The sequence below is a fragment of the Mandrillus leucophaeus genome, unplaced genomic scaffold (assembly GCF_000951045.1).
Source record: "Mandrillus leucophaeus isolate KB7577 unplaced genomic scaffold, Mleu.le_1.0 Scaffold249, whole genome shotgun sequence".
Taxonomy (NCBI): Eukaryota; Metazoa; Chordata; class Mammalia; order Primates; family Cercopithecidae; genus Mandrillus; species Mandrillus leucophaeus.
Genome location: NW_012102576.1, coordinates 2037880 through 2100645, shown reverse-complemented (window position 1 = coordinate 2100645; position 62766 = coordinate 2037880). Strand labels below are relative to the sequence as shown.

At 39.1% G+C, this 62766-nt stretch overlaps 2 protein-coding genes across 2 annotated transcripts in view; both read left to right on the top strand.

The window, feature by feature from the left end:
- Nucleotides 1-2778: 2778 nt before the first annotated feature.
- On the top strand, nt 2779-23586 carry YBX3 (Y box binding protein 3). Its single transcript, XM_011983403.1, has 10 exons — nt 2779-2884; nt 3422-3521; nt 4486-4519; nt 6982-7071; nt 9385-9507; nt 12563-12769; nt 18492-18589; nt 20555-20729; nt 21319-21419; nt 23022-23586. The coding sequence occupies exons 1-9, from the start codon at nt 2779-2781 to the stop codon at nt 21382-21384; spliced, it is 999 nt and encodes a 332-aa protein (XP_011838793.1). The 3' UTR covers nt 21385-21419; nt 23022-23586.
- Nucleotides 23587-47596: 24010 nt separating this feature from the next.
- The window catches only part of STYK1 (serine/threonine/tyrosine kinase 1), a 54036-nt gene continuing 38866 nt past the window's right edge, over nt 47597-62766 (top strand). Inside the window, exons 1-2 of the mRNA XM_011983372.1 lie at nt 47597-47681; nt 54171-54337. The gene's annotated coding sequence lies outside the window, so the exon portion shown is untranslated. The remainder of the gene's footprint in view (nt 47682-54170; nt 54338-62766) is intronic.

Below are 62766 nucleotides of genomic sequence, written 5' to 3'. Positions count from 1 at the left end.
TGTCTACCAGACGGGCACTGTCGCGGATTGCCGTGGTGGAAAATGCCTGCGTTTGGAGAGGAAAAGAGAGGCGGTCTGGGAGAGGGGACCTTGGGTAGAGATGGATGTGGACGTAGGGGAAGGACGGACACGTGGGCCTGGCACTTTGGGGTCCTTGCTTGGGATCTGGGAAAGGAGAGCATTTCCTTTGGGGAAGAGGAAGGCGCTAGAAGGAAACGGGGAGGGAAAGATAGAAAAGCTTCTTGCCAGAAAGGGTCGGGTGTCTGTCCCTGACGCCCTTCCCACATGGGCATGGGAAAGACGCCATGCTCCTGTCGGCCCCATGCCAGCAAAGAGGTGTTGCAATCGTCTCCGGGAAACTTGGATCCTAGTCCCACGTCCTCCTCCCCCTCTCTGTGCCCACTGCTGCAAACAGCCATTCAGTGGCCACCAATGGCTACACGCTTCCCTCTTCCCGGACTGTGGGAACGCACGTGGTGTAGCAGCTGAAAAAACTTCGTCGGAAGTAGGAGTATGACGTTAGTTCAAAACATTGTTACCTTGGCACTTGTAACCTAGGAAGGGAAACAGGAAGATGAAATGTTCAGATTTGGAGGGGAGCAGTGGATGGAAAGGGTTTCTGTGATGGTTGTTGGTTTAGTCACGTAACTTAAGCGTTCTGTTCTTAAGTAACGCCCTGTGTGAGTTCTTAAACGCTTGCAAAGCAGGTGGGTGGTGAATAACCTCCCTAAAGGGTGTGTGTCCATATCGTTCACTCTTTTAAACAGGAACACAGGAATGTTAACAGATGGTGTAGGATGCTTCGGAGACATTTTCACTATTTGGGGTGCGGCATGTTTGTCTGATCTCTCTGAGCCCTACTTCCCCTTTGGGAAGAAAGTTGAGGGAACAATGTGAGAAAAGTGTAACACCTTTCAATATTCCCCACCTTGAGAAGACTATTTTCCTCTTTTTTTTCCAGGGCTTTTACTAAGTCCCTACCAAACAACATGGTAATTGTAACCTGTGTAGGTTAAGAAACAAAATAGGCCTCATTTTGCTGGACTAAAAGTTGCTTAAATCTAGTCAGTAGTACATTGTGATGTTGTTTCTAGCAAATATTTATTGGAACACTTTCTGCCAGATGTCTGAGAGAGACAACCTTGTGTTCTCCAAAGCACTGTTAAGATAACATTCTTAATGATACCTTATTTTTGTAGAAAGCTTTTGCGGTTTTTCACTTAATCCTGTACTCTTCTGAGATTGGGAAAGCGGATACTACTATCTTTAAAGATGAAGGAAACAGATAAATGAAGGTTGATTTCCTCAACCAACTGTCTCTGCAGATCCCTGGTGATGAGTCTGATGACTTTTATCTTTCCATTTTTACTGCATCTCTCTAAAAATGAAGGACAGCCCTTTCTACATGACGCCTCAACACTGTTTGTCTCTGTCTAGTGTGTCCTGCCATCCCCTTTTCTTTGCCAAGCAAACACATAGATGCCTAAGATGTGCTAGGCACAGTGCTGACTAAAATGGATATGTTCTAGTATTTGCAAATGGGCCTTAACTTGAGTTTATAGGCACATAGACCAGGAAAAATTGTTTTCACAAGTGCAAAAAAATTTTCCTTCTGATAAATATTATGGAAATCTATGATGTTCCTCCCCAAACCTTCCCCTTAGTGTATATGTAGTGGGTTTATGGTTTAAAGCAAGAAGTGGGAATGAATTTGATCATATGAAGTCCTCGGAGAAGTATTTGTGGAATTACAAAACTTTTTTTTAAACTACATTGGAGAGTAAAAATAACCTACAGCCTGGATTGAGGCTAGCCCTGAGAACTATTTATCATCTTTTCCCTGTATTATTAGTTTTGCCTTTTTAATCAAGATTATTCCATCAACAATGCTAGATATTAAAAAACAGTTCCCGTCTTTATATTTTCCCAGGTAATTAATTTTTGGGGCAAATAAAAAGAGGCACTAAAAGCATATTATTTGGAATATTGCCTGACTTAAATGCATATGCATGTATCAAAAAACGGGCCTCTTCTGTGTACATTTGCATCTAAAACATCAACTGGTTTTTTTTGTCCTTTGCCTTGCTGCTCCAATTAGAGTGGCCTCAAGCGTAAGATTGCCTGGGTTTGATCTCCCCTTTGGAGAGGTGAGAGATCTTTGGAATTGAAGCTGGAGAATGCCTAATCAATGTAGACTGCATAACTTTGGAGATATAAAGACATGTTTTTTGTTTTTGTTTTTCTTTCCCCCCACAAAGAGAGCTAAAGTATTTTCCCAAGTATATCAGTCTAGCAAAATTCAGAACTAACCCTGCCTACAACAGAGCGAGTCCTAATTACTATTTTAGTTTTGAATTTAAAAGTGAAGCCTTATTGTTTATCCTTGGAAATTATAAACTTTGTATTTTATGAAGAGACAGCATGGATTGATGTTAATAATTACTTTCATTCTCTACTGAGCCTTTTTTCTTTATTTTGTCTTTAAGGTAATCTATTATCAGGTTTCCTGTTTCATTAAGTCTTGATAATTGCTTTTTGCACTTCCTGAATTTAGACAGGGACATTTCCTAGAAGTACTAAATTTGTCATTCACGATTGATTCCAAATCATATATGAAATAGTTGAGATAAATATAAACCTACAAAATACAAGTTACATGAAGTTTTATTTTGTTTAGATTCCTTCTCTTAATTCTGCTAAAACCAGGCATTGTAGAGAAGTGGTCCTGTTCATGAGGTAGAGACAGCGATCACAGTAAAGAGGGGGATTTTACGGAAAATGCTTAAGTTTGATTCGCACAACTGTAGAGAGCAAGGTAAACAGAGAAACAAACCCAAATTCATCATGTGGTTTGAAAAGACCTGTTGTATCATGTCTCAGGGTGGTAAGTACCGAACTGGATTGAGACAGAAGCAGTTCTATTATTATTCTTGATTCCTCTGATGGGCTCCCATTTGGCAACTGGACAAGTTGCTTTACGTCTTTCTAGAGTGCCTGTTAACAAGGAGCCACCATGTTTCTCATTCAAGTTTGCCTAATATTTCGAAGTATGAAAGTGATGTATTAAGGTCTTTCACTGTTTTGTGAAAGTAGCCCCTCTTTTGAACTTACAACATTTGTCTAGCTTAAAACTTGTAACATTCTTCTTGAACATTTTTTTTTTCCTTCAGTGTTTCTCAATTTTAATGATTACAGAATTGTATAGACATAATCACTGCTTATCTTGTGACTTTCCTGAAAAGTTGAATAAGGAAGAAAGGTTTAGTCTTCTGAAAAGTGTTTCCTTAGACTATCTTGGCTTGCTCCATTTTCTTTTTCTAATGTATTTTGGAATTAAGCTTTTAATGGGTTTCTTTAGGTATGTTTAGGCTTTGTCTAATGTTATCAAGATCTTAGTGATATGAGCTTTATCTCTTTGTAGGTCAGATACTAATTTATCTGCTTAATCCTATTTTAGCCACCAAAGTCCTTGGCACTGTCAAATGGTTCAACGTCAGAAATGGATATGGATTTATAAATCGGTATGTGTGTGTGTATATTTGCATGTTTTAAATTATACTTATATTGTGGCACTAACAGTTATAAATCCCTTATCATACTTCATTAATGGCTTATATAAATTTTTTAGGTTTCTAAGCACTGTAAATATTCTTATTTCTAAGCTACTGGTTGTTAAATATTACTTAAAATACATTTCCAGGACACTAATAAATAACTTATTTCGTAAAGTCTAGTCATTAAGGAAAAAAAGGAGGAGGGGATAAAATCAGAAATGGGAAGGGCCTTAGGATAAATGAGACAATATCCATAATTTCACAGATGGAGAAATGGAGTCTTAGACTGGTTAAGCTGCTTTCCTAAGGTCACCCAACTAGTCAGTACTTGAGCTGGATCTTTAACCCACTTCTGGTCCAGTCCTATGTAGAAACTGTAAACTGTGGCCGCTTTTAACCATACAGGAATGAGAACACAACTACAAGATGTTGGGAGTATTCTGAGGTTTTTACATGATATCGACATTTTCTTGCTTTCCCACCCTTTCTTAAAGTTCCTCCAATTTCTTGTCTCCTTTGGTGGGGTGGGGGTGGGGGACTGTTTTAAGTTTCAGTGTAAGGAGAGCCTAGTTCACAGCTGTGCCCTGTCCTTTTAACTGTCTTGCTTTGCTTTTGCTGGGAGGAAAATCTAAGGCTCTGATTACACACCATGTGATTCAGAAAGAGACAGAGGAAGGGGATGTGTCTGTATGTTGAGTCTATGAGCTTGGATCTAAGCACTGTGGCAATGTGGAGGAAGAAGGTGGGTGGCTTGTGGAGTTAGAAATGTTTAACAAGGATTGATTTTAGGTGTCTGAATTGAGTGTAGAAAATAAGTGAAAATATATGTTGTGTTTTGAGGACTTGGGATTTAAATTCATAACACATAGGTTCTTTTAAGTTTTTCCACATACCTACTACCTTTAATTGTGAGCTTCTTGTCTTTCAACAGAAATGACACCAAAGAAGATGTATTTGTACATCAGGTAAGAGGGATTATAAATACTACATTTGCTATGTGAGGAGGGGTATGTAATCTTCTGTCATCCCTTTCCCAAAAGTAAGTCCTGTGGATTATTATTTTAATCTAAACTCTTTCTGTGAATTATTTTGCAACAAGAGCTCAGTTCCACATTTTAAGATTGGCAAATAATTTCTTCTGTCCTGTCATATTAACTGTTTTCAAATAGTTTTATTTTTGCAGTTTTATAAAGCAATATTTGGTTAGACCACTTTCTAATTTTTAAAGACTTTGAGTCCTTAGGCAAAAAAAAAAGTCTGTTTCCATATTAGCATCCTGTTCTCCTGATGTGGTTCCTCCTTAGTGTTTGCCTGGAGCCAATCTGGCTTCTGCCTGGGTAAGTGTTGGTTAAAGCTCTTCTGTCAAAGCAGCTCTCAATTGAAGTAAATAGCACAGAGAAGCAGATAGTAAGATGAGAAAACTTCCAGTTTCCAGGGTAGCCCTCACTCTTGTTAAATGAGGCATGTTAGGACATATCCAGGTCAAAAGATGCAAATTCCCTTAGATTTGCAGGAAACAGAGGCAATGGGTAAGATATGGAGCTTCTCTGCTATTGGTGCCTCAGTTTTTCTTTGCTTTGATAGCCTAGGATGTTATTTATTTTGTTATTAATATATCCTAAACTTCCTTTATAAAATAGGCTAAGAGAAGGAATACTATCCTTGGTGTTCTTTTTATTTAGTTTTCAGTGAATTGTCTGAAATATGTGTTCTCAGAGGATAACAGTAAGGAAGATATAGCAGCAGGTACTAATGCCAGCCCATTCTCTTGCAATGCAGAAGTCCAGAATACATCTGATTTTCTGTGTTTTTGTTTCCTTCTGTTTAGGTTTGTGTGTGTATTGGAGTGGCAGTAGGAGTTGGAGATAGTGGTATCTAGCTATGGTTTCTATTGTTTATATTTCTACTTGACTGGATATATCTCAGTTGTACCTAGATAATTTGAGTAGATTTATTTTGTTGAGATACAGTGACTTTTAGGGTCATAATAGAGTTGTTTATAATACTTGGAGGTTTGAGGTTAATAGACCTTTTGGGGTAAGAATGCTGAAGACTGCTAGAGGTAAAGATCCTCAGAAGTTGCTGTATTGGTGGCTGGCTTTATTAGCCTGTGAGTATATGACCCGGTTCCAGCCCCCGTGAGGTTGTGTGGTGAGTCACCTCAGTGTGTTGAGGCCTGCCCAGTTTAACAGGAAAAAGGGAGAGAGCCGGCAGGGAGGGGCTGTTTTTGGAATGGCTGAATGTTCATGCTGCGTGCGCATATATCCTGTCCTGAACTGCCTTTTTTCCTCTATGGGTGAGGTCTCTGCTCTATTGGCTCACTATTTCTTTTCCCTCCTACTCAGAGTTAGGGGATGGGCTGGATTACACATGCTTAATCGCTTTGTAAAATAAGGTTGACCTAGTTCCATAGAAACTCAAGCCCCTTTAACTGTTTAGAGATACCAGCCAAAGAAATGGAAATGCATTGCAGGAATTATTTTCTGCCTTCATTGATTGAAAAAGAGAGAACAGTACCTATTCATAAGGAGATATTTAGATGTAGATGTTTAATGAAGAATAGCATCTTCACTAACCTTTTAATGTATTATAGGAAACATAGGATTTGTTGACATATGAATTGTGTGATGGGGGAAATGTTGAATAAATATCATATAGGTAGACTACAGGGATATGAATTCCCTCTCCTCCACTTCCCCCATCATCCCTGGGGCTGTTACTTTTGTGACTTCAGATAAATCACTTTAACTGTTAGCTTCTTGTTAACTCATCTGCAAAATGGGAGGGAGGAGGGGGGAGGCCAGATTATTGCTAATACATTCTGATTCTTGAGACAATTTTGTTTACTCTGTCAGAAATAGTTATCCCCTTGGCATTTTAATTTTTTTTCTTTATCACTGCCTCCTTTCCCCCTCAAGCCTAGCTCACATTTTAAAAACCCCTATTGAAGTGAGTAGTTTCTGTTGTCTACAGGAACCTCTATCCCTAAAATATGTGTTTGTGTGTGTATGTAAGATCTCACAAAAGCATTTTTTTGCCCTTGCTGATGGAGCTACAGCTTCATCTTTGGTTTGAGGTAATTAATACAGCTAATATGATCAGGTGATGAGCCTGGGACAGTAGTGTGTAGTCACTGCACATACTGCAATTATAGGAAAAACATGTTCTGTTTAATCTACCTGTCAAGATGAATAGCACAAATCAAGAAAGTAATGTGGAATATAGTTTTATAGTGGTTTTTTTGTTGTTGTTTTAGAGCTCCAAGTTAGTGGGAGAATGATGGAAAAAAAATAATTGATCAACAGTTTCTTCAGGTTCCCTCTAGTGTACTTGAAAGCAGTGACATCTCTGGCCAATATTGAAATATACTTTGAATAAAATTTTCTGTTCTCTTTACTTCAAATAAAATTTTCTGTTCTCTTTCCAGACTGCCATCAAGAAGAATAACCCACGGAAATATCTGCGCAGTGTAGGAGATGGAGAAACTGTAGAGTTTGATGTGGTTGAAGGAGAGAAGGTGAGAGGAAATCGTGGTTGGGTATCAAAGTGCTGGCACATAGTTTTGTTGCACAGTAAATTGTCTGTCAGCCCCTTATTAATTGACATGACTTTGGAATTTTTGTACAATAGCAGGAAGTGACTTTTATACAGAATCTTTTTTTTTTAGATGGAGTCTCCCTCTGTTGCCCAGGCTGGAGTGCATTGGCGCGATCTTGGTTCACTGCAGCTTCTGCCATCCAGGTTCAAGTAGCTGGGATTACAGGCACCCACCGCCACGCCCGGCTAATTTTTGTATTTTTAGTAGAGACGGGGTTTCGCCATGTTGGCCAGGCTGGTCTTGAAACTCCTGACTTTAGGTGATCCACCTGTGTCGGCCTCCCAAAGTATTGGGATTACAGGTGTGAGCCACTGCCCCCAGCCAGCAGAAATATTTAAACATTCTGCAATAAAGATACTTTAATTCTTATTTAATAAATGATCGACTCTGATTATGGAAAGAAAAGCTCATTTCTCAATTTAAAAATAACTTTTATTTTTGTACCAAAGGTATGTATTTTGAAATGCAGATTAAAATTTAACTATCTTATTATTACAACTGCTTTGCAGCTGGGCGCGGTGGCCCACACCTGTAATTCCAGCACTTTGGGATGCCGAGGCGGGCGGGTCTCCTGGGATCAGGAGTTCGAGACCAGCCTGGCCAACATGGTGAAACCCGTCTCTACTAAAATTACAAAAATATCTGATTCGTGGTCGCACGCCTGTAATTCTGGTTACTTAGGAGGCTGAGGCAGGAGAATTGCTTGAACCAAGGAGGTGGAGTCTGTACCTCTGAGACATTGCACTCCAGCCTGGGTGACAGAGCAAGATTCTGTTTCAAAAACTAAAAGAAAAGAAAAGAAAAAAACTGCTTTGGGGCAGAAGATTTCTTTTATCAAAGTAAAGTTTTCAGGCTGACTTGTAAGCACTTCTACCTACAAATAGTACATGGTAAAGTATATTTTAATCTCAATAAAAGGAAATTGAAATTGAATATTAATCATTTTGTTTTCTGTTTGGTTTGGATTTTGGGAAGCTGAAGGTTTCCTGATAGACCCTAAAATAGCTTTGTTCAGGTGAATTGAATCCAAGAAGTTGAGGGATTATCCTGAAGAGTAGCTACAGAAGTTTTTAATACTGTTATATATTTAATTCCATGTCAGTAGTATCCTTTATGCTTTGTGTTTAGTCTGTTATAGATATTAGTAAAACAATGTTGAGTTAGATTAAAAATACACTAAAACTACATGTAGCACAACTGCCATGGCAGGTAGTCGTGGCAGCTGAATTAGAAATTAACTGAATGAATGACAGGTTAACTCCCTGTATGTGTTCCTCCCACGTACACATATACCATTCCATAGTTCATGTTCCTAATGGCTCTCAAACCATTGTGTTTTAAAAAGAAAACACTTCATTTCATTTGATGCAGAAATTTAAGTGATTATCTTTACCAGTGTGATCTCCGGGGTATCTTGTAAGTCTTTCAGATTTCCAGGTCACTCACCGGCACATGCCGGTCTGTGAGGATCTCTGATATCCCGTCCGATTTTTAAAAAATTGTTCTGGGTTGATTTTTCTTCTGTATGTTTTCAGAACTCGGGGTTTTACAAATGGATGTAGGGTGTGAAATACATTCTCTGAAATCTTCTTGGTCTACATTTTTTTACACATTTTTGAAACATTATCCATTTGTCCATAAGAGAATAAGAATTCTAAATCTGTTTCAAGGATAGTCTAAAGAAGGAAAGTGTAAAGAAGGACTACATGTGTGGCGAATGTTATTCATCAAAGACCCTTTCTTGTTGCTGCCAAAATGGGAGAAGTTTCACTCAGTACCTTTGTGCTGGACAGAGAATCACGTGAGCCCATGAATTAGGGATTCTCTTGGTACCTCCTAGACTAACATAGGTTTCAGCACATTCTAGGAAAGTAACAGTATCTCAGATATTTCCCATTGAGGAATAGTCTTCCTGGTCTAGCATTACTTCTACTTTGACAGTTGTATATTTGCTAGTTTATGTTCTTTAAAGAGGTTACACGTTGCTTTTGCGATTGGCATAACTAGACAAGAAAGCAAAGCTCAGGTTGTGGGAGCACACAAGCCATGCATGTTTAAATCAGGTTGTGAAGTGCCTTGCTCACTTTGTTTAAAACCTAGATCTGTTTTTAAACTCACAGTGTGAATTCTTAGTATGTTCTGCCAGTCATACACTCTTGCAGTCCAAGGCTGTTTTGTGAGTTAGCTTATGTTCTTTTTAATTTTGAGGCCATCTTTTTCTTTTCTTCTCAGGGTGCAGAAGCTGCCAATGTGACTGGCCCGGATGGAGTTCCTGTGGAAGGGAGTCGTTACGCTGCTGATCGGCGCCGTTACAGACGTGGCTACTATGGAAGGCGCCGTGGCCCTCCCCGGAATGTACGTTGCTTCTGTTACTTACCAGTGATTGAGAAATTCTTCATGCATGGAATTAAGTGTATGTACTTGGAGCAGATAAACGCCTTGTCTTCTCCTGGAGACAAATGATTTAAGTGATTTTTATTTTTTCTTTAGAGGAAATTTTTATCTTATTTTTAAAAATGTTTATTATTTATTTCCATAGGTTTTTGGGAAACCGGTGGTGATTAGTTACATGAATAAGTTCTTTAGTGGTGATTTCTGAGATTTTGGTGCACCCATCACTGGAGCAGTATACACGGTACTCTAAAGGGGAAATTTTAGTGCTCAAAATTTTTAAAGAGCTACTGGTCTCATTAGAAACTTGCCATTCAGAAGTTGTATCAGTCAGGATATATTTGGCTACAAGTAATAGACATTTAATTATCTTGGAACAGGAAGACTTAAGGGAGACAGTGCTGAGGTTTTAACAAGGTTTCTCTTCATTTGGCTCTTTTTTCTGGCCAGAACTTAGTCACACATTCACTGGCAAAGAGGAATGCAATTTCCATCATTGACTTAACCTTGTTGTTCATTCCTTGGTGCCGACACTGTTGACCTCTAAGAAAATAAAAATTTCGTTGGTGAAAGAATGGGAAATAACTTGTGAATAGGCAATAAAAGTGCAGGCCAGGGAACTATTAACTAATTTGCCTTGGTTAAGAGGCTGTTTTATTTAGCATAGCATTTTTCCATTATTTCAAAGGAAAGAAGCAATAAGTGATTCTGTGGATTTTTAGTTCTTTAGATTGGTTTCAATGCAGGGGAAAGAGTGTGTAAGCAAATCTGGCTGGAGCTTTCTTGGGAGGCTCAGTTTATAGGAGTATTCTCAAGGCACCCAAAATGGACCCGGTATATTTGTGGTCATGAGGAACTTACTAGATTTGAATCAGTTCTTGGTGTTTCTAGAATTAGAACCAGGTACTGGCACATGGAAGAAAACTCCGAATGTTTGTCAGCACAGGATTGTGACTACCTATCTCATCCAAAGAAAAACGCAACAGAATTAAATATCTGCAGATTGAGAATGACCTATCTTTATGTTTTGATAGATTTACATCTTTCTGTTTACCTAACTGCTTTTCCTCTTTTCTCTACCATCATCACACCCTGCCCAAATTAATTCTGTCAGATTCCTTAGGACTTCTCACTTGTTTCTTTGTTTTTGCTTATCTTATTTGATTTTTAATAAGCTATGAGGGGGTAGCTAGGAAAGAGCTGCTATAGCGTTTCCTACATGTTCTCTTTCAAGTTCATCAGAGTCACAGAGCTCTAACTGTGATTATTTTGACTCCTAAGTTAATTCAAAAGTAAAAGTGGTAGAAAAACATTCAGTGAAAAATTTTTCTTAAAGACTTCCCCTCCAAAACCTGAAAATTCTAAAGTTATGCATATAAAAGATATTTAGAAACAAAATTGTTAAAACGCTTAAGAAACAAAATTATTAAAACTCATAAGTGTAGACATAAATGAGTTTTTTTGTCGTAATGTCTTAAGTCCCAACAACTTGTTCAGTATCTCTCAAAAGAGCATGTTCAGCAGTGCTGGTGCCATTATTATGCTTTGTAAAACTCTTAAAGATTTGATTGTGTGAAATGCAAAAGAGAAAGATAAGCCTAAGAAGAAAAACAGTTTATGTTGTCTCACACTTAGTATTTTGGTAAGCATTTTCTGTGCAAATAAACATTTACATAATTGTGAATCTCATCTTTGGTAGAGGTTTTATGAAGAGTAGAAAGGCTTGTTTTTTTTGAAGTTACACTAGTTGAGGGTTTTTTGGAGGGGGAGTTTGGTTGCACATGTGGACTTGTTCTGGAAGGGTCCAAAGCTTAAATACACTCCTGTAAAAAAAGTAATGGGTCATTATTTTGCTTTTTTTATTTATTCATTTTAAAATCTAGTTACTTCCCATTAAAGACAATTGCACATCCCCTTTAAAGTCAGACATGAAATCACATAGTCTTTGTAGGATGTTTGGTTTTTTAAAATGTAAAATGGTAATATGTGATATAATTCAGAGGAAAAATATAAAATGAATCAGTAATTTCCTTTGTTAATAAGTTCTGTATTTAGAAACCTCCAGTATTAGGGCTTATTACCATCAGAGTATGGTTAAAGCTTTACTCTTAAACATATAAAGGGAGTCATGCCATAGTGGTTCTCACACTTCTTGGATTTGGGATCTGTTTATATGCTCACATGTTATTGAGGATCCTAGAGCTTTTGTCAATGTGTATTTATATTAATATTATATTAGAAAGTAAAATTTAAAGTATTTAAAGTAACTATATGTTCATGAAAATAACAGTATTTATGGAAAAAAACTATTTAAATTGAAAAGAGTGGTATTGCTTTATACTTTTGCAGATCTCTGATGTATGGTTTAATAGAAGATAGCTGGATTCTCACATCTGTTTCTGCATTCAGTCTGCTGAGAGACCACATGTCATTATAGCCCTTGGGAGACCATATACTTCTGAGAGAATGCCTGGGAAAGGCAAATAGCATCTTAGTAATATTGTGGCAATAGTTTGACCTCGCTGACCCCCTGGAAGTTTTCAGAGATCCCATCCACACTTTACAGACTGTTGTAGGAAGAATACCACTTGGGTCAAATATGTTGGTAACATCATAAAATGTATTCTTTTTTGGCTTTTCCCTGACATTGCCTCAGTGGATGGTAAATCCTGGGAGACACGCATTTGATGGAGCTAAACATTATAAGCTTTGCAGATACTCTTCGGGTGGTTGGTTAGCTGATACCAGTTCTAATTAGATTAATATTAAATTGATTGTAGATTGATTGCTCTTGCTTTTCTGCTTCTTGGTATTTTATCTGCACAGATCTACTCTAATCTTAATGTAGTTTATCCCAGGAAATCACATGATAATCTGGGTTAAATGCATTTTGTCTGTATAATGGAAAGGATTATTGCTTTGGGGAGATTTTCTTTTGGTGATACTCATCCTAAATGGTGTTCTTTGGTTCTTTCCTTGCTAAAACTTCTTCTGAATCTCTGTTTCTTTGCTTCGCTAGTACGCTGGGGAGGAGGAGGAGGAAGGGAGCGGCAGCAGTGAAGGATTTGACCCCCCTGCCACTGATAGGCAGTTCTCTGGGGCCCGGAATCAGCTGCGCCGCCCCCAATATCGCCCTCAGTACCGGCAGCGGCGGTTCCCGCCTTACCACGTGGGACAGACCTTTGACCGTCGCTCACGGGTCTTACCCCATCCCAACAGAATACAGGTAAAATTGCAACTGAGACTTCTCTTCAGCAATCCTCACCCTTCCGTCCTTCTCTGCCTCCTCTTCCTCCTCCTCCTCCAACACCAGCTGCAGAAACCTTGCTTATGGCTTCCTGATGCTACAAAAGCTTGAGGCAAGGCCTTCAGTCTGCTTTTTCAAAGCAGTCATTCCGGTAACATTTCTAAAAGCAAAACCACGTGTTCCATGCCTATAATAGGGAACCCTCGTGGCTAAAGTTTCTAGTTGATAGAAGAATGAAAAAATAATTAAGGTAACAAGACAGGTGGAGTGTGTAAGAGCTTGGACTCTGAAGTCAGGCTTAAGTTGAATCCTGTTTCTGCTACTTACTTGTGAGCTTTTGAGTAAACCAAGTTTTAGATTAAGTTCATCCATTAAATGGGGGCATTAAATGCCTGCACCATAGGGTTGTGATGGTTAAATATAAAGGATTTAGCAAAAGATGCCTGCAGCATAAATAACGTTTTTAAAGTATTAGATTTAAATGAGATAGTGCTGATTTTTAAAGGCAACCTATCACAACGGAGGTTGTTGATTATTGATTCTGCTTTTTTACTGCAAAATATTAGTACAGCTGCTGTGAATTTGTTTTGTGCTTAATAAACTTTACATCAACTTTGCAGTTCCTAGGGAACTTGGAAAACTAGGGATAGGTCATCTTTTTTGTTATCACTAGCCACAACTTTTTTCTCCTTAGTGTCCTTGGGGTTTCTTTTTTTCCCCCCCACTAGATGTTTTGACTGAACATTATGTTCAGTCTGTTCTTTGCTACCCTTCTCCTGTCCCATCATGCATGACTGTGTTCTTTCTTGTTTTTTTCCTTCTACTCTTCAACAGCTGCCCCTGACAAATGTGCTAAAAATAACAAGTAGACTTACATATATGGAGAGATTGGGTACATGAGACATAGAAGCTTTAGGGCAGCACTCGGGGCTTCTAGGAAACAAGGACAGGAAAAGTCAGTGAGATTGTAATATGCACTTATTTTTAGTGTCTTAATAGTGCTTTCCTGAAATACTTTTCCTTAGTGTTTGGCATATACAACATATGTCATGTTTGCTGAAAGCGTGGTGGTTCTTTTTCTTGAAATAAAATGTATTTCACCTTAGGAATTGAAGTTTCAGAGCAAAGTCATTCCTTAGTGCCACGTAAAACATGATGTGCAGAAGCTAATCGAAAGCTCCTTTTGAACATGTACACTTATTCCCGTAACCTAACTACATTTAGTTGTGGACTGAATGACTGACTTTCCTACCTATTCCATGTCAGAAGTAAAAGTTGTCTTGATCCTTTAAACAGTATTTTTTAATAATCTGTATAATATCTACTAGTTCCCTAAGTAGTCTGATTGAGCCAGTCAAGATCATCAAAAGAAAATTCCTAAAGCTCTCATCCATATAACTAAGCTACCTCAAAGTTGTCAGTGTGATGTCTTAAAAATATATAGATGGATCTCTAGGATGGTAAAATTACTGAGATCAAATAGAAAAGTCTTTGCCAACATTTTCTATTAAACAGTGCTATGAAATGTATTGGGCATAATAGAAAAAAATAGAAATATATAGAATAGGCCTGTGGTATTTGCCTTATGCAAGGACATAATATAGCATGATTTATTAGTGACTGAATGACTTCCATTTTTAAAGAAAATAGTTCTGTAGATTTGAAAATTAAGTAGAATCGTTCACTGAGCTACTAGGTACTTGTTGTCTTTGAGAAAATAATTATATGATGGAGGGAAGGGAGCAACATTGTGGCATCTACCAAGTGACAGATATTTGGAATCGGTTCTTTAGTTCTCTCTATAGCCTGAGGGAAACAGTGGTTTCCATATTTTTTGTTGTCACAAATGAAGGAATTTGATTATTTTTAAAAATCAACAACTTTTATTTTACATGGACAAGAAGTGGTAGAACTTAATTTTAATTCATTTTGTTCCTGTCACCCAGTCTTTCTGCCAGACTCTCATCCTTTATACACCTTAATTGCTGTTTCTGTCAGTCCTTTTTTGTGACTCACAGTTTCTGATGAAGAAATGGCCGAGCTTACTTAGGAAACTAAAGAGAGGCTCATGTGATGGGGATGATGTGAGTGAAGCCGGGGAGGGTATGAGGTGAGATCTCAGGGGAGGTCAGTCATGCTGGTAGACCACTGTAAAGACTTGACCTACTGTAAATGTGATGAGAAGCCAGTAAAGGGATCTCAATAGTAAAGAAACATTTAAGAGATTATTGGACTGTTTTGTTGGGACTAGACCACAGAAGGCAAGAGTTAAAAGGAGGGAGAACAGCTGCTGTGATCTTCTCAGTAGAGAGATGAACATGGGCTGTTTCAGAGAAGCTGTCAGTGCAAGGTCTCATTAAATGGTTAGATTTGGAAGATATTTTAAGCATATAGAGGTGTCGTCATTTCATGATGGATTGAATGAGGAGTGTGAGGAATGGCAATGTATTGTATGAGGAGTAAATAATACCTCTGTAGTTTTGATTTAAACAAATATGGGATATTGAAGAAGATTGGGTTTGGAGGGAAAATTCTTTGGAGGTCTTTTTCTCCTATTAAATTCACCTACAAGTGGAGGTGTTAAGTAGGCAGAAAAAATAAAGTAGAGGGAAGAGGTAGGAAGTGGCTGGAGGATGGAAGGTGTAGCCTTAGACACAGTGGTTGACAGCGTTTTGGGGAGTTCGTTAAGTTGTAGTTGAGAAGAGACCTGAATGGAGCAAGGGATCAAGTCCATCAGGTCCCAGGAAAAGCGTGAATGGGAGTCTGAAAGGGAGAAATGGGATTGTAAATAATGATTTGGAGTTATTTTTTTATTTCTTTTTATTTATTTATGTATTTTTTTGAGATGGAGTCTTGCTCTGTCACCCAGGCTGGAGTGCAGTGGCGCGATCTCACCTCACTGCAAGCTCCGCCTCCCAGGTTCACGCCATTCTCCTGCCTCAGCCTCCCGAGTAGCTGGGACTAGAGGCGCCGCCATCACACCCGGCTAATCTTTTGTATTTTTAGTAGAGATGGGGTTTCACTGTGTTAGCCTGGATGGTTTCAATCTCCTGACTTTGTGATCCGCCCGCCTCAGCCTCCCAAAATGCTGGGATTACAGGCGTAAGCCACCACGCCTGGCCGATTTGGAGTTATAAAACAGGATATTTAAAGCCATAGGGGCAGGATGAGATTAACTATAAGGTGAGTGTAGGTGGAAATAGGATTCCAGCATCAAGTTCTGGGACACACCAACAATTAAAGATTAGGAAGATGAGGATTGTCTAGCAAAGGACAATGAGAAGGAGCAGCCAAGGAGAACGTATTTCAAGAATGAAATGTGTTAAATGCTTGTTGATAAGTAGAGGAGATTAAGCTGAGAATTGATTATTAGATTTGGTAACTTGGAGGTTAGTGGTTTGGTGAAGACAAAAGTTTAAATAGAATAAACTGAAGAAACAGCAAAGGGTGGGAAGAGGAGACATATCCCCCATTGAGGTTTCTGTAGTGGTGGTCATGGTGTTTGGTTTTTCTTTAGTATGTATGTCTATAAAGAAATGGGGTAGTAGCTAGAAGAAGATACGAGAGCAGAGCAAGATGTTTGCGTGATTGGATTTGCTTTTTACAATGCAGAGTTGCCCCAGTCTCTCCTTTACCCCTTATCTCACCAACAACTTATAAAGCCATTAGATGGGCAGATTAAGGTAGGCATGTGTGTTTGCCATACATGCACATACATACACATACATAGACACACATATATATGTAACATTGTGTGTATATGTGTTCCATAGTTCTGTCTATTAAGTTCCTGAAAGCAGTGATACCTTAGTAACAGCATTGAGCATACCTGTCCCCCAATTTTTTGTTTTTAAATAACATTCTCAAACAAAAAGAATTCCCTTTGGAGAAATGGCTGATTTCAGAGCTGGGACAGAGAAAGTACAATATGAGCCTGGAACATCATGTTGTGCCAGAAAGGGAAGAAGTACTCAAAGAATGTTGGAAACATGTCAAAAGGATATGAGCCAGCTTGAAGGGGTTCCCGTTGGCCAGTAATGATAGTAACAGATTACAACTCATTGAATAAAATAGAAAACCATGAGTCCATAAAAATATAAATAAATAAACCAATATATTGAAAAATATGATAAGGAATAGTATATTTACACACTTTGTAAGTACTTCCTCACAAAGGACTCATTAATTACAAAGAAGGAAAGAGTCAACTTACAGAGGAGGACCCTGGTGGCAGGTAACCACCTTAACCACTTATCAAAGTGAACGTTGTCAGTAATGGCACAAATTGGAACTATATGCCACCTCACAGGATGCAGTGAGGAGAATGCAGTGTCACTTTTGCTGGGGATGCAAAAACAAAATCTAATCATTAGTGAACACCAAATAACCTAAGTTGAGGGATATTTTACAAAATAACTGGTCTGTCATCTTTAAAAAAGCATCAAGGTCATGAAAACCAACGTGGTGGCTCATGCCTCTAATCCCAGCACTTTGAAAGGCCGAGCCGGGTGGATCACGAGGTCAAGAGATTGAGGTCATCCTGGCGGACATGGTGAAACCCCATCTGTATTAAAAATACAAAACATTAGCTGGGCATGGTGACACACACCTGTAGTCCCAGCTACTTGGGAGGCTGAGGCAGAAGAATCACTTGAACCAGGGAGGCGGAGGTTGCAGTGAGCTAAGATCACGCCACTGCACTCCAGCCTGGTGACAGAGCGAGACTCCATCTCAAATAAATAAATAAATAATTGCTCCAAACAAAAAGATATAACTTACTTCAGTGCATAATTCTAAATGGTGTTTTTGCTATAAAGGGCATCATTGGGACAAATGGTGAAACTCGAATGGAATCTGAGAATTACATGTAACTTTTCTGTAACTTTGTGCTTATTTCAAACTTTTAAGAAACTGAAAAGTATGGGTGCTATTTCACTGGGTATATATGTTTGGATGAAAATGATAGAAAAGGCAAAAATATATAGTGAAGAATAGAGTTAACATGCTGTATCTACTTGATGAGAATAGAGAGGCTGTTGGTTTCAAATATGAGCTTGGATCACTTATCCAGGGTAATGGGAGACAAGAACATTCTAATGTAAATACAGGGAGCTTGGTAGATTTGCTAGTGAGAATGTGGAAACTGTCTTCTGACTGTGTCTCTTTTCTTGACGAAATATGAAGGACAGTATTTGGCTCCTAGGAGGCGGAAGGGATGTTTTGAGATAAGAAAATAAAGTTAAGCTATGGCTTGTATGGTAAAGAATTGCAGGCATTGTTGGTGGGTTTTTGTTTGTTTGTTTTTTAAGTTGTTCTTTCTTCCCCCTGGAAGTAGTACAATAAGTTAATTTTATTCCACTGGCTTAAAGTAACTTTGTTGTAAAGAAAAATAAAAGAGTATTTTATTTAAAGAGATGAATGAGATGTATCCAATATCAAAATGTTAAATTGATGCACGAAAATAAAGTGAGGTGCTCTGGGATTAAGCAAATGACTGTTCTAGTCAGACTAGGTTTGTCTTCCTTTTCAGTCGTTCACAAAGATTTACTCATAAGTAGTTTGTGTTACCGCTGAGAGTGCCTAGCTTTGTAATGAAGCATTTTATTTTTTACTTCTCAAAAGTGTTCTGAACATAGCTATATGCACTGTATCTTATCCCCTGTGCTGTGACACTCACTGTCAGCTCTCATTGCCTCTCCAGGCTGGTGAGATTGGAGAGATGAAGGATGGAGTCCCAGAGGGAACACAACTTCAGGGACCGGTTCATCGAAATCCAACTTACCGCCCAAGGTACCGTAGGTATGTGGCATTTTCCACTAATGGCCCATTAAAGGACTTGTGTGCACAGTGGTAGAATGAGGACCGTGTGGTTCTGTTTTAATGGATTCATTGTATATCTAGAAGATGTGAATGCTTTGATTGCATGCCAGAGTTTTCAGGTGGTGGTGTGACATTTCCCCCCTACTTAATACTAGATTTTTTAGTTATCTCTGCGCCAAAGCATCATTTTGTATTCTGGAACTATAATATGATGTAAATTAATACTTAATTTTTATCAAAATAAATCAGATAAATTATTGGTGGGCAATTCTGTGGTAATGCTGCAAATGGAGGAAGAATTGAGTGTCAGAGGGTGTTTGGGATACTGAATATTGCTCCTTGAGGCAGTCCAGTAGAGGGTTTAAATCAGGGTATAATCAGATCACCTGAATTTATCTTCCTACTCTACAATTCATTAGATGTATGTTCTTGGACTGCATTGCAGCCTGCACAACAGAGTGAGACCCTGTCTGAAAACAGAGGTATTCTGTAGTTGGGGATTAAAGGTACTAATGCAGCTAAGATAATTAGTGTGGTACCTGATAAAGACTTCAATATGTATTAGATATTATTACCACCATTGAGGTTAATATTAGTGAATGCTGGGTTATTGTATTTGTGCTTTATTCCTTTTGAAGACTGAGTTAGGCTAGACTCCCTCCCTAAGATCCCTTTGAAGCCTGCCCATTCTTTTATCTTACCCTTTGTGGTAAGTGGGAAAACTACAACTTCCTTCCTGAATGGTGTTTATGCTACCTTGAAATGTGTCAATATGGGTTTATTAAAGGGAGAAAAAGTATATTATACTGGGAAATGATTCTACCAATGTAATTGTAAAAGGATTGTATCCTTTTTCTTCACAAGGTTCCCTCCAGTTTTAGGCATAATCACGAATGATTAAGTACTAAGGACTTTCAAATAAAAGAGATGGCATAGAAATGTCTTATTGGAACAAAAAGGATGCAGTAGCATGTGTGAGGTTCAGCTTCGTCAGTCCCTGGCTATGTGATCTTGGAAAGTCATAGTTGACCTTTTTTAACCTATAAAAGCAGCACTTTTATACAGCTCAACCGTACACTTTATCGTCTAAACCTCTTGGTTTTCTCGTTATAAATCTCATCCACAGAATTACCATTCAAATTAAATATTTAATTTGAAAACCGACTAGCACAGACTCTGACACATAATATTGTTTCTTTTCATGTTTAATTCCCTTAGTCTCTACTAAATTCTGTTCATGGAAGGCAGATGCCAGACTACTCTTCTTCTCTTTTTTAATTTTCCTATTCTTAGTGCTTATCAAAGGGTCTGATAGGAACAGAGTATGTGTTCAGTATGTGTATGTGCACTGCAAATAGGTATTCAAATGAAAGGGGAAAATGATGGAAAATTAAGTGTTTTTTTGTTTGTTTGTTTTTTTTTATTTCATGAAACCTCGATTCCTTTTGCTGCACTGGCCTGTGAATAATTCTAGCAATAAGTACTGATCACTTGACTTTTTTTGTTTGTTTGTTTTGTTTATTTTGTTTTTTTGAGATGGAGTCTCCGTCTGTCGCCGAGGCTCCAGTGCAGTGCCACAGTCTCTGGTTGCTGCATCCTCTGCTTCATGGATTCAAGCAATTCTCTTGCCTCAGCCTCCCAAGTAGCTGGGATTATAGGCACGTGCCACCACACCTGGCTAATTTTTATATTTTTAGCAGAGATGGGGTTTCACCATGTTGGCCAGGCTGGTCTCAAACTCCTGACCTCAAGTGATCCGCCTGCCTGAACCTCCCAAAGTACTGGGATTACAGGGGTGAGCCACCACGCCTGGTCCTGATCACTTGACTTCTTAATTTTTAAAAATAAATAAAACCTTATTTTCTGGAGAAGCCCTGTCCCACTGGCACTTGTTCTGTTTTGTTCTGTTGGCACTTGTTCTCTTTTGTTCTGTGTTCCCTCCAGCAGAGGACCTCCTCGCCCACGACCTGCCCCAGCAGTTGGAGAGGCTGAAGATAAAGAAAATCAGCAAGCCTCCAGTGGTCCAAACCAGCCGTCAGTTCGCCGTGGATACCGGCGTCCCTACAATTACCGGCGTCGCCCGCGTCTTCCTAACGCACCTTCTCAAGATGGCAAAGAGGTCAATCCAACCAGTCAGGGTGGATTGTCTTTAATCATGTCAAACTAGCATTCTAAGAGTGGTTTTATCACATGATAATTTGGCACTTAACAAATACAAAAACATTTTGCTCAAGATCTGTATATACAGGGTGTGCCTTGCACATAACACAGACCAAATATTTGAATCCAGTGAACATTCTCTGAAAGAATGACCCATACTAATGGGGATTCAGAGCTCATACATTTAGGGCTCTTCAAATAAGAGAGGCATTAATCGAGAGGAAGCTGCCTCTAAGCACGAGTTGAAAGCAGTTGTATGTCACAGACTTCATGGAGAGTAGCGGTATTTAGTTTGCCGTTTGTAAGCTGTTCTTCTATGGTACTAATTTTGTTTTGTTTTTTGTTTTTGTGGGGTTTTGGTTTTGTTTTGTTTTGGTAGAAATGCCAGAGACTGAATATGGTACTAATTTGTGACTCATACATAAGAGTAATTTTTTTGCATGCTAATTTTCCTTTACAGGAAAATTCAAACTTTGAAGAACTTTCAGTCTTGAACTTTCCACTGTCATGTGACTTTATCTGATTTATGGCTTTGTTTTGCATTTTAGGCCAAGGCAGGTGAAGCACCAACTGAGAACCCCGCTCCACCCACCCAGCAGAGCAGTGCTGAGTAACACCAGGCTCCCCAGGCACCTTCACCATCGGCAGGGTAAGCACTGGGGCAGCCCAGTCTTGAGTTGGTATTTTCTGTTTAGTATTACTGGTTTCTCAACAAGAGTACAAATTAGTCTAAACTAGTTCTGCAGTTCATCTGTGCCAACTCTTTGTCTCTGTTGGGATTCTGTGGCAAGAGTGATTTGATGGTTAAATATTTCTGGGATTGACCTCATTTTGATAAGCTTTGGTGAGGGTATAAGCATTCAGATGGAGTTGATGATACTCAACTTCTTTTTTCTAGACAGGCAGTTTTTTAACTGCCAGTACCACTTAGGAAAACTGATGCTGAAAGTTGCTAACAAAGGCCTGGTTTTAGTAATCAGAAACAGTTTCAGAACCTGTTAAGTAATCAGAAACAGTAGAATAAACTAAAGGGTTTTTTTTTTCCTTCCCTTTTCGTTTGATAATCAACTTTATTTATTTTGAGGCGGTGCAGCATAATGTATAAGAGCCAAGGTTTTTCTATCCAATGCAGGCTCTACTGCACCTCTCATTTGCTGGGTGATCTTGAGCAGTTTTTCCTCTGTCTCAGTACTGTCTGCTACTGGTAAGAATTAGGATACTAATTATATTTACTAGGGTTGTTGCAGGGATTATTAAGTGAAATAACAGGAAGTGTTTACAATAGGGTATGGTAAAGAATAACCTCTCATAAAAGGATAGCTTGTTATTTTCTTGTCATTTTCTACTTTTTTCTGTCTTTTAAAGATCTTGGACATTTTATTTACATAGAAGGATTGTAGCTAGAAAGATCAACTCAATTATAAGTTCTGGGCTTTTTTTTTTCCCTCCTATAACCCTTTTAACTGAGACTTTAGTTCTTATACTTCTTGGTTATCACCCTTTCCATTAGCTTTTAGTTAAGAGAGAGGTTGTAAACTCGGTGTCAATGCTGTTTTTCAAAAATTGTTAACATTTCATAAATGAAGTTTTGGGATTATTATAAGTTCTTGTGTCTTAAGGCCATCTGCTTTTATATCCAATGATGTGGGATTTTAATCAGCCTTTGATTAGGTAGGCATTTGCTATGAGGGCAATATTCTGTTTTATCTTGGGTAGCATGGACAGTCTGTCACAGAAATAAGTTCCCTATTCAAACTTGGAATTAACTGATTTAGAGTAGCATATTAATCATAAAAATGATCATAACCTTTTATGGAGTAGCATTATTTCTAGGTATTGTTTCTAAGGAAATAATTTTAAATATTAGGAAAAAATATTTTTACCATTTAGTCTGTCTGACATTTGGTAAGTAGCTAACTAATTGTGGTATTTTCATATTAGGAGATAGGGTGCAGCCACTAAAATGATTTTGAGCATTGTTCATTAGTAATGGTAATTTTCATTTATACAATTTTATAAAATTTTTGCTATTATGTACTGACTTCTGGTTTATAAAAATACTTTATTAAAAAGCGAGAGTTTCCATTTAATTAACATATTGCTTACAGATCTATACAAGATGTGTTTGTATTTAGAGCATTTGAAGTACTCTTTTTCTAATTATATGAAAAGCAGATAATTTCTGCCTTTTTATTCTTTTACTCATGATTACTTTGTCGTTCTTTGTAAGTTTGATTTTAATTTTTCCCAGGTGACCTGAAGAATTAGTGACCATTCAGAAATAAAGCAAAAAGCAGGCCACAACCTTACCAACACCAAAGAAACATTCAAGCAATAAAGTGGAAGACAAACCAAGATTTGGACATTGGAATGTTTACTGTTATTCTTTAAGAAACAACTGCAAAAAGAAAATGTCAACAAATTTTTCCAGCAAGCTGAGAACCTGGGAATTCCTGCACAGAAGACAAGAGAGCAGCCTCCCCAGTTTCAGCGACCGCTAGGTTTATATTTTTTTTCCTGGTTTTTACTGTTTTGGTAATATATATATTGAAGAAATATTAATACCGCATGGGGAGAACCCCAACCAAAGAAATCTGAAATATATAGTAAATGCTTTTTTTTCCGTTTTTGTTCATTTTGGATGCTGGTGCTAAACCTCCAAGTGTCATGATTTAAAAAAAAAAAAATTTATGTCCTTCTTATTTATTTCTAGGATGAGGGGAGGATAACATTTTTGCTTTCTTATGTGACTCTCTTTGAAAATGTGCAGTAAGAAGTTCCTCAAAAATAAAATTTTTACCCTTCAAAGGACAAAATGTTTAATAGGAGTGTATTTTTGCCGACCTTAGCCTGTGTTTGATTAGTGGCAAATTCAAAGCCAAATGTAAATTAAATTAATGCTGTTTCACAAATTTAGGCATATAAGCTTGAGATGTTAAAAAAATTGGATTCCTGTTGAAATGTACAGCTGGAAATTCACAAGTTCATATCTGAGGTCAGTAGTAGGCATGAATTATTTGGTACTGTCTCTTTGAGTAATCTTCATTCAGTGGGGTGACAAGGGTATACAAGGGAGCTCTTGCCTTTTTGGGTTCATTCACATTTCTCCCCCACTCCCAGCCATGGTGCCCCTAAGTTGAGAAAACCTATAGCAGCTGTCAGTGCTCTATAGTTATTTTTCAGATCTGCTGCAACAGTACATATTGAGTCTAGGTTTGTGGTAAACATTATTCTAGTGGCTAGGACGGAACAAACCAACAAAATACCATTGTTTCAATGACCAGGCACATATAGAAAATAAACAAATATGGAATTTAATTCAGATGGCAATAAGTGCTGTTACGAAACATAAGACATGGTAGGAGGATAGGGACTGGCATAATTATATGGGTGTGTTGATTTGAAATAGTGGGGAGGGTCTCCTGTTTCAATGGAGTCCTAAGGTGAGGGGTCATTAAACATTTGAGTATCTGCAGGGAAGAACATGCAGGTGGAGGGGGCATTGTTTGCCTAATAAATGGCAAGCAGGTGAATGTGAACCATTCAAGAACCTTGTATTATCTTGAAGTTAAAAGGGTTGGTAAAAATTGATAATAGGCCAAAGCAAAAAAAATCAACTATATAAAAAAGTATTCTATTAAAAAAGTCTCCCATCTTGGTTCCAGTTTCCTCCAGGCAACCAGTTAGCATATCTTAAAAATACATCCATTTCACATATTTCATGTGTGTGAGTCTGTGTGTGTGTGTGTGTGTGTGTGATTGGCAGACTAAAGCAAATTTGAGAAGAGGAAATGAGCTTAAATTGTGCTTATGTTAACAACTTAAAAACAATCATTAGACATATCCGTGTTTAAAATTCTATGGATAATTCAACTATACTATTTAGCCAGTCTTCTTTTTCCTAACTTCCCTTTCTCTGTTCCTGCTCACTTTAAAGCTATTCTAGTATAGAATATTTCAAACATACTTTTAAAAATGTTTTTAAAATGTACCGTATATTTTTTGGCACCGACTTTTTTTTCACCTAATATTTTTCCTGTTATCAACATGTGTAGAGTCCTCTCATCATTTGTACTGACTATATAACATTCCATTACATAACTATCCATAATTGTACTAGCCTTCTATGATGGAATATTGAGGGTATCTTAATTGCCATTGCAAAGATTTTGCCTGATATAATCCCAATATCCTTACTTCTAGATACTATTACATACTGTTTCAGGATTGTAGCTATTCTATTTCTGGAGAAAAAAAAATGGAATGAATGCAGAGTTGGGGAAAACACACTGGTTGTAGGTACAGAAAGAACACAAATTGGATGTGATGTGAGGATGGGCCAAAAGCACGTTATTTCACAGCAGCAGACCAGGGACCTTGGATTGCTTTATCAAGAAATACATGCTACTGGGGTGAGACCACAGCCAGAAATTAACTGGAAGGCTATCTGTCATACTGCAATCACAGCTTAACTGTGTGGTTGTTCATATTTGATGGCACTGCACCTATTAGAAAACAGCACTATGCGGATCAGTATTTGAGTGCCTACTATGTGTAAGAGTGATGCTGGGTGCTTTCAGATCACAAGTAAATCAGCTGTAACAGTGTTATAAGGGCTCTTGTGTTTATTGCAAAGATGCAAGTTTTGAAAGATTTTTGCTCTTGGAGTGGATAAATGTGTTTATCAAGACCAATGTTTTGAGATTTTAAAGAAACATTTTAGAGCTAAATTAGATTGAAGCTAGTTTTGGGTAAAAAATGGAAAAGAATCTCTTAAGAATGATTTTGTATATTATGGCATAAGCATCTTGTTTAATAAGAAAAAGTCTAGAAAGGATACAGGTGCTGATACAAATCTCTGGAAATGTGGTGACCTTGTACAGCAGCAGAGATAAGAATTCATCAGCTTTGTGATTTTCCCATAATGCTTTGTGAAAGCATTTCATTTTAACTGATGACCTAGCTCCAGAATCACCCAGGCTTTCAGAATGGGGATGGTAAGCTCTAATGAATGATCCACACTGGTCAAATAACACAGGGAGCTTAGTTTGCAGATCCCTCCCTATGTTTCTAGTTTGGACAGTATTCTAGTAAAAGGGGTATAGAATAGAGGCATGTGATAAAAGAGACCAGAAATCACCACTCTGCTATTGCCATAGTATTGTTCTTTTATGCATTGATCTCATTGTTAAATTCATGAAGACTTGCACATAAGGAGTTCCAGGCAACACCTGTGCCTGCCACATGGACTTGGCACCACTAGTGAAAACTCCCTCTTACCAGTTGAGAACAGAATTTCCCGAGTAATAAAAATTGTGGGAAGAAGCTTTCGTGTGTGTGTGTGTGTGTGTGTGTGTGTGTGTGTGTGTGTGTGTGTCTGTGTGTATTTTAAAAAATTCCTAAGATGTTTTCCAGTATGGCTGTTAAGGGCCTAGTTGTGTCCCCCTAAAACTCAAATGTTGAAGTCCTAACCTCCAGTACCTCAGAATGTAACCATATTGGGAGATAAATTGTTTTAAGGGGTGAGAGATGAGTTTAAAATAAGTCCATTTTAGGGTGAGGTCTAATCCAATAACCATATTGGGAGATAAGTTGTTTTAAGGGGTGATATAATGAGTTTAAAATAAGTCCATTTTAGGGTGAGGTCTAATCCAATACGACTGGTGTACTTGTGAGAAGCAACACCAGGAGCATGCATGCACAGGGGGATGACCATGTAAAGCAGCTGCAAGAGAAGGCCATTTGCAAGCCATGGAGAGAGGCCTCAGGGTGAACCAAACCTGCCAGCACCTTGATCTTGGACTTCCAACCTCCAGACCTGAGAAAAGGAATTTCTGTTGTGTAAGCCACTAATCTGTGGTATTTTGTTATGGCAACCCTAGCAAACTACTACAGAGGCTATGTCACTTTACATTCATGGCAGCAGCGTATGAGACCTGGTTTCTTAACATATTCATCAGCATTTGGTATTGTCACCATTATTTGCTTAACTTTTATAGGTGAGGTGATACTTATTGTGGCTTTAATTTGCATTTCCCTAATAGCTAATGACGTTGAATATATTTTCATGTGCTGCTTTGCCATCTCTCTATCTTCTATGGTGAAATGTCTTTCCATGTCTTTTACCAATTTTCTGATTGGGCTGTTTGGTTTTTGTTACTGTTGGAATTTTAGGAGTTCTTTATGTAATCTAGATGAGTTCTTTACTTTTTTTATTTTTATTTATTTATTTGAGACGGAGTCTCACTCTGTTGGGCTGTTTGGTTTTTGTTACTCTTGGAATTTTGGGAGTTCTTCATGTAATCTAGATGAGTTCTTTTTAAATTTTTATTTATTTATTTATTTATTTGAGACGGAGTCTCACTCTGTTGCCCAGGCTGGAATGCAGTAGCACAATCTCGACTCACTGCAACCTCTGCCTCCCAGGTTCAAGTGATTCTCCTGCCCCATCCTCCCATAGCTGGGACTACAGGCATGCGCCACCATGCCTGGCTAATTTTTGTATTTTTAGTAGAGACTGGGTTTCACCATATTGACCAGGCTGGTCTCGCTCTCTTGACCTCGTGATCCATCCACCTCGGCCTCCCAAAGTGTTGGCATTACAGGTGTGAGCCACCGCACCTACCTATCTTTACCCTTTTAACAGTATGTTGTGCAGAACAAAAATTTTTAATTTTAGTGAACTCCAGTTTATTATTTTTTTTTTCCCTTTATTGATTGTGCTTTTGGTGTTATGTCTAAGAACTCTTTACCTAGCCTCGGTCTTAAAGATTTTCTTCCATGTTTTTCTTCATCTTTGTGTATAAGATATGAAGTTTAAGTTGAGGGTCAGTTTTTCACCTGTGTCTGTCCAGTTGTCCCAGCACCATTTGTTGGAAAGACTGTCTTAGTTGCATAGCTTTTCTATAGCATTGCCAAAATCCAGTTGGTTCTGCTTGTGTGGGTCTTTTTCTAGGGTCTCTATTCTGTTCTACTAGTCTTGTTTGTTATCTCTCTGCCAATAACCTATTGCCATAATTACTGTAAATCTTAATATCAGGTAGAGTGATTCTTCCCACTTGATTCCTTTTCACAATTGTTTTAGCTATTCTAGTTATGTTGCCTTCCTGTGTACATTCTAGAATAAGCTTATCTGTTTCTAAAAAAAAAAATCTTGCTCGGATTTTGATAGGGAATGTGTTAAGCCCTTGATTAGTCTGGAGAGAATTGATGTTGAGTCTTCCAATCCATGAACACATACATCTATTTATTCAAATCTTTGATTTCTTTCGTCAGCATTTTACTTTTCAGCATCTATGTTCTGTACATATTTAATTAGACTTATACCCAAGTATTTCATTTTTAGTGATTGCAAATGGTACTATAAGCTTTTACTGTTCATAGCTAGTGTATAGAAATAGATTTGTATATGTTGACCTTTTATGCTGCAAATTCACTGAACTTAACAGTTTTAGGAAATTTTTTGGTAGATTATGTTATCTGCAAGTAGGCACAGTTTTATTTTTTCCTTTCTAATCTGTGTGCCATTTATTCATTTATTTTCTGTTCTTTATTTTTATTTTTAGTTGTTTTTTGAGACGGAATCTGGCTCTGTCGCCCAGGCTGGAGTGCAGTGGCGTGATCTCGGCTCACTGCAAGCTGGGCCTCCCAGATTCACGCCATTCTCCTGCCCCAGCCTCTGGAGTAGCTGGGACCACAGGCGCCCGCGACCATGCCCAGCCGATTTTTGTTTTTTTTTGTATTTTTAGTAGAGACGGGGTTTCAACCGTGTTAGCCAGGATGGTCTAGATCTTCTGACCTCGTGATCCGCCCACGTCAGCCTTCCAAAGTGCTGGCATTGCAGACGTGAGCCACCGCACCTGGCCTATTTTCTGTTCTTATTGTGCTGACTGGTGAGGACATTCAGTGTTATATTAACTAAGAATAGTAGAGTGGATAATCTTGCCTTTTTCCCAATATTAGGGAGAAAGCATTCAACCTTTCATCATTAAGTATCACGTTAGCTGTAGGTGTTTTTGTAGATCTTCTTTATCAGGTTCAGGAAGATCCTCTCTGTTTTCTAGTTTGCTGAGAGTAGTTATCATGGATGATTATTGGATTTTGGGAAATGCTTTTCCTGCTTCAGTTGATATGATCACATGATTTTTCCTCTTTAGCTTGTTAATATAGTGGGTTATATTGATTTTCAAATATTGAACCAGCCTAGCATTCCCTGAATAAATGCACTTGGTCATGTTGTATAATGTTAAATATATTATTGGATTTAACTTGCTAATATTTTATTGAAGTTTTGTACTCCTCTGTGCATGAGGGATACTGGTGTGTAGCTTTTCTTTTTTTCTGTACTGTCTTTGTCTGGTTTTGGTATCACAGTTAACATTAGCCTTCTAAAATGAGATGGAAAGTGTTCCTCCCTCTTCTGTTTTTTGGAAGAGATTATGTATAGTTGATGTTAAATTTTCTTTAAATGTTTGGTAGCATTCTTCAGTGAAACCATCTGAGCATAGAGGATTTTTTTGAGAATTTTTAAACTACAAATATAACAATTATGTCTATTCAAATTATCTTTTATATTGGGGGAGTTTTGGTAGTTTGTGCTTTTTAAGGAATTCGTTACCTCTAAATTATTACCACATTTATGTATGAAGAGTTATAATGATTTTTTAGATTTTCCTTTTATGTCTTTCAGGACAGTAGTAAAATCTCTGTTTCAGTACTGATATTTGTAATTTGCATCCTTTTTTTTTTTCTGTCAGTCTCATAAGAGGTTTTCAATTTCATCAAAAATTTTCACAGAACCAGCTTTTTGTTTTATTGATTTCTCTCTGGTTTTCTGTTTCACACTTTATTGACATCTGTTCTTTATTATTTCTTTTTTCCTGCTTGCTTTAGGTTTATTTTGTTCTTTTTCTGATTCTTAAGACTGGAGCTCAGATTATTTATTTTTGACTTTTTTCCTATTCTAATATAAACACTTATGCTGTAAATTTCCTTCTCAATATGGCATTAATTGTGCCCACAGATTTCAAATGTTGTATTCATATTTTCATACAGTTTAATGTATTTTAAAATTTCTCTTGAAACGTCTTCATTGACCCATTAAGAAGTATGGTGTTTAATTTCCAGTGCTTGTTGGTTTTTCTGTTATTCTGGTATTAATTTCTACTTTTATTTCATCATAATCGGGGAACACACAGTGTATCATTTTGATTATTTTAATTTGTTGAGTTTTGTTTGGTTTATGATCCAGGATTAGTGAATGTTCCATGGGCTCTTAAAAATAACTCTGCTATTGTTTAGTGGTTTTAGTGATATTATTAAGTTGGACCAATAGAAAGACCATCTAATCATGTAGGTCTAGTAGTTTCTGCTCTATGAACATGATAACTGCTGAGTTTTGGGGGAGACAAGGGAATCTGGGGCCATATGCTGACTGGGGTGGCCAAAAGACCTGGTTTGAACCAGCCAATTAAAGCACCTCTCCCATTTTGAAACTTGCCTTGTGGACTCAAGTAAATCTAACCAAAACCTGTCTTGACTACTGCAGAAGTCAGAGAAATTCGGTGAGGCAAAGTGAAAGATTATAAAAATTTTGTGAAAAATGTTGAGAGGCATGGTATGAAGTTATCTTTAAATTCTCTTGCATAAATGAACAACACATTAAATACCAATGTTCTCAACATTGCTTTAGGCCTCCACAACAATCCTCCCTAGTCTTTTTTGTTGCCATTTAGGAAATGAGAATGTTGTGAATGCTGGTTACACAAATGTATTATAAGACTGAAATTCACAGAAAGTAGGCTAGATGGAGAACAGGCTCAGGAGCTACAAGATCTAGGTTCAGGTCTAAAACTCATCATCTATAACCTCAGGCTGCTCACTCAAGAATGTGGTTTCAACATGTTTGAAAGGAACAATGTGGTTTTCAACTAAAGGTAAAGGGGAAGACATTTCAGACTATCACAGCTGTCCCTCAACTAGAATATGCCATTGTCTTTTTGTGGATGGCTCTGTCCTGGTCTCATCTAGGGATTATGTTTCACTGCCTGAGACATGTAATCTATACCTCTACATAATTGTAGGGCAAAGGATAGTGGAGGCCACAGCCAATGTAGAGTAATCCAAGTGTGTGCCAATGACATTGTATCGTAAGTATAGCCGACGAAAATAGGTAAGAGAGAAGCTAAACAAGGATCAAATACCTTGCTCGTTCTGGTCATTTAGTTTCTATTTAGAAAAAGTGTGTTTAAACTGTGATATTAGATCCTTTTTGACAAGTACAGTTTGAGATAACCCTGATGATGTTGTGAAAGTAAAGTGTGCTGATAATGACTTTTTCCTTATTATTTTTATTCCTGAAGTCATTTTCTTGACAGACTCAGAACTTTCAGACCCTTTCCTCCTACTTTTTCTGCTTAGTTCTTCTTCTTTTTCTTTTTAAGGTTAAATTTTAAGGTTATATGACTGCTAATGGCATGTGCAATTGTTAATCATTTCCATCATCCCCAACAAGCAGCATTTGGTGGGTATTGAGACCTTCCTTTATGAAGTTCATTGTAGTTGGGAAGGTTTTGATGATTAATTTTGTGTGTCAACTTGACTGGTCACAGGGTACCCAGATTAAACATTATTTTGAGGTATGCCTGTGAGAGTTTTTCCAGAAGATATTAGCATTTGCACCTGTGGATTCAGTAAAGTGATTGTCCTTCTCAGTGTGTGTGGGCATCACCTAATCCATTGAAGCCATGAATAGAGCAAAAGGCAGATGAAGGAGGAATTTACCCCTTTTTCCCTGCCTCACCACTTGAACTGGAACATCTCATCTCATCTTCTCTTGCCTGAGACTGGTATTTACACCACTGGCTCCTCTAACTCTCAGGCCTTTGGACTCTGACTGAATTAAACCATTGGCATCTCTGGAACTCCAGCTTACAGACAGCAAGCAGTTCTCAGCCTCTATAATGAGCCAATTCCTCATAATAAATCTTTTATATACATCATATATAGATCATATATACACATCATATATACATACATATATACATCATACATATATACATCATGTATACATTTTATATGTATATATTATATATACACATATAAATATATGCTACTAGTTCTGATTCTCTGGAGAACCCTGACTAATAGAGATTTTGGTATTGAGAGTGCTTCTAGAGGAATAGAATTTTAAGTATGAGTTTTCAGAATTGCTTCTGGAGTTCCCAGAATTGACTCTAATCTGATTAGATTTAAAGATGCTAATGGCTACTTCCAGTAGTAAATAAAGCATTGATAGTGTATGGCATGAATGATAGTGTATTGATAGTTTATGGAGATACGCAAAATCTCTCTACTGGGTACTCCTAGTTCACCACTTACAAGGAAGCAAGGAGCTAAGTGACTATGTATATGATACTTTCAATCACTTTTGGAAAACTAAGGAAAATAATGATGTTAGTTGGTTGTTCCTATGTTGCTAGACAAAGTAGTGAAAGAAAAGGATGAGCTTAGGGATATGAAATCCCAGCTTAAGCACTACATAACTGTCTCAAGAGTTTTTATGTTTGAGCTGAAGGAGACTCTTATCTCCTGTAGCTGTAGGACTGAAACTGCTGAAAATCGAAGGCAGAACCTCATCCTGTGACTGGCTGAGTACACGGCAAGTTCAATTCCCAGCTTTGCATGGTATGTTTTATTGAAGTGAGGGCATTAAATGGAAAAGTATGGGATCCTATACATTAGGATGTGGCTGTGTGGGAAGACCCTGATGAAGCTGGGGACATTGAGTCCCTCAGTTCTCATAGCATTCTTTACAAGTAGAAGAGGTCTTCCTAGCCCCAGCAGAAGTGGTCCCCTCAACTCCAGAAGAAGCAGTACCCCCATGCCCAATACAGTGGCATCCTCACCCCCAGTGGTATTAACCCTGAATTGCCTTGAAAACAGTAATTGCCTTCTCTGAGACAGTGGCCCAATGAAACAATTGTTGATTCTCAGGACCCACTCCCAACACCCTTACTTTCTTCTAGACCTACAACTAGACTCAAGTCCCAGCAGGCCCCTAAGGGTGAGGTAGAAAGTATGACCCTTGAGGAGGTGCACTACACTCCCAATGAGCTACTTGAGTTTTCTAATTCATACACACAGAAATCCAGAGGATATGTGTGGGAATGGATACTAAGAGTATAGGGTGATAATGGAAGGAACATAAAATTGGATCAAGCTGAATTTATTGACATGGGCTCACTATGCAGAGATTCTGCATTTAATGTTGCAGATCAACTCAAGGAGTTAGAATGAGCTGTAAAAATTAATTTGATTGTTTGGCTAAAACATTAACCAAAAAGTGGTTCACCATGAGTGAATTGGAAATACCAAAAATGCCTTGGTTTAATGTAGAGGAAGAAATTCAAAGGCATAGGGATATTAGAATTAGAGTGAATTCATCATTTAAGACATACTCACACTGAGAAGTCCAGAAGACATATCTTTCAGCAATACTGGAAGAAATAAATTTGTGAAGGAAGTTCTGGCATCCTTGAAGCGTTCTCTGATTGCTCTACTCTCTATAGGCCAGACCTCATAGTGGGAACTGCAGTCACTGAATTGGGAAACCTAAATGCAGTAGGAGTAATTGGATCTTGGGGTAGCGGGGCGAAGGCAAGTTGGGCGTAATTATATTAGAGGGCATCAGAGTCAAAGCAGCAATCAGAATAGTCTGACTTGTGTAGACCTGTGATATTAGCTAATTGCTTATAGTGCTCTTAGAAGGGAAACAAATAGAAAGTCTACTACATTTTTTACCTGTTTAAGCAGAAAAGTTCTAGGTCAAGTGAACAAAAATCTAAGCTGAATCATAAAAACAGAGAGTCATGGCTCCTCAATTGATTACCAGGCGAGCCAATTTACAGACCCAGAGCCCCTTAAATGAAAGGGAGTCCAGGACCTTTTGAGGGAGGAGCCTGGTACCCTATCAAAAATGTATACTGTTAATCTTCTCCAAGCCCTCCACAAAGAAACCTACTGCCTTTTGCTGGGGTAAAAATCACTGGGGAAAATAATCAGACATTTGGGGGATTACTGGACACTGGTTTTGAAATTACACTCATTCTGGGAGTCCCAAAATATCACTTTGACCTACCTGTCTGAGTAGGGGCTTATGGAAATCAGGTGATCAATGGAGTTTTAGCTCAGGGTCATCTCACAGTGGGTCCAGTGGGTCCCCAGATCCATCCGGTGGTCTTCCCAGTTCCAGTTGCATAGCTGGAATAGACATATGCCATTAGTAGCTAAAAGAATCCCACATTGGTTCCCTGACCTGTGGAGTGAGGGTTACTACGGTGTGAAAGGCCAAGATGAAGCCATTAGAACTGCCTTTACCTAGGAAAATAGTAAATAAAATCAATACTGCATTCCCTGAGGGATTGCCAAGATTCACGCCACCATCAAGAACTTGAAGGATGCAGGGATAGTGATTCCCCCACATCCTCATTCAACTCTCATACTTGGTCTGTCCAGAAGACAGACAGATCTTGGAGAATGATGGAGGATTATCACAAGCTTAACCAGGTGATGCTTACAGTTGCAGCTGCAGTGTCAGATATAGTTTCATAGCTTAAGCGAATTAACTTATCCTCTGGTACTTGGTATACATCTATTGATCTATCAAATCCCTTTTTCTCCATACCTGTTCATAAGATTCACCAGAAGCAGCCGGGTGCGGTGGCTCAAGCCTGTAATCCCAGCACTTTGGGAGGCCGAGACGGGCGGATCACGAGGTCAGGAGATCGAGACCATCCTGGCTAACATGGTGAAACCCCGTCTCTACTAAAAAATACAAAAAAATAGCCGGGCGAGGTGGCGGGCGCCTGTAGTCCCAGCTACTCGGGAGGCTGAGGCAGGAGAATGGCGGGAACCCGGGAGGCGGAGCTTGCAGCGAGCTGAGATCCAGCCACTGCACTCCAGCCTGGGCGACAGAGCGAGACTCGGTCTCAAAAAAAAAAAAAAAAAAAAAAAAAGGAAAGGTTCACCAGAAGCAGTTTGCTTTCTCCTGGCGATGCCATTAATGCACTTTCACTGTCTCAACTAAAGGGTAGGTGTATGAATCCATTTTCAGCTGCTATAAAGAACTACCTGAGGCTGGGTAACTTATAAAGGAAAGAGGTTTTTGGTCTGCATTTTGGTCAAAACCATTCAACAAGATACCAGGAAGTTCTAAAATTCCCCCTGTCTTTCTATCTTTTTCTGAGCCCTCCAAACTGTTCCAAGTTCTGCCTGTGACTGAGTTCCAAAGTCACTTCCACATTTTCGGGTATCTTTATAGCAGTGCCCCAAATTGCCAGTATCAATTTTCTGTAGTAGTCAATTTTCACACTGTAATAAAGAACTACTGAGAGTGTATAATTTATAAAGAAAAGAGGTTTACTTAACTCACTTATTGTATTAGTCTTTTCTCATGCTGCCAATAAAGACATACCTGAGACTGAGTAATTTATAAAGGAAAGAGGTTTAATTGACTCACAGTTCAGCATGGCTGAGGAGGCATCAGGAAACTTACAATCATGGAGGAAGGGGAAGCAAACATGCCCTTCTTCACATGGTGGCAGGAAAGAGAAGTGCCAAGCAAAAGGGGGGAAAGCCCCTTATAAAACCATCAGATCTCATGAAAACTCACAAGAACAGTAACATGGGGGTAACCAACCCCATGATTCAATTACCTCCCACTGGATCCCTCCCATGACACGTGGGGATTATGGGAACTACAAGATGAGATTTGGGAGGGGACACAACCAAATTTTATTAGTTCTGCGTGATTGGGGAGGCCTCAGGAAACTTACAATCATGGTGGAAGGCAAAGGGGAAGCAAGGCACATCTTACATGGGAGTAGGGGGCAGGGAAAAGTGCACCACTTTTAAACCATCAGATCTTGTGAGAATTACCTTACTATAATGAGAATAGCATGGGGGAAACTGCCCCTATGATCCAATCACCTCCCATCAGGTCCCTCCCTTGACATGTGGGGATTACAATTTGAGATGAGATTTGGATGGGGACATAGAGCCAAACCATATCAGTAGGTCAACTTGGCAGACCTATGTTTTAATTTAGTTCTCAGTGATCTTGACTGACTTTCTCTTCTTCAAGATATCACAGTGGTTCATAACATTGATGGCTTATGTTGATTGAACCTCATGAGCATGAATTGGGAACTATTCTAGACTTGTTGGTAAGAAATTTATATGTCAGAGGGTGGGAAATAAATCTGATGGAAATTCAGGGATCTTCTCCCTTGGTGAAACTTCTAGGATGCAGTGATGTGGGTCATGTTGAGATATCTCTTCTAAGGTGAAGGATATGTGGTTGCATCTGGCCCCTTCTACAAGCAAGAAAGAGGCACAATGCCTAGTGGGTCTCTTTGGAATTTGAAGGAAAATGTTATTCATTTGAGTGTGTTACTCTGACCCATTTACAAGTGAGCTGAAAAGTTGCTGGTTTTGACTATGGCCCAGAACAAGACAAGGTTCTGCAATGGGTCCAGGCTGTTGTGCAACCTGCTCTGCTACTTGGGCCATATGGAGCTTGAAGTATCAGTGGCAGATAAGGATGCTGTTTGGAGCCTTTGGCAGGCTCCCTTAGGTGAATCATAGGACAAGTCTTTAGGATTTTGGAGCAAGGCCCTGCCCCATCATCCACAAATAACTACTATTCTTATGATAAACAACTCTTGGTGTGCTACTGGGCCTAGTAGAGACTGTCTACTTAATCATGGGCCACTAATTTAACTGGACCTGAGCCCCCAACCATGAACTGGGAGTTATCTGGCTCCTCAACCCATAAAATTGGGTATGCCAGTAATACTCCATCATCAAATGGAAGTGGTATATACATGATCAGGCCTGAGTAGGCCTAAAGGCACAAGTAGGTTACATGAAAAGTGGCAAAATGCCCACTCCGACTATACTGCCTTCTCTCTCCCAGCCTACACTTACAGCCTCACTGGGAGCTCCCTATGATCAGTGGTCAGAGGAAGAGAACACTTAGGTCTGGTTTACAGATGGTTCTGCACTATATGCAGGCACTACCTGAAATTACACAGCTGCAGCCCTAAAGCCCCGCTGTGGAACATCATTGAAGGACACTGGTAAAGGGAAACCCCCCAGTGGGCTGAACATTGAGAAGTGCACCTGATTGTTTACTTTGCTTGTAACAGAAAATGGCTAAACATGTGGTTATATACTGATTTATGGGCTGTGGCCAATGGTTTCACTGGATGCTCAGGGATTTGGAAGGAACATGATTGGAATATTGGTGGCAAAAAATATTTGCAGAAGAGCTATATGGATAGACCTCTCCTGTGTCCCATGTGAATACTGACCTTAGCAGAGGAAGATCCTGACTCCTAAGGCAAAATGGGACAACTGCTTTGCAATGGAAATAAGGAAGAAAACATGTCTGGGATACAGTAGATCCTTTAGGGCATCTCTTAGATTACACGCTCTGTGATTAAGGTCAGTGAAGCTACAGCAACCCAGTCTAGGGACGAGTACTAAGGGGGCAGATCCTTCAGAAATGAAGGTTTTGGTCACACCACCTGATAAAGAATCATGACCAGCTGCGGTGTTGCTAAAAGCAAAGGGAACACAGAAAAGGTATTGAAAGACGGTATTACAAATACCAGCTACAACCACTTGACTGCTTACAGAAATAAGGACTGTAATTGTCATGAGTACTTCCTCCTTATTTTGCCATGAATACATTTGTGTTTATGTGCATCTTTGTTTTCTTTCGTCTCTTATTCCCTTATCATGTAACATAAGATATATTCATTGTATAGACATAGTGTTTAAGTACAGTTGTTCCTCAGTATCCATGGAGGATTGCTTCCAGGACCTCCTGCTGATACCAAAACTCACAGATGTTCAAGTTCCTTATATAAAGTGGTATAGTATTTGCATATGACCTAAGTACATCATCCCATATACTTTAAATCATCTCTAGCTTACTTATAACACCTAATACTATGTAAATGCTATATAAACAATCGGTATCCCATATTGTTTAGGGAGTAATGACAAGGAAAAAAGTCTGCATATGTTCAGTAAAGATGCAATCATCCATTTTTTAATGAATATTTTCAATCTGCAATTGGTTGAATCTGTGGATTTGAAACTCACATATATAGAGGATTGATGTTTATTTTATATCATAGTATTTAAGTCATGGGATATCGTTTGCTAGGTAGCATATTCCTGCCAGTACTTATCAAAGAATAGAGCACAAAGTGGGAAACTTGACTTTGTGTAAAGGGAAAAATGAATAGCATTTTGAACGTCATAACTCTTGAGTATTTTGACAGATGAAAGCAGTAAAAACAAATAATTGTACTTATTACTCCTGTCATTTTATGGTTTTGCTAAGATCACACTATTTATTGGTTTTTGTTTTATAAACTAAACCACACTGATATCATCATAGGCTGCATTATGTTAAACAGGTATGAACAAACGCATCTTGCACATGAGCAACCCCTTCATTCCATGTATTGCTGTCCTACTCACCAGGATACTAGATGAATATCTCGTCTTCCATATATAATACACAACCCTGTGACATACAGACCCAGTGAGGGTGCCACTGTCATTTCATGATATAAAATATTAGTAAATTTTAGCAAAACCTTATTTTCATATATTTCAAGACATGTATATTTCAAGACACATATATTTTTTCCTCCTGGTTTACATATTACCTACCAAAGTAACCAAAATATCAAGCATTGTAAATATACTATCTTTTACCTTTACTGAAACACATACTATTTCCCTTTTACTGATGTGGAAAACAGTGGCTCTTGCATCCTAATATGTTTGCATTCCTCAAGATAATGCTAGCTGCTGTAATCAACAATCTTAAATTCCAGTGGCTTAATCTATTTTTTTCTTGTGTGTTTGGTTTGGTGGCTCTCTCTGGGCATTTCTCCTTCCGGTCGCTACTTAAGAATAAAGTCTCCTTCACACTGTGGTTCCATCACCTTTAACGTGGTTTCAGCCTGTTCTGTGCTCATCCAGCCAGTAGGCAGGGAAATGAGGGAGCCCCTGGGCTTCAGACTGGAAGGGACAACGCACTAATGCTTATGGTCTCTGGACAAGAGCTAGTTACATGGTCCTACCCAGATGAGAGGGTGCTGGGAAAGTGCACCTAGAGGGAAGAAACAGGTGAAGTGGCAGAACCTACCACAATCTCTGCCACAGTTCCAAAGCATGAACTGTTTGGAGGTGGATTTAGGTTTCATCCACGGTCTTTCTGATTACAATATCCATGCGTTTCTCTTCATGCTACATTGTCAGTGCTAGGCAAAAGGAAGAACCCATGAAAAGATTAACTGCCTCTTCATGCTGCACTTTGTAGGGGCACAGCATGGTGACAATGAGATCTGTCTTTAGCTTTGCCCGTTCATAAACTGCTCATTTTTAGTTCCCCAAGGATTGTTTAATACTATGTTTGCAAAAATCATTTATAAGAAGTGACGGCCGGGCGCGGTGGCTCAAGCCTGTAATCCCAGCACTTTGGGAGGCCGAGACGGGCGGATCACAAGGTCAGGAGATCAAGACCATCCTGGCTAACACGGTGAAACGCCGTCTCTACTAAAAAATACAAAAATCTAGCCGGGCGAGGTGGCGGGCGCCTGTAGTCCCAGCTACTCGGGAGGCTGAGGCAGGAGAATGGCGTAACCCTGGGAGGCGGAGCTTGCAGTGAACTGAGATCTGGCCACTGCACTCCAGCCTGGGCTACAGAGCGAGACTCCCCCAAAAAAAAAAAAAAAAAAAAAAGAAGTGACATTTTAATAACTTTAAAAAACTTTCGTTTATTGAATTTTTCTCCTTCCTATTCTAGAACAATTTAAGATGCTTTACTCGCTCTATAGTATATGATATACTATATATACTTTATACATCGTATACTGAAATATATTACTATATATATTATATAGTATATATACTTAAATTTACTATAGTATATATGATATATAGTACACTATATGTAGTATATACTATAGACCATATTTACTATACTATATAGTATATACTATATATTTACTGTATGCTATATTTGTATTTAATATATACTATATTTACTATATACTATATATAGTAAAGCATCTTAAGATTTTATTTTATATATATAAAATATATATATTATATATATATGACACCAAAAGATTAAAATAAGTAAATTGGAAAGATAATGAAGTAAAGGGCAAATAGGTTGAAGTTAAAACTGAGGCAGAGCACAATATGTTAGCCATGAATCCTATACATAATAAAGTGGGCCATAAATTTGGTTCTGATATTTTGTAACAAATTTACTTCTAAGAAATACAAGTAGCTATAAGTGAACTGCGTCTATAAAAAGAGTCAAATAATTTGCTTCCAAAATGTACAACTACACCTCATGCTTAACCCAGAAGGAAATATATCCCACGGATCATTGACTCATTCACTCATCCATTTCATAACTATTTATTAAGGGGCTATCATGTACCAGATACTGTTTTAGGTTTTGGAAATACTTCTGTGAACCAAAAAGGACTCTGACTTTACAAAGTTGAGGAAGAAAGATGATAAATAAAGAAGTAATTGTATAGTATGTTTGGGTATGATAAGCTCTAAAGGGAAAATAATGGCAAGGATGACTATATGTGCCAAGATGGAGTAGGGTTGGGTGGTCAGGAAAGGCCTCACTGATAAGATTACATTTGATCAGAGACCTGAAGGAAGTGATGGTGGTCGGTAGCTGAGGAGAAATCCAGAGTGTTCTAGGAACAATAAATCACAAGTGCATTGCTCCGGGAATATGTTTAGAGTTTTTGAAAGATATTGGGAAGCCAAGGAGACACAGTCTCCCTGGGGAGACCTGGGGAAGGAAGTACTGGGGATCTTGTGTTATGTAGTAATAGCAACCTTATGCTACACAAAGTGTATCACATCATGTGATAAAAGCATATTTCCCCTTGGTAATGTTGAATACATAAAAAATTTCACTCTGGGGTTTTTTTTTCTGGACTCTATTCAGACCACAGCATTATTATGATATAAATGAATCCTTAGTGAGATTTGGGCTTCCTGATCTCAATGCATTTCTTAATTACCTGTTAGAGGCGTTAGCACACAGTTACATTTTTAAAGTTTATTTTACAAGCAATTTTTATGTATTTGGGTACAAACATGTATTTAATAAAGCATTTAATTTGGCAAATATTGACTTTGCAGCTTACTTTCTGTGTGACTATGGACAAGACACAATCACTGAATTTCAATAAAAATTACATGTTTTTTACAGTATCTGTCCTCTCTGCCTCACTAAGGTTTTATAGAGATCTAACAAAATGATAAATCTGAAAGTATTTTGAGACTTCAGTGTAAGACCATCACTTTTTCTTATACTCTTCCCATATTTGACAAACACACCACGGCACTTTGCAAGGGTCCATAAATAGTGATAAATTGGGTTCTCTGTCCTTAGGGAGAATATAGTCTATTAGAAGAAACAGACAAGGAAACTACAAATGAGAAACACTCTGGTGCCAAGAAGAAAGAAGGACAGTCTGCATAGGAGACGACTCAGAGTAAAACTCAGGGACCATTTACTTCTCAGAGGTGAGCTGCATCCTAAACAGCTAGGTGGGAATTATTAAGTGAGGTAGGAGGGGAAGGGCATTACAAGCATAGGGAAAAGAGTGTGCAAATGCTTGTCAGGTGAGAGGATTTAGTACTTGTTTCTTTGGTTTTTGTAGAAAAAATGAATATGTAGTATGATTGGTGGACATTAGGAAGTATAGATAAGGTGAGGGTTAAGGGAGATTCACCATCAAGACATTTTATTTTGTAATAATGTAAGAAATCATCTTTAAGAAATTTTATTTTGCAGGCCGGGCAGGGTGGCTCAAGCCTGTAATCTCAGCACTTTGGGAGGCCGAGGCGGGCGGATCACAAGGTCAGGAGATCGAGACCATCCTGGCTAATCTGGTGAAACTCTGTCTCTACTAAAAAATACAAAAAACTAGCCGGGCGAGGTTGGGGGTGCTTGTGGTCCCAGCTACTCGGGAGGCTGAGGCAGGAGAATGGCGTGAACCCGGGAGGCGGAGCTTGCAGTGAGCTGAGATCCGGCCACTGCACTCCAGCCTGGGTGACAGAGCAAGACTCCGTCTCAAAAAAAAAAAAAAAAAAAAAAAGAAATTTTATTTTGCAAAGATTGTAAGTGGGGGTAGATATTGCATGGTAAGACATACTCATTGGAAAAAATATGCTGGCAATAAAATGAAAAATTAGAAGGTGAGATTGAGGAGTGAAGGCCAGTTGGAAGACTCTTACAGAAATTCAGGCAGGAAAAGAAGGGGGTGAATTCAGATAATGTAAGAGAGAAAAGAGACAAGATAAAGAGATTCAGAAGGTACAACTGTTACTCATATTTGATTACGTGAAATGGAGGCAAAAAGATTGAACAGCATCTATGTGGCATTTCCCAGCTTCCTGATTTGAGCAGCTCAGTGGATACAGTATTCTTACCTTGAAGCTTATAGTCCATTAGAGAGGGCAGTAGCTATTTGGAAAATCATATTTAAAGACTGCTTATTGAATTAAGTACCAACATTTAGATAATTATTTAGTGGTATCGTAAAAACTCTGTTCTTTTTACCTTTATCAGTGAAGTAGGTGGAAATAATATAAGACGGGTGCTTTTTAAAAAAATCAAGTATGTAGTTGAAAATATCTCAGTAATATAGCTAGAGAGGGATAATGTCAGAATTTTGATTCAGTATTATTTTTGATGTTTTACCTGAAGGGGACTGAGATGAACAAATAAAGTGTTTAAAAGAGAGATGTACAATCCACCATAGGTTGCACAAGTATGGATTAATAGAAACGTAAGTTATTATTAGCAATATTAGGTAATAATAATATGGCAATTAACACTTATGTAGTGCTTTTGATTTTCAAGAAGTACTTTCAGTATTTTTTTTTTTATTTGAACTTTCAACAACTCTGTGAGTTAGGCCTTTTTTGTTTCATTTTACATGTAAACAAATTGGGGGTTAGAGAGGTTAGGTATAAGAAAAAAAATTCTGATAATCAGGTGTTATGAATGGAATAAGCTACTTGGTGGCCAGTCCTCAGCACTGAAGAAGTGTAGACAAAGCTGGATGTCCACCTGCCAGAGATGTTCCATAGCATGCAACAGCTCTAGCAGGCAGGAGTTAGGGGGAGATGAGATTGTGCATGCAATGTTTAGAGGATCATAGAATATGAACCCTGACAAGAACCTGAGGCTAATGTAGTCTAACGTTTCAATTTTACAAGTGAGAAAACTGAGGCCCAGAAAGGTCAACCTGCTCAAGCTGATGCGAGCTCTGGAATCTAGCTGTAGGTCAGTGATCTCTAAACAGTCATTCTCAACCGAACAACTGTATGAGAATCCTGGCGAAAGAAGGAAAACGAGAAGAAAAAAATGAGTGGACCCAAATGGTTGACATCATATCCTTAATTATCACGTTTTTTTAATCCATAGGGAGAACGAATGTTCTTGAGAATAAAAGTAGTTGGCAAGTGGTATACGTTTTTTATGGACAATAACATTTATTTTTTTTTAGTATTTACAGGAAACAGAGACTACGAAGAGGTGTAAGACACGGACCTTATACTGCACGCTCTTCCAAGCAATGTGTGGTAGGCAGAAAAATGGGCCCCCAAAGATGTCCACACCCTAATCCTCAGAACCTGTGATTATGAGGCAGGAGAATAGGGTTTGAAGGCAGGAAACCTAAGGCCGATTGGCTCTGACTCCTAGAACTGAATCAAAAGGAAAACCCCACCTATCCACACCCAAGTAACAAAACGATCAGAGGCTACTTCCTTTGCAACTTCCCGCTCCACCCTTTTCTGCGTTGCAGATGAAAAATGAAAGGACCTCCGATTGGTCCCCTCCTGCAACCAATCAGACTGGTTACAGGCCAAGTCTTCGTGTGTAACTTTGTAACTTCACTTCAGCTTCCGATTGGTCATTTTGCATCACCAATCAGACTGGTTGCTGGCCGCTACTTCATTTACATAGGGTTTAAACCAAGTAACCAACAGGAAACCTCTAGAGAGTATTTAAACCCCAGAAAATTCTGTAACCAGGCTCTTGAGTCACTTGCTCGAATCTGCTCAGTCTGTGGAGTGTAATTTATTTTAATAAATCTGTGATTTACTTTCATTGCTTTGTTTGTGCCTTTTGTCCATTTCTTTGTTCAAAACGCCAAGAACCTGGACACCCTCCACCGGTAACGATTATGCTACCTTTAATGGCAAAAGTGACAATGGAGATGTGACCGAGGTTATGGAGCTTCAGAGAAGAAGATTATCCTGTGGGCCCAATCTACTCATCATGTGAGTCCTTAAAGGTGGAGAAACTTTCTAATCTGTGCTCAGAGAGAGAACAGGACACACAGCAATGGCAGAATGGTCACAGAAACACACACCTGATGTGAGAGGACTCAACCAGCCACTGTTGGCTTTGAAGATGGGGGAAACAAAAAGGCTAGCAACCAAAGAATATGGGAGACTTTTATAAGCTGGGAAAGGCAAGAAAACAAATTCTTCCCAGGAACCTCTAGAAAAGAATACAGCCCTGCTAATACCTTGATTTTAACCCACGTAGAATTATATTAACTTCTGATTTACAGAACTGTAAAATAAAAAATTTATATTGTTTAGGCCACTAAGTTTGTGGTAATGTGTTATGTTAGCAATAGAAAACTAATATATAATGTAAAAAGAAACAACATATACATGGAAGCTTACCAATGATCAATATTCTATAGGGTATACCAACCAGGGTTAAACATGAGGTCATATCAGTAGTAATTTCCCATACTCTGTCACTGCCTTTAGTTGGTTGCAGAACCTCTGGTTTTTCTTAAAAGATCCTTTCCCCAACTGTCCCTGAAGATCTTCAAGATAGTAGAGGACCTCATACATTTTCACAATCCCAAACCCTAGCTGCTACATGGAATCCACTATTTTCCTTGTCTTAGATTTCCTCTGGTGATGTCTACTGTTCTCTAAATGCCTGGGAAGCTCCATTTAGATGCCAGGCATTGCTGCGGTGACTCTACCACTGACTCTGTTTATAGCTTTCATCAAAGGGATTCTGATCCTCTGTGCCAGTGCAAGCCTTTCAGGTAAGCCTCAGGCCCATGTGGAGCTACCTCCCACTAGTAGCCACTGCTTGCCCTTTTGTGAAAGTTGAGCTGCATTTCCAGATAAGGTTGGAAGAATTCACCTGCCTCGCTTTTGTGTTATATTCCCTTGAAAACAGTTCCAACGCAAAGCTACCTTGCGTACACAAGGTCTCATATAGTTTTATTGTTGCTGTTGTATTTTTCTGTGAAATAACTCTATCAGTTGTACTTAGAGTCCCCTCTCACTAGGACTCCGTTATTTCATAAGGGTTTGGCCAAAGGACATTGAGATGCAGACACAATGCTGAACCCCAAGCTATTCTTGTTAGTGGAAAATACCTTTGTGCTTTGATTTTCTTTTTTCTTATAATGAATGACTTTCCAGGAATTCCTCCATGCCTTCTGTAAATAGATTCCACCCCACTAAACCAATAGATTCCTTCCTCACAACTGCAGAATATAATATACTAAGTAACACATGGATGGATGGCTTTAACAGCTTAGGGGAGAGCAGGATCTGGCAGTTAGGATTCATGTAGACTAAACTGGAGAAGGAAGAGATCTCCAATGCATATTTCAGTGTGACTTCCCACTACTGTTCAGTACTTAATCTGGACAGAGAGATAATGGGCATTCGACAAATTCCTACAGAACTAATAATGAGGCAGAAATAATGATCTGGTAGAAACACTGGAGCCGAAGCATTGGTGACAATGAGTTGGAGGCTCATAAATTTGAGATGGAGGTATTGAAATTACAAGGGAATGAAAACTTGAAGAGAAAAGAGAAATAATGGATATTCTAACCATCTTATTAATGAGTATAATGTGTGGGACTAGCTATACATATGTACCTCATTGTGTATTTCTGCTGTTTAACTCAGACTATGTGGTACTTAGTTGTTTCCGTGTCTCGGCATTACCATTTCCAGTGTTTTCTCTATCTCGAAATGTTTTTAATGCATAATTTATTTGATTTGCTCAACAAAATTGGAAAGTAAAATTTTGCCTCCCCTTTCTGTACCATATATATATATTTTTAATCCTAGAGGTTATAACCTCTATTACCATAACAGTAACGAGATTTTAAACAAAATTCTGTGCATCAGAATGAGTATCTAGCAATACACTGCAGAAATTTAAAAAATGAGTAAACCACTTTATCTGTCATCAAGGAGCATGCTTGGGGAGGTAGAGTAGAAAATTACATAATACGAAGTTCCAAAGAGTTCATTTGGCTTTGATTTATCACTTATGACATAAAGGATGGAAAGAACAACTAACTGATGAGATGTCTTCCTTTCTCCTTTGGAGGTAAAATTCACATCACATAAAGTCAACCATTAGCCATTTAAAAATGAACAGTTCAGTGGCATTAAGTACAATTCATCCTGTTTTTATAAAGCCCTAAAGGAAATGAAAATGCCAATAGAGAAAGCTCTAGAGAATTGCCATATCTCAATCTCTAAATATTCCACATTACATTGCACCCAAGTTCTTTTTGCTCTAATGAATGTCAGTTTGTGTTTCGTATGCGTTCAATGCTGAACAAACTGGTGACATATTCAAGTTTCCTATGACCCATATTTCTTTAATAGAATTTGTATTAGGTGTTCATATCTAACAGAATTCCTTCAGCTATCTATTAAGTATTTTCTATTATTTTAGTTTCCATGTGGGCAGGTAACACAACTAATTTGTTCACTGTTTCCCCAGAGGAGAACCCAGGACATAATGGGATACACATACACACACACACACATATACATATACATATACATATATATGTGTGTGTGAGTGCGTGCTCTCTAAATGAATGATCAATTACTTAATCTTGGGATTTTAATTCCCATTAATTCCTTATAGGTTCCCCCACGTCTCCGCAGTGATCAGTACTATCTTTTTTTTTTTTTTTTTTTTTCAGACGAAGCCTTGCTCTGTCGCCCAGGCTGCAATGCAGTGGCACAATCTCGGTTCTACGCAATCTCTGCCTCCTGGGTTCAAACTAGTCTCCTGCTTCAGCCTCCTGAGTAGCTGGGATTATAGGCGTCCGCCATCACGCCCGGATAATTTTTGGATTTTTAGTAGAGACGGGGTTTCACCATGTTGGCCAGGCTGGTCTCGATCTCCTGACCACAGGTGATCCACCCGCCTTGGCCTCTCAAAATTCTGGGATTACAGGCGTGAGCCACCACTCCCGGCCCGTCAATATTACCTTGGAACACCCCGGCAAAGCCTTCAGGTGGAGAACGTTCCTGGCGCGGAATAATCCACCTGAATGTGAATCCTGACCATTTTCAGGCGCCAGTGGAGGCCGCTGCTTTGGGACCGGCCGTGAGGTGGCGCTGTTGCCCTGTATCGTGACTCCGTTTTCACCTGGACTGGAGTCTCCGCGATACCTGGCATCTAGCGATCACTGTAGATCAGCAACAAGTCCAGCTTTTACAGTTTCAGCAGAGGTTTCCTGTGGCTCGCGTGTGGCGAGTCCCGGAAACCTCGGAGCCCGCAGACTTCCCTTCGCGGGAGCCCGCCCGAACTCCATCCTTTGCCGGCAGCCACGCCCCGCAGTGGGAAGGAGGGACTGAAAAGCATTTCCTTGAGGCTGGCACACCTTGCCCTACCCGAGCCAGTCATTATTTCCCCTCTGACTGGGCCGGTCCCACCTGAAACCGGAGTGACCACAGGAGGGACACGGTAGTGAACGGGGCATGGGGGGCGGGCGCGGCGGGGAGGGTAAAGAAGGTGGGAGGGGAATGGCGGCGAGGCAGCTGGGGGTGGACTTTGCAGCTGGGGAGGGAGAAGAAGGGAAGAGGCTGGGAGCGGAACGGTTGTGATCTGCTGTTTGTGTTTATGTGAACAAACAGAAATCACCAAGTGAATTAACCTGTGTTTCTTCGGAACAAGCATCTTGTGGGGTTTGGCTTCTGTGTTTTTATATGGTAAGGGACTAAACCTGCCTCAGCAGATTTGGTGCAGAGAGAAACATGAGAAAACCCAGGAATGGGGGGCCTCTGTTTATTCCTGGAGAGGGGGCCATCAGGAGAGGGGGAGGGAAAGAATGAGCTTACAGGAATTACTTGTCAGAGGACTGCATAGCCTTTCAGACCATGGGCTCATTGCTTTCAGCATCAGCTTCTTCGACTGCAAAGCATAAATACGGGAATTACTTTCCAGGGTTGTTGCGGTATTTAAATGAGATATCAATCACCATGATTAAAAAGGGTACAGCGTGATGTGCTATCCCTCGTTGACTAAATCTCTGTTTTCTTTCTTTCTTTTTTGGGGGGTGGGGAGAATGGGGGAGGGAGTCTTGCTCTCTCACCCACGCTGGAGTGCAGTGGCACGATCTCGGCTCACTGCAACCTCCGCCTCCCAGGTCCAAGCGATTATCCTGCCTCAGCCTCCCAAATAGCTGGGATTACAGGCGCCCACCACCACGCCCGGCTAATATTTTTGTATTTTTAGTGTCTTTTTAACGTCTTTTTTCCTCTTTCATTTTTCTCTATCAACCCCTCATCCCCGCTTTGTCTCCCTTCTTTCTTTCTTTCATTTATGCGATTGTTGCTTCCTTCTGTAATGAGTCCTCTCCACATTGGACTTTCTTATACCTATGAGACCACACTTCCTTCCCACTGGGTGGGAAGTAGTTGTGGCAATAAAGGAGTCGAGTTACTATAATGTGCAGCACAGCTCAACTGAAATACACCTGGAAACGAAACTCTGTGCTGTCTACCCGTTTTTTCCCCCCCAGTATACCGGAGTCTCCATTGACAGCTAGCTAGGCGGCAGCTAGGTCTTTCAATGAGACATCATGAAGTATTTGCTTCAATGAAAATCATACGCGTTTTCTTTCAGTGCCTGCATTACTGTATGAGTTTGCTAGGGCTGCTGTAACAAGGTACTACAAACTGCATGGCTTTTGGCACCAGGTACCAGGGACTGATTTTGTGGAAGACAATTTTTTCATAGATGCGGATGAGGTTGGTGGGAGATGGTTTCAGAATGAAACTGTTCCATCTCACGTCATCAGGCATTAGATTCTCATAAAGAGTTCACAACCTATATCCCTCACATGAGCTGTTCACAATAGGGTTCACACTCCTATGAGAATCTAATGCCTGCGGGCACGGTGGCTCACATCTGTAACCCCACCACTTTGGGAGGAGGTGGTGGGTGGATCGTCCTGAGCTCAGGAGTTTGAGACCAGCCTGGGCAACTTGGTGAAACCCGTCTCCACCAAAAATACAAGAGGAAGAGAAAGAAAGAAAATCTAATGTCGTGGCTTATCTGACAGGAGGAGGAGCTCAGGAGGTAATGACAGCAGTGGGGAGTGGCTGTAAATACAGATGAAGCTTTGCTGGCTCACCTGCCTCTCACTTCCTGCTGTGCACCCCGGACCGCTCTGCACCCCGGGTGTTGGTGACCTCTGGCTTAAACAACGAAATGATTGTCTCACAGTTCAGGAGGCTAGCTGTCCAAAGCTAAGGTATTATGAGGGCTGCATCTATTCCAGGCCTCTTTCTTTTGCTTGTAGATGGCTGTCTTCATGTTTATGTGGTATTCTCCCTGTATATATCTGTCTCTGAATTTCCCCCCCACTTTTTTTTTGAGACGGAGTCTCGCTCTGTCGCCCAGACTGGAGTGCAGTGGCGCGATCTCAGCTCACTGTAAGCTCCACCTCCTGGGTTCACACCATTCTCCTGCGTCAGCCTCCTGAGTAGCTGGGACTATAGGCGCCTGCCACCACGCCCGGCTAATTTTTTTTTGTATTTTTGGTAGAGACGGGGTTTCACTGTGTTAGCCAGGATGGTCTCAATCTCCTGACCTCGTGATCCGCCTGCCTCGGCCTCCCAAAGTGCTGGGATTACAGGTGTGAGCCACCGTGCCCGGCCCCTGAATTTCCCCTTTTTATAAGGACACTAGTCTTATTGGATTAGGGTACATCCTAATTACCTCATTTTAATTGATTATCTCTGCACTATCATCTCCCAATAAAGTTACATTATGAGTTCTGGAGGTTAGAATGTCAGCATATTAATTTTGGGAGGGTGTATAGTTCAACCCATTAACAACTAAAGTCTTTAATCATGCACAAGTTAGTTGAGCATTGCATCTATTTCAGTTGTCTCTGGCAGAAACTAATTCCCACCTTTCCCAAACCCTCACAACCAGTCCCAACCAACATGTGCTCCGAAGTTCTGCCAGGAGTTATGTGATTTTGCAGCTCTGTTTTCTTTTAACCTGAGTTTATACATTTCCTGTTGCCACTGTAACAGATTACCACAAAGGTGGTGGCCTAACCCAACATAAAGTTTTATTTTACAGTTCTGGAGGTCAGAAGTAAAAATGGATGGGTAGGTCTCCAGATGGATGGTTCCTTTTGGAGGTTCTAAGGGAGAATCAATTTCCTTGCCTCCTCCAGTCTCTAGAGGCTGCTTACCATCCTTGGCTCATGGCCCCTTCCTCCATCTTCAAAACCAGGAATGGCCGGTCGAGTGTTTCTCATGTCTTTTCATGCTGATGCTCACACTTTTGCCTTTCTCACACTTAAGGATTCTTGTAACTGCACTGAACTCACTGAGTATTCCAGGGTAATCTTTTTATTTTAAGGTCAGTTGATTCATTCCATCTGTAACCTTAATTCCCCTTCGCTATTTCAACACTACTAAAAATCAACATATTCATAGGTTCTGGAGATTAGGACATGGACATCTTTGGGAAGCCATTATTCTGCCTACTATACCTGGGCTTTCCCAACTGGGCATTCTTTATTTTTATTATATGTATATTTAAAATTTATGTTTAATTTAAAAAATTAAAAATTATATATATAATTTATCATATACATGTTTTGAAATATGTGTATATTGTGGAATGGTTAAATTAAGCTAATTAACAGAGTATTATTTCACATATTTTTGTGGTAAGAACACTTAATATCTACTCTCTTAGCAATTTTCGAGAATACAATACATAGTTATTAACTATAGCCACCATGTTGTACAGTAGATCTCTTGACCTTATTCCTCCTTGTTAGGAAGAATCCTTTCATATCCTCTGACATCTTTCCAACCCCTCTAAGTCCCCCAACCTCTGGTAACCACCTTTCTCTTCTCTACTTTTATGAGTTCAACTTTTTTAGATTCTACATATCAGTGAGATCATGGGATATTTTTCTTTCTGTGCCTAGTTTATTTCACTTAACATAATGTCTCCTGGGTTCATCCATGTTGTCAATTTCCATTTTTCAAAAGGCTGAATAATATTTCATTGTGTTTATACTATATGTAGTTATACTTTATTCATTTATCCATTGATGGACATTTACATTGATTCCATCTCTTGGCTATTGTAAACAATGCTGCAATAAACATGGCGGGCAGACAGCAGTATGTCTGAAATCAGACACGCTGATTTCATTTTCTTGCTATCTATACACAGAAGGCAAAACACTGAGCCTTCAGAATAAAAGTAAGATAATATACTCAATAAAGAACACCATATACAAAAGTCAAATCACTATTGGATGTATACCCAATAGTGGGATTGCTGGATCATACAGTAGTTTACTTTTAATTTTTTGAGGAACTTTCCTACTGTTTTCCCTAATGGTTGTACTAATTTACATTCCCACCAACAGTGTGCAAGCGTTCTCCTTTCCCTATATCCTCTCCAACACTTATTTTTCATTTTTTTGGTAATAGCCATTCTAACAGGTATGAGGTAATAGCTCATTGTAGTTTTAACTTGCATTTTCCCTGATGATCAGTGATGTTGAACATTTTTTCACCTATGTGTTGGTCATTTGTGTGTCTTCTTTTGAGAAATGTCTATTCAGGTCCTTTGTCATTTTTAATACAGTTATTTGTTTTCCCCCTATTGTTTTAGTTCCCTATGTATTTTGGATATTAATCACTTACCAGACATGAATCACTTCTCAGATATTTCTCCCATTCCATGGGTTATCTCTTCACTCTGTTGATTTTTTCCTTGGTTGTGCAGACATTTTTTAGTTTGATGTAACCCCCTTTGTCTATTTTTGCTTTTGTTGCCTGTGCTTTTGGGTTTATGTCCAAAAAAACCTCGCCTATCCTAATATGATGTGGAGCTTTTCTCTATGTTCTCTTCTAGTACTTTTAGTGTCAGATCTTACATTTAAGTCTTTAATCCGTTTTGAGTTGATTTTTGTATATGGTGTTCTTTATTGAGTATATTATCTTATTTTTATTCTGAAGGCTCGATGTTTTGCCTGCTGTTTATAGATAGCAAAGAGCTTAAAATATTTTATCTGAAGAAAAGCAACCTGCTTAATGATGGAACAAAAAATGTGTCCCTATTGAGCAGAAACCTGGGTACCATGGACTTGCTATATTTACTGTTAAAAACTACTCCCCATTCCCCCTTGTACTTTTAGTATTGTAGTTTAATTCTTTATGCCCCATTAGTTTCTATAGGTTGTTTTTCTACAAAAATTTCTTGCAGATCCAATGGTATTTTCATGGACGAATTAGCTACTTATTTATTCAACAATCATATGAATTCCGATATATGCCAGACACTGCTTTTGGTGCTAGGGATACAGCAGTGAACAAAATAACTGGTCCCTAAATTTTTATTCTCATGAAGGTTTCATGCTTTTTCTTCTTACTTTGCCACTTCATTTTTGTCCTCCCCACCAGCCCAGGCTCAGCCAGTCTCCAGTTCTTCAACATGCTTTCTGAATTTAGATGTAGCTACTGTTCTGTGCCTACTTCTGGCCTGTGCTAATGAGGGACCTAAAGAAGCTGACTGTGCTCTCCAGGAAATTACAGTCTTGTTGGGAAGAAACAGATAATAATAGGCAAACTGGTTAAGTACTGAATAAGTAGGTTGGGTATTAGCATATCATGTCTTGGCATAGTTTCTAACTGGAGAAAGTGAAAGTAGAAGGGAATGAATATGCACAAAGGTAAAGAAGCTAATTATGGCCGGCCGGGCGCAGTGGCTCACGCCTGTAATCCCAGCACTTTGGGACACTGAGGCAGGCGGATCACCTGAGGTCAGGAGTTTGAGAGCAGCTTTGCCAACATAGTGAAACCCCATCTCTACTAAATATACAAAAAAAAAAAAAAAAATTAGCCAGGCATGGTGGCAGCTGCCTGTAATCCCAGCTACTCGGGAGGCTGAGGCAGGAGATTAGCTTGAACCTGGGAGGCGGAGGTTGCAGTAAGCCGAGATCGTGCCACTGCACTCCAGCCTAGGCAACAAGAGTGAAACTCTGTCAAAAAAAAAAAAAAAAGAAGCAGCAGCAGCAGCAGCAGCAGCAGCTAATGACACAGACATCAGTGTAGAGTGGACAGAGTCCTCTCTCAGTCCAGGGGATCTGAAATCTGTTTTAAGCTCTGTCTTTGTGAGCAAACAACAAGGCACCTACCTCAGGGGTCCTTAGTTGTTTGATTATTATTTTTATTCCTTTTAAAAATGAAGGGTAGAGGTTGACTGGGAAATTGCTGGAGATTCTTCCAGGTTTAAAAAACAAACAAAAAAAGTCTTTTATTTTTGAACTTCGCAGAATTTCTTTGAGATTTCTAACCAGAATAATAAGACAGTTTAGAGTTCAGAGGAGATAGTAACCTCTGGATAGGGAAAAAATAATGGGGATGGAGTAAGGGGTTTCTATCCATCCGTTGGCTTAAGACCTCATTTCCTGCAGAACCCTCCTCAGCCCAGGTGGCCTTCTTCACTTGCTTTTTCTCCCTATACCTTCTGCTGAATTGGGCAGTTAGAGTTCAGCCCTATCATATTGTGAATACTACCTCCTAAGGGTGAGTCTTCAGGAAGCACGAACATTTCCTGATGCTCACTCTTTCCTTAGCCCCCAGCAGTCTAGGTCGTATCCAAGCTTCTGAGTATTATGTGCTTCCGTGAAAGCCATCTCAATCAGTTTTCTCATATTTCTCTTTCACAATAACCCTTCTTGGCATAGTGACAACAAGGAGTATCAACAGTTAATTTGTTTTGTTTTGTTTTTTGAGATGGAGTCTCACTCTGTTGCCCAGGCTGGAGTGCAGTGGGATGATCACAGCTTGCTGCAGCCTTGACCTCTCAGGCTCAAGTGATCCTCCCATCTCAACCTCCCCAGTGGCTGGGACTATAGGCGTGTGCCACCACGTCCAGCTAATTTTTGTATTTTTTTTTTTTAAGGGACAGGGTCTTGCTGAAGACCCTTGCTAACTAGGCTGGCCTGGAACTCCTGGCCTCAAGTGATCCTCATGCCTTCATCTTCCAAAATGCTGGGATTACAGAAGTGAGCCGTGGAGGCCAGCTGACCGCTAATTCTTAACAGTTGCCATGGTCAGAGCAAATTGAAGGTAGTGTTTTAACTTTTATGACCCAAAATTTATACTTTTATGCTTTAAATTACTGGCCAAAATAAAAAATGAAAAGGAAACCTGCTTTAGTTTTTTTCCTCTGTAGCTGTTAACCTTTTATAACCTCAATAACTAGCCGCATCTTTATACATTTAAGTATATTTTCAAAAATTGTTAGATAACAATATATAGAAATATGATAGTTTTAGAATATTGATCTAAATTAAAAGTATTATATGTATATAATTCTAGGCTAAGTTAGAATTCTAGTAAGGACACAGTAGTGGATGCCAAAGGTTTAAGGGAAAAGAATGTATTTCAAACTATACATTGTGGTTATAGAAAAATCTTAGTAATACACATGTGTATTAGTCCTTTCTCACACTGCTATAAATTATCCAAGACTGGGTAATTTATAAAGAAAAGAGGTTTAATTGACTCATAGTTCCTCATGGCTGGGGAGGCCTCCGGAAACTTATAACCATGGCAGAAGAGGAAGCAGGCACGTCTTACATAGTGGCAGGCGAGAGAAAGCGTGTGAAGGCAACAAAGGGGGAAGAGCCCCTTATAAAACCATCAGATCTCGTGAGAACTTATGCGCTGTCACGAGAACAGCATGGAGGAAACCACCCCCATGATCCAATCACCCCCCACCAGGTCCCTCCCTGGACATGGGGGGATTATGGGGATTACAATTTGAGGTGAGATCTGGGTGAAGACATAGAGCCAAACCATATCAACATGTAATATCCACATATGAAGTCAGATGCCTTTCTGGAAAAAGCCTTGAAATGATTGGTTTTAGTTGCACACTCAGACATTGAATGATTTAACCAGATGTACTGTGTTGTGGGAGATGAATGCAGGGTTTGTGTTGGACAACGTTAGGGGACAGGATTATTTTATATTCATATTATGCTACCAAATAAGTGGTGAAAAATACTTGCCAAAGGTGCTAATTTGATGTTTAGAGAAGTTGATCTCAAGTACTTTTTTTTTCTGACAATAGTCAGCTATCAGGACCAATTGTATGTCAAGTCACCCCTAGTTTGTGTCAGTGAAAAAAGGCTTAGAATCAACTTCTCCAAAGTCTCTGTTAAGTCAGATCAGGCTGGCTTCGCCTAGACAGGAAAAGCTCCTGGTTGACCCTCATCTATGAAAATTAGCTGGACATGGTGGTGGACGCCTGTAGTCCCAGCTACTGGAGAGGTTAAGATGGGAGGATCACTTGAGCCTGAGAGGTGAAGGCTGCAGCTCTTTGACACCTCTTCATCCGGGGCCCAAATTTAGTACCACTTCCGACCAGTTAGACGCTATAACAGCAAGAAAGGACTTGTTTTAGTAGTAGAATTAACAGGTTTGGCTTATGGTTCAAGGAAGGAGGAGAGAGGAAACTGGAATGCTGAAAATTGATCCTGACCTCCTTGTGGTCAGATTTATTCTATAAGACTTATTCTCCAATTCCACAAATCCAGCCCATCTGATGTGAAATCACATGGCTTCTCTGACTCCTACTTCTGTGGTCTTTCCTCACAGGGCTCAAGGCCTGACTCCTTTAACTTTCCTTGGCGCTGATATCTTAGTATAAGTTAGAGCAAGTTCTGGCTAAGGAAGAAAAAGGAAGCAGAGTATTAATTAGAATATTCTAAAGCCCCATCAATGAAAACACAACTGAGATATAAATATTGTAGCCTTCATGTATCTAGTAGAGATTGGCAGAGGCTAGTCCAGATACATGTGCATCCCAAAGGCCCAGAAGAAACGGTGAAAGTGTATGCACGTTGTGAATTGCAAGGGCCAGGGTCTTCTTCCTCATTCTCATCCCTACAAAACTCAACTGAAAAAAATAGATGGAATATCCCAGTCAGCCGTATGAAGGGTGGGAAATTGTAGTGGGAAGAGCACCAGATGGAGATGCCAACACACAATGCTTAGGTGCTAATTAACTATTGGGAGGTATCTGAACTCTGTGCCTTAGTTCCCCCACCAGTATATTTGGAAGTTAGGTTTTTGTTGTTGCTTTCAAAGCACCCTTCTTATTGTACACATAGGGCATTCTGTGGCATTTGTGAAGCATGTGCTGTATTTCATAGTGTATTTGTCAAAGAGATCAAGAAATAGACAACAGGGTTGCTGTTCTTATGTTTTTTGTTTCTATAACAGGGAGGTGTGATTATAGTGGTACAGAAGGCATGGGATGGTTACCTCATTTACAGTGTGTGAACGGCATGGCTTTCTGATACTGAGAGTTGAACCTGCTGTGTTTGCATTCTTTCTTGAAGCCCAGGCGGTTCCCATAACCCCAAATGACCTTGATTTCACTCTCTGTCTCTTTTCCTCACCCATGTTTCATACTTAGAGACAGTCTAATAATGGATTCATGATTGGAAGGTGCCACATCTGATTAGATCTCTGATTCATTTTCTGACTTATGCAAGTCACCTTTTCATTTAGTTTCCACATGCAGTATGAAGTTGGTAAAATATCCACAAATTATTGTGAAATGGTTTTCTTTTACAAAAATGGGAATAATTTTGAAAAATATTCCAGTTTTGCAGCATTAGAAAAAAAGAAATGTAGGTAAACCAAATGTGATTTAAAACTACAATTATAATCTCCCCTCCCACACCAAAATCATTTTTTCTAAGTCTCCTTTTTTGGGGGGCTGACATTAAAATGAACTATTCTTAATTCGTTAAGTTAACATTTACTAGGAAATAGAATCAGGCTCACTTGAACTAAGGTCATAAAAGTGTGACCTTAGGATATCTACAAACAGATGGACAACAAAAATTTGACAGTATCAACAAGACATAACTAGTGACAGGTTGTGGGTTTATAAATATTCAGATAGTGTGTGAGATAGATTGCTCACAAAAAGAAGTTCATTGATCCTTGGCATAGAACTCTCTGTTCTGTGCTAGATGTACTAGCATCTTTACACCTGAGTTTAGGGTTTAGCGGGGATATTGGGGGCTGCATCTTTCTGGGCTTTTACTTAAATCTCAATCAGACATATTTTTGGTGCCTAGGGAGCGGTGGTCTCTGTAGGAGGATGGATAAATAGAAGTATTTATGTTAATAGGAAGTTAGGGATGCAGATTCTTTGGACACACTCTCTCGTCCCTGCAATTTATGACAACCTGAGAAATTTAGATCATCCCCTGTGGTCTGTCAGGGGAAAATAAGCTGGGTTCTGACATCAAGACAACCATAGAATGTAGTGCCCTATAGTCTGTCTACTTATCCCAGGTATGAGAAGGATCAATAGTGGCATTGTATTACACCATGCTACTTCACATAGAATGTGTTTCTGGCCAGTCTCTGGGAGGCATTTGTCGCCCAACCTGTCCTAGAACAGATTCTTCCAGACACAGAACATTCTGTGGTCTCACCAAATCACACACAAATTCTGGTTTAACCTTTAGAGGCCATGGAACTATAAAGTTTATTATCAACAAATGTTACTTGTACACCAAAAACTACAAAATATCCCAAATATCCTTGAAAGAAGCTAAAGAAGACTTAAATGAATGGAAAGACATATTGTTTTCTTCAATGGGATGACTTAATACTGTTAAGATAGTGGTACTCCCCAAACTGATCTACATACTCAACATAATCGCTATCAAAATTCCAGCCGTTTTTGTTTTTGTTTTTTTTCCGAAATGGTCAAAGTGATTCTAAAATTTATGAGAACACAAGGGACTCAGAATAGCCAAAACAGTCTTGAAAAAGAACAAAGTTGGAGGAATCACACAATGAATTTTTTTTTTTTTTTTGAGAGGGAGTCTCGCTCTGTCGCCCAGGCTGGAGTGCAGTGGCCCGATCTCAGCTCACTGCAAGCTCTGCCTCCCGGGTTCACGCCATTCTCCTGCTTCAGCCTCGCGAGTAACTGGGACTACAGGCACCTGCCACTGTGCCCGGCTCATTCTGTATTTTTAGTAGAGATGGGGTTTCACTGTGGTCTGGATCTCCTAACCTCGTGATCCGCCCGCCTCGGCCTCCCAAAATGCTGGGATTACAGGGGTGAGCCACGGCGCCCAGCCACACTTAATGATATTAAAACTTATGACAAATCTACAGTAATCAAGACTGCGTGGGCTGTGTGCTGTGGCACGCGCCAGTAATCCCAGCTACTTGTGAGGCTGAGGCAGAGGGAATCCCTTGAGTCCAGAGCTTGAGGATGCAATGAGCTCTGATCACACCATTGCACTCCAGCCTGGGGGACAAAGGGAGACATTTTCTCTAATAATAATAAGGCTGAAAAAGACTATCTTTAATAATAACAAAGAGCAGAAAACGGGTGTTTTTAACAAATTGTGCTGGGACAACTGGATATTCACATGCAAAAGAATGAAGTTGGACCTTGACCTCTAACTCAAAATGAACCAAAGGCCTGAAGGTAAGAACTAAAACTCTGAAATTATTAGGAAAAGCGTAAGTGTAAATCTTTGTGATATTGGTTGGGCAATGGTTTCTTAAACACACATCAAAAGCACTAGCAATCAAACACAAAATTGTCAAAATTAGAAGCTATCATGCTTCAAAGGACATTATCAAAAGTGAAAAGACAACATAACAGCATGGAAGAAAATATTGCATATGATATATCTAATAAGGGTTTAGTTTCTGGAATATATACTGGGTACTTATACAATAAAAAGACAAATTGCCCAACCAAAAAAAATGGTAAAGGAGTTGAATGTACATTTCTTCAAAGGAGATATACAAATGGCCAACGAGCATATGAGAAGATGCTCAGCATCAAAATGCAAATCAAAACCACAATGAGATATCATTTCACAGCAACTAGTTGGGCTACAGTAAAAAAGACAAAAAGCAAGAAGTGTTTGTTAAGGATGTGGAGACACTGGACTCCTTATAAATTACTGGTGGGAGTATAAAGCGATGCAGTCACTTTAAAAGACAGTTGTCAGTTGCTCAAAATTTAAACATAGAGTTACCATGTCAGCAATTTCACTCCTACATATATACCAAAGAAAAATGTAAACATGTCCACACAGAAACTTGTATGTGAATGTCCACAGCGGCGTTTTATATAAATGTGGAAAAGTGAAAACTATCCAAATGCCCACCCACTGATAAATGGCTAAACAAAATCTCTGTGTCTATCCATACAATGCAGTATTATTTAACCTCAAAAAGGAATGAAGTACTCTTTCATGCTACAACATGGATCATCCTTGAAAACATTTGCAAGTAAAAGAAGCCAGCCAGTTACAAAAGTCCACATACTGTATGAGTCGATTTATATGAAATGTCCTGAATAGGCAAATCCATAAAGACAGAAAAGAATTCATGAATCCCTGGGGCTGGGGAAGGGAGCAGTAGGGTATGACTGCTATTGGGTAGGAGTTTCTTTCTAGGGTAATGGAAATATTCTAAAATAAGATATTGGTGATGGTTGCATACTTTTGTGACTCTAATAAAACCACTAAATTGCACACGTTAAAAAGGTAAATTTTATGGTATATGAATTATATCTCAATTTAAAAAACAAGTAATATTAAAGGTAATTCTAATTTTACAAAAAAATACTAGTTTTTGAGAATTTACTGGACACACAGTATAGGACAGATTTTAAGAACATGGACTCTAAAGCCAAATGATCTGGGTTGGAATCCATCTTCACTGCTTACTAGCTGTGTGGTCTGGAGTAACTTACTTAACTTCTCTGTGCCCCAGTTTCTTCATCTGGTAGAATTAAATGACTAAATATTTGTGAAGTGCTTGGAAGAGTGCCTAACACACGACTACCACAGTATAAATGTTTGCTGTTATAACCGTGTGCAATAAACTGTACTAGGTAATAGTGGGAATCAAAACCAGTATCGAGGAAGTTTGTGTACAACACAAATGTCAGTTAAGGAAGAGCAGAGCAGGGTGGATTCCAAAGCAGATTGCTTCACTCCGTTTATTGGCTGGACTCTGCTCCATGCCGATGTGTGAAAAGAGTCTGGGTTTTGTCCAAGAGGAGGCGGCGAAGATATGGATCGAGAATATAACATCTAAATTTTGCCTTCTTACTTGGGTCCTGGGAAAAGGTCCAAAAATATGTTAGAGGAGACAGATGGGGACTAGCAAGGAATGGTTAACGATACTTAATATATACTTGTTGTTTAATGTAAGTAAAAATTAGGCAAAAATTTTCCAAGATGTTCCTCTGGAATTTTGGTCATAAACTCATGATGTTTCTCCTCCTGTTCTGATTTGAAGATTACTTTTTTCTTGAGACAGTTTTAGTATTTCATTTCAAAAAGTAAAGGTCAGACTGTTACCGGAAAGGGGTTCCAATCCAGATCCCAACAGAGGGTTCTTGGACTTCGCTCAAGAAAAAATTCGGGGCGAGTCCATAGAGTAAAGTGAAAGTAAGTTTACTAAGAAAGTAAAAGAATAAAGAAATGCTCTCCATAGGCAGAGCAGTGGTGTGGGCTACTTGACTGAGTATACTTATAGTTATTTCTTGATTATATGCTAAACAAGCGGTGGACTGTTCATGAGTTTTCTGGGAAAGGGATTGGCAAATCCCAGAACTGAGGGTTCCCCCATTTTTAGACCATATGGGGTAACTTCCTGACGTTGCCATGGCATTTGTAAACTGTCTTGACACTGGTGGGAGTGTCTCTTAGCATGCTAATACATTATAATTAGTGTATAATAAGCAATGAGGACCACCAGAGGTCACTTTTGTGGCCATCTTGGTTTAGGTGGGTTTTGGCTGGCTTCTTTACCACATTCTGTTTTATCAGGAAGGTCATTGTGACCTGTATCTTGGGCTGACCTCCCATTTCACTCTATAACTAAGAATGCCTGAACTCCTGGGAATGCAGCCTAGTAGGTCTCAGCCTCATTTTACCCTGTCCCTATTCAAGATGGAGCTGCTCTGGTTCAAATGCCTCTAACATATTTCTCTCCTCTCCTTTACAAGGGGACCCTTAATCCTAAGGGTTGTAGAGGGATGAAGATCCATCTTCTGTAACTTCTTCAGGCTGAATAGTGGCAATGATATTGCTGCCTAACTATCAGTGTCTTTTGTATTCAGGGTAGAGAGAAGCTTGGTCAGAAAGCATCAATATGCAGATGGCCATTCATAACTCTTGATTTCCCACAAAAGATAATATCTGGAATATTAATAAGTGTTCAATTTAAGAAAATATTCAGTAAGCTTATACTGCATTCCTACACAAAGGGTGCAAAAACAATATATTCCACAAGAGTAGAGCAAAATAAACAAAATTATCCTAAGTAAACTAACAAGGCTTTTTGTGAAGTGGGCAACTGTTGGAACCAAGATGATATGGGGTCACTAACTGATTCCAGTACTTGCCCAGAATTAGAATACTAATCCAGATTTTTATATTACCCATCCATCTTGTTTCTTCTGAGCTGCAGTCAGAGATCACTGGTTGATTCACAGGAATAGGCAGGGTCAGTCTAAATTGCAGAAAAAAACTAAAAACTGATGGGACTAGAATCTAACAACAAGTGTACCATAGTTCTTGAAACATAATTTTTCTATCTCCTCATTTTGACTAAAGACAAATCATAATAGAACTGATTTGTTTGCAAAAGTAAGCTTTAGTATTATACTTGGCCTGATTATTTATATGAAGTTCAGCAAGAATAATTACTTTTCACATAGGTTCTTTTTAAATTATCTCTGATGAAACTTTATGCCATCAGGAATTTCAGTTAAGAGTTTTTAAAAACTCCTTGAGCTCAGCCATAGTTTTGTACCATAAAATACCTATGAGTTGGATAAATTCCCCTCCTCTTGAGGTCCCAAGATAACTTGGGGCTCCTGGGCCCATCAGAAAATGACATTCTTCACTTACCAGAGGTCAGGAACCCTGTACAGGGACTGCATAGACAAGGTATGAGGCCAGTTTTCCCAAGGAGCTTTTATTGGCTGTGTAAGTCAAGTTTAATTCCTTAAAGGAAAGCACGCTATTCTAGTCAAAGACTTGGTAATAAAAAGTTTATCCAATTGTGTCCTGTTGCAAAAGAAAGCATTCTTTTTCACTTATGCAAATAACTATATTGCCGTAAGTTAAGCGTACTCACAAGTAGTTTCCAAATTCTGGAGAAATCAGAGAGAAATATGCTCTAAAATTTTCTTTACAGGAGTATTGCACAAGCTTAGAAAACCCAAAAATTTTCTTCACTCTGAAAAACAAAGCAAAGAATTAGCAATATTTTAAGCAAAAAGTCACAAAATGATTATTTCAGTCATTCCTTGTTAGTTCAATCCATGCAGTTAACTCCTGTTCTGTTTGATATTCATAACATTTCAGCTCTCCATGAGAATCATGAAAGTTTTCTCCTCTATCCTAATGTCACAATCTCCAAAGTTATCAGAAACCTGCATTCAAGAGCACCTGTCAAAGTCCTATTGCTGATTATAA

Bases quoted from the DNA above. Each gene is read 5' to 3' on its own strand.
- YBX3 (XM_011983403.1), top strand. From the start codon at position 2,779: ATGCTTAAGTTTGATTCGCACAACTGTAGAGAGCAAGGTAAACAGAGA. The intron at 12,770-18,491 runs GTAAAATTGCAA...TTGCCTCTCCAG, and splicing joins CCCATCCCAACAGAATACAG to GCTGGTGAGATTGGAGAGAT. The intron at 20,730-21,318 runs GTCAATCCAACC...TTTGCATTTTAG, and splicing joins CTTCTCAAGATGGCAAAGAG to GCCAAGGCAGGTGAAGCACC.